The sequence below is a fragment of the Anomaloglossus baeobatrachus genome, chromosome 4 (genome assembly GCF_048569485.1).
Source record: "Anomaloglossus baeobatrachus isolate aAnoBae1 chromosome 4, aAnoBae1.hap1, whole genome shotgun sequence".
Taxonomy (NCBI): Eukaryota; Metazoa; Chordata; class Amphibia; order Anura; family Aromobatidae; genus Anomaloglossus; species Anomaloglossus baeobatrachus.
In genome coordinates this window covers 399,623,643-399,695,731 of record NC_134356.1, presented here as the reverse complement: position 1 = coordinate 399,695,731, position 72,089 = coordinate 399,623,643, and positions in this window count along the sequence as shown.

Here is a 72,089-nt window from a genome sequence, read left to right as displayed (position 1 = left end):
TGAAAGTATCGGAGCGGATGTTGTTTTATTCGTCGGATACCAAATGGTGCGAATAGCCTGTTATCCGTCGGATACCGAATAGTGACGAATACATTCGCTCATCTCTAATTTTTGCCTTTTTTTTCTAGATAAAAAAATGATGTGGCCAGATTAGAGCCACAAGTCAATAAACTGTTTTGGTTTTTTTTGGTTTTTGTTTTTTTTAAACTGGGCATGAAAATGTTTAATTGCACAAATGCCATTCTTATACCTTCCTTGCAGATGAGCAAATTGGTTTGAGATAAATTGAATCTACCTTGTATTTTACAAAATAATTCAAATTCACTCATCCGTATTTTTTGTCATTCTCTTAATTAGAATCTAGAAAAATGATGGTCAGGAGAAGAGTAAAAGAAAAACTTACATACACCTTACAATCACCCATCCTACTGCATAACTGGCTGCAGTTCATAACGTCTTCCATCTGGAGTAGCTTTCTGGCATCTTAGGTACTGACCCCACCTTGTGCTGTCATAATGTCATGAGAGGCTTACTAGGTGTAATGATTTCCATCATGCTGCCTTTTGTAATATGATAATGAGGGCCTAGTTATTGCTAAATGTCAGGAGCCAGAAGAAGATGCTGCATAGAATAGAATAATAGGCCACACCACTTGGTGAGAGTGGGACATAATACCAGTGCAGAAACTGGGCTTGCCCTGTACCAGTTATGTCATGTAGTCTCTGTGTTGTTAAGTACTGATTGCATATGTTAATGTGTTGTGCTGCTACCTGGGTGCAGATTCCAGATAGTATAGAGCGGGGGGCTACCAAGTGGTTGGACTGACATAGCCACAGGATGGAAAAGATAGCATTAAGGGGAAGTGATGAAACAGGAAAGAGGACAGCTTCTAGAGTCTCGAGTTCGGTTCGTCGAACGGAGGCCGCGTTTGAGTTCGGTTCGGCGAGCCGTTCGACGAACCTCTCGAACCCCATTGAAAACAATGGGAGGCAATCACAAACACATAAAAACACATTATAAATGTACACATACAGTTAATAAACATTGCCATTACACTTAACGGTCCCCGCGACGTGTCCTGCACTGTCTCCCACCGCTTTTCCTTCCGATAATCGCTGCGTCCTCCCGGTAACCAGCACTGATGATAGGACCTTCCGTAACGTCAAAACAGCCATGTGACCAGTTACGTGTCTATTATCTCATTGGCTGCAGACTGGTCACATGACTATGATGTCATGCTAGGTCCTGTCAGTGCACTCTCCGGTAAGCGATGCTCGTTTGAGCATGTCATTTTTCTAGCGAGATGCTCTGGCACGTGATGAGCTCCATGCATGTCGGCGCTCTTTACAGAGTCAGCCCACATGCAGGGAATAGCTGTCACAGCTGGTAAATAGCGGCATCGGAAATCACGTGATTGGAGCACCGTGGCTATGGTAACCCGTCTGTTAGCGGTGACATCACCGCTTACAGCCAGCAGCCTCTGATCACTCACGGAGTGAAAAGACTGCACGGGAAGCAGCAGCGTCTTCCTCCCATGCAGTGCTGTCTGATGTAGCAGAGCTGCATGGGTTGAAGGGTAAAGAAAACAGAAGACCAGGATCGTGGAGGGCTGACAGGGAGTAATAAACATGGAGTCTCTAAGTGTGTCTGTGTATTTATTTCTATTAAAGTATTTTTTTCTCTGTGTGGTGTCTTTTTTTAACCCTTTATTGGATATTCTTAATGGCCGGCTCAAACTTGCCTGACATTAAGAATCTCTGGCTTAATACTAGCTAGTAAAACAAAGCTAGTATTAACTCATCATTACCCAGTGAGCCACCGTCACCAGGGCAGCTGGGGGAGAGTTGGATACAGCACCAGAAGATGGCGCTTCTATGAAAGCGCCATTTTCAGGGGCGGCTGCGGACTGCAATTTGCAGCACAGGCGCCCAGAAAGCTCGGGCTAACCTGTGCTGTGGATTCCAATCCCCAGCTGCCTAGTTGTACCTGGCTGGACACAAAAATGGAGCGAAGCCCACGCCGTTTTTTTTTTTAATTATTTCATGAAATTCATGAAATAATTAAAAAAGGGCTTCCCTATATTTTTAGTTCCCAGCCGGGTACAAATAGGCAGCTGAGGGTTGGGGGCAGCCGTAGTGGCCTGCTGTACCTGGCTAGCATACAAAAATATGGCGAAGCCCACGTCATTTTTTTTTTTTAGTTTTTTCCCAAAAAAAAATATAAAATGCTTCCCTGGATTTTCCATTGCTAGTGAAGGTAACACCAAGCAGTGGGGGTTATCAGCCAGTAGCTACTTGGATTACCCTTAGCTAGCAATACAAAAAATGCAGCAGGAGCCCATATATTTTTTTTTTAATTATTTATTTATTTTTTATTTAAATAAAAAAAATTGGCTTCCCTGTATTTTGATTGCCTGATGTCACAGTACTGTAAAAATGAATCATTTAAAAAAAATGACGTAGCGCTCCGCAGTATTTTTGATTCTCAGCGCAGATAAAGCTTACAGCTACGGGTTGCCACCCCCATCTGCCTGGCGTTACCTTGGCTGGCAATCAAAATACAGGGAAGCCCATTAATTTTTTTATTTAAAAAAATAGTTTAAAAAAAATGACGTGGGGGTCCCCCCATTTTTGAAAGCCAGCTAGGTTAAAGCAAATTGCTGTAGCCTGAAAACCACAGCTGGCAGCTTTACCGTGGTTGATGATCCAATGTGGAGGTCACCCCAGGCTCTTTTTTATAATTATTTTATAAATAATAATAATTACAAAAAAAGTAGGGTCCACCCCAAATTGGATCACCAGCCAAGGTAAAGCGGACAGCTGAGGTCTGATATTCTCAGACTAGGGAGGTCCATGGTTATTGGACTCTCCCCAGCCTAAAAGTAGCAGGCCGCAGCCACCCCAGAAGTGGCACATCCATTAGATGCGCTAATCCTGGTGCTTCACTCCAGCTCATCCCGTTGCCCTGGTGCAGTGGCAAACGGGGTAATATATGGGGTTTTTACCAGATGTGTAATGTGACCTGGCATCAAGCCCCGGGGTTCGTGATGTCAGGCATCTATCCGATACCCGACATCACTAACCCAGTCAGTAATAAAAAAAAATAGACGACAAACACATTTTTATTTGAAAAAATACTCCCCAAAACATTCCCTCTTTCACCAATTTATTAGAAAGAAAAACAAATCCAGGTCTGGTGTAATCCAAGGGGTTCCCATGACGATCCATACCATAATCAATGTCCCAGTAAATGAAGAACAGAATGTTCCATATTGACTGTGAGAGCAATGAAGTGACCTGAGCTAACATCAATAGGTCAGCCCAGGTCACTGCATGGCATGACAAGTGCTGCTGTCAGGAGGATAGCGAGGTACATTACCTGCGGTGATCGCCGCACTCCTGATAGCAGCGCTGTCACTTAGTTCAATGACCGCCGCCTTCACAAATCAAGTATCGCGGGAGCCTGTGACGTCACCGCTAGTGACAGTCTCAGGTCGGTAGCGAGAGGAGATTTGACAAGCGGTGGCCATGGAGGACAGTGACAGCGCTGACGTCAGGAGGGCAGGACTTAATCACCACAGGTAAGGCTAGGTTCACATTTCCGTTGTTTTGCATCAGTCACATGCGTTACTTGATGCTTGTGACTGATGCGTTGTACAATGGATGACAAGAATAGAATTGATTGTCGGACTCCGTTGTAAAAGAGAGAACAATCAGCTGATCGCTCTCATTAGCCAGCCGGCTTTTGAGAATGAACAGATGATCTCCCGGCGGCCGGCTAATGAGAGCGATCAGCTGATCATTCACAATAGCCGGCCGCCGAGAATGTGTGCGGATGAGCTGTGCAAGGTGGGTGGAGCCGAGCGGGGCCAAGTGTGCAGGCGGCGAAGTGCGAGGTGGGTGGAGCCGAGCAGGGCCATGTGTGCGGGCGGCGGAGAGCAAAGTGGGTGGAGCCGAACGGGGCCATGTGGCGCTGAGGACGTCAGTGCCAGGGACTGCATGCCTGGGGACAGGTGAGTGTGAGTGTGACTGTGAGTGTGTGTGTGTACATGCCGAGTGCAGGAGGGGGCGGAGCCGAGTGGGGAAGTGTCGGCTCCCTGCACACGTAGCCAGGGTAAATATCGGGTTACTAAGCAAAGCGCTTTGCTTGGATACCCAATATTTACCTTGGTTACCAGCTTACCCCAGGCTGCCAGCGATGGCTCCCTGTACACTGTAGCTGTTAAAAGCCACGCTTTTGATGATCGAACCATTCTTGAACATAACTCAAACTGTCGAGCTTTTAGCAAAAAGCTCGAGTTCGAGTTGGATCTCGAGCACCCCCCAAAATCACTCGAACATGAAATTGGCGAACCTCGAACCTCGAACATTGCTCAACTCTAGTAGTGGGCACCTTAAACAAAAAAGGTGTGGTACAGGTTTTTCTACATTGAGCTGGGAAAATGTACTTTTATTCAAACAAAATTGTTATTTTAACCCCAAATATTTAAAGTTTCACAAAGGTAACAAGATAAAATGGCCATATAATTTGTTGTACAGTTTCTCCTGTGTATTTTTAACTTTCAAAAGGGCTTATAGTAGAAAATGAATAGTACAATTTGTTGGAGTCCAGGTTTTGCAGGAATAGTGTAAGGGTGCCATGTCACATTGGCAGAGCCCCTGACATGCCAGAAAAGCAGACCCCATAAGTGACCCCCTTTTTACAAACTACACGCCTCAATTGATTCATCTAGTTGTGCCTACTATTGTTTTAGCCCAAAGTTTTTAATATTTATTATGGCTAATAGGAAAAAATGGAACACACAGTTTGTTGTGCAATTTCTCCTGAGTGTGCCAGTACCATGCTTGTAATTGGGAGCTACTTTTCAAGCAGAATAGAAAGCTCATAAGGGAAGCCGTGCCATATTATAGTGCAGATTTTGCTGTTAAGGTTTGCGGTTGCCATGTCACATTGACAGAGCCCCACAAAGTGCCAGAACAGCAGAACCTTCTCTTAAGATACCTAGTTTTATAAACTACACCTCTTAATGAATTAATCTAGGGGTGCAGTGATCATATTGGTGTGTAACAGAACTTTATACTATTGGGTGGGAAAAAAATAATATTTTTTTTTCCCACAAAAAATTTGTTTTAGCCCCAGATATTACATTTTTACATGGTGAAGCCCCAGATATTACATTTTTACATGGTGAAAAAGGTAAAAATGGCATCTAAATTTGTCACACATATTTCTGATGAACACTACAATACCCCATATTGGGGAGGGAAGAAGCACTACTTGTCATGCTTCTGGCATAGGCTCACAAGCTACCAAATCTGGCAAACCCCAAAGTGATTATGTGACCTTAGGTTGCCTTGACAAGGATTGTCAGCCCACAATTACTTCATGTGGTTGCTGATCAGGTGGGAGACAGGGTCTCCCTCCCTCGCCGAGCCTCCAAAATGCTGTGATCAACATTAATTGCAGCATTTAGGGGGTTAAACAGATGGATACATTGCATGAAACACCCTTGACTTTGACAGCCGGAGCTCGGCTATCACTTATGCTGAACTCCTTGCACAACGTATGTGCTTGCATGATTGCCATGACGTAACTGTTTGTCACTGAGCAGGAACCACTTGTGTCCAAGATATATATGCACGTTAATGGTCATGAAGGAGTAAAGCGGGCTTTACACGAGGCGATAGATTGTGCGATATGTCGTCGGGATCACGGTTTTCGTGACGCACATCCGGCATACCGCATGACGTCGTCTCGTGTGACACCTCCTAGCGACGCAGTAATGCTCACAAATTGTTTAATTAAAATGGCGGCGGTTGTTCATCGTTTCCGTGGCATCACACGTTGCTCCGTGTGACACCACGGGAACGATGAACAGCAGCTTTACCTGCCTCCCGAGGCACCCGACGGCTTAATGGAAGGAAGGAGGTGGGCGGGATGTTTACAACCCGCTCATCTCCGCCCCTCCGCTTCTATTGGCTGCCTGCCGTGTGACGTCGCTGTGACGCCGAACGTCCCGCCCACTCCAGGAAGTGGACGTTCGTCGCCCACAGCGAGGTCGTCCGGAAGGTAAGTATGTGTGACGGGGGGTAAACGAGTTTGTGCGCCATGGGCAACTAATTGCCCGTGACGCAAAAACAACGGGGGCGGGTACGATCGGTTGTGCTATCGCACAATCTATCGTCTCGTGTAAAGCGGGCTTTACGCTAAGTTCACACTGCGTTTTTACTGCGTTTTGGTGCATTTTTTTCTGTGTTTTGCTGCGTTATTGCTCACTGCTTTTTTATGCATTTTTTATCAGTGAACAATGCCGATAAAGATTGTCGGAAAAAAAGAAAAAAGGTCTGATGTCATTTCCTTCTTCAATATGTTCTTTATTCTCCACTAGTGTATGCAGGAGAACAGACAGCTACAGAACTACAAGGCTCACCATGCTCCATCCAGGACTGTATGCTGGAGGGAGAGGCAGGGGGAGCAGAACTACAAGGCTCAGCAAACTCCATTCACTAGTGTATGCAGGAGAGAAGACAGCAGCTGCTGAACTACAAGAATCAGCATCCTCTATCCAGGACTGTATGCAGGATTTCTTTGCCCCCCCAAAAAAATGACGTGGGCTTCGCCATATTTTTGTATGCTAGCCGGGTACAGCAAGCAGGTACGGGCTGCCCCCAACCCCCAGCTGCCTATTTGTACCCGGCTGGGAACCAAAAATATAGGGAAGCCCCTTTTTTTTTAATTATTTCATGAATTTCATGAAATAATTAAAAAAAAAATGACGTGGGCTTCGCCCAATTTTTGAGTCCAGCCAGGTACAACTAGGCATCTGGGGATTGGAATCCGCAATGCAGGGTGCCCGAGCTTTCTGGGCACCCCCGCTACGAATTGCAGTCCACAGCCACCCCAGAAAATGGCGCTTTCATAGAAGCGCCATCATCTGGCGCTGTATCCAACTCTTCCAGCTGCCTTGATGCCGGGTGGCTCGCTGGGTAATAATGGGATTTGGGCTAGCTGTGTATTATCAGCTGGCCCCAAGCCCGAAATTCATGGTGTCACGCCAATATTAGACATGGCCACCATGAATTTCTAGTAAAGATAAAAAAAACACAACACTCAGAAAAATATTTTTATTAGAAATAAAACACAACACAATTAGTGACTCCACCTTTATTGAAATAAAGAACCCCCCTCCACAGTAATCCTGGGTCAAGGGTCCTGCGCCGTCCAATCCGGATCCAATATGATCTGATCGGTTTGCTGGAAAGCAAAGCGATCAGATGATGTGTCAGGTTCAAGGGCCTGAATCACATGATACAGCAGCTGATTGTATAAACGGCTTTTATACAATCAGCTGATGCATCAGTGCAAAAAAAAAAAAAACTACACACTTCTGTGCAGTGTCAGATTGGCTACCGGGGGAAACTCCAGTAATGCCAGGCCTGGATTCAGGTACCTGTACTGCACTCTGGAGCTGTCACCTGATCTCCGGCGTGCATCAGCCTAGACTGTACAGCGAGCGAGCGCCGAGTGATTGATTCCCCAGTACTTGCGGTTCAGTTCATGACAGCTGCAGACAGGCCGGCCTGATCTCTGGTGCTCTCACCTGAACTCCAGAGATTACCCTGGCCTGTCTGCAGCTGTCATGAACTGAACCGCAAGTGCCGGGGAATCAGTCACTCGGCGCTCACTTGCTGTACAGTCTAGGCTGATGCATCAGTGCAAAAAAAAAACAAAACAAAAAACAACTACATACGTCCGTGCTCACTCCCGTCCGACTGCTGCAGGAGCTGCCGGTAATCAGCTGATGAAGCCTCCTGACGGCATCAGCTGATAGCCGGTCGGGCGGTAAAAAGCCGGCATCACCGCAAGACTTACAATCAGCTGATGCGTCAGGTGACCGCATCAGGTGATCACCGCCAGGTCCTGAAGCTATCGGACGTGCCTGGGAGCTGGCACACAACCGAAGCGGGGGTGGCGGTACCGGAAAGAGGAGCTGAGAGCAGACATGGCACCGGGAGTCTGCAGACAGGTGAGTATGAGATTTTTCTACTGTTCACTTTTGATTTAGCAGCCGCTTCCACCTCCTGCACGGGAGCGGACATGGCACCGGGCGGGAAATTGAAGCAGCGGTGGCGGTACCAGGAGGATTCACGCTTCTGTGTTTACTAACAGAAGGAATCCTCTTCCTGTACATGTCACTTTACTACCCACCCGTTGCATTTATAGCTGCGTTTTTAGTCATAAAAATGCACTAAAACGCAGCTATATTTGCAATTTGCGGTTTTCATTGCGTTTTTGAACATTTCATTGAACTCAATGGGTGGAAAACGAAGTGAAAAACGCAAAAATAATTGACATGCTGAGTTTTTGTGCGCACCACAAAAACGCAGCTAAAAAAAGCCGCTGTGTGCAGACAGCAAAAATCAAAACTCATAAGGGGGCTTTACACGGTAGCGATATCGCTAGCAATTTCTAGCGATAGCGACCGTGTAAGTACCCGCCCCCGTCGCGCATGCGATTGTTTGTGATCACTGCCGTAGCGAACATTATCGCTACGCAGCGTCACACATATTTACCTGGTCGGCGGCGTCGCTGTGACTGCCGAACAAACCCTCCTTTAAGGGGGAGGGACGTTCGGCATCACAGCGACGTCACCGCAACGTCACTAAGCGGCCGGCCAATCAAAGCAGACGGGCGGAGATGAGCAGGACGTAACATTTTGCCCACCTCATTCCTTCCTCATTGTGGCCGGTGGCAGGTAAGGAGACGTTCCTCGCTCCTGCAGTGTCACACATAGCGATGTGTGCTGCCGCATGAGCGATGAACCACAACGCTAAACAACCCTTACCGATTTTTGACTTTTGGACGACCTCTCCATGGTGAACGATTTTCACCATTTTTGAGGTCGCCTAAGGTTGCTGGTAAGTATTACACGCTGCGATATCGTTAATGACGCCGGATGTGCGTCACTAACAACTTGACCCCGGCGACCAAACATTAACGATATCGTAGCATGTAAAGCCCCCTATAGACTTTGCTGGGGAAGCAAATTCTGAGCAAAAACGCACCTGAAAAACGCCGCGAAAAACGCACTGTGTGAACTTACTTTTAAGTGCGTTTTTCCCACTTGTTTGTTTTCCCTCTATTTTCAGCCCTCCACCCTCTTTTTTGTTTGACAGCTCTGGCTTCATAGAGCTAGATATGAGCAGAGATAGATGGAAAATGAGCAGATGGGGAGATGCACTTAATTGTTTGACCATGTCATGCACTAAATGCCTGTACTTGATTTGAACAGCCATTTTGTGCCTACAATGTCCTTTTAAAGGGAGTCTGTCTGTCAGCACAGAATAACTGTTCAAATCAAGCACAATTGCTAGTCAGTGCATCATGGCGGGGCTAGTAATTTAAATACTACATCTCACCTGCTTGTTTTCCCTCAATCTTTTTGATCAACAGCTTTTGTACCGCCTCGTGCCAGCAGCTGGGCTGCTGCTGCTGCTCGGATCCGGATCCGCGGTGGCTCGAGGGGTCTCAGGACCCTGGGGGTCGTGTGACCACTCGATTAAAAGAGGGGAGGGGATATGTACAGGGTTTGTTTTTGGAAAGTTTGTGACGCCACCCACGGTGCGTGGTAGTGTGAGGGACCCGCGCTGCCGTTGGGGAGCCCAGTGACGATGGTGTGGCAGCCTGATGTTTAACCCCTCCGTGGGTAGGGGGTTCGTGTCCCGGAGCTGGTTGATGCTGGGATGGTATTTGGGTGCTGTTAGGGATAGGAACAGGGGTTTTCAATGTACTCACTCAGTCCTGGAATAACTACATCAACAGCTTGTAAACCAGAATTCTGGGCACCACTGCAGCCTGTAGGGAGCATGCTTGGATCCGTGCCATTGGTGTTGCTGTTAGCCTGTGGCCCTGTCCCTGGCACCTTCATCTCTGTTGGACCCGTGGGTATAAAACTCTTCGGGTCCGCTCACCCGTATGGCTAACGGAGTGAGCTTGCTCTCAGGGTTCACGCATAGGATTTCTTTGGACTGTAGTGGTAAAGTCCTATCCTATCGGTGTGCTAGTACCCTGATTTTGGAGCGGGTTGGGGATGACACTTGAAGTCTTCACCCCCGTCGGGTAAATTACCGGAACGTGTGAATCTACTTTCCAGCCTGGGGTCCACGTACCCTGTCGTGCCCTATCTCCTGCCCGGTCATAGCTCAAGACCACCGGCCTTCCTCCTCGGCAGTCCGTGCCCCTTGCCACTGTCCCCTGCGACCGGGGTTCCAGCTCCTACCAGGCCCAGACCAACGTCTGCCACCTAGTACACAGGAGCTCTCCTCCGTGACCTCTCCCTCTCAGAGAGTCACTTCACCTCCTCTCCTTCCACTCTCCTCTGCTCGACTCTCCAAACTCAACTGCTCAACTGTCAGTGACCTCACTCTTTCCTCACCAACCTCCCATGTGGGCGGCCCTATTCCCTTCAGGCCCCCCAATGGTGTGTCTGGTAGGTTAAAGTGGGCAGTGTTCCTAGGATTTTGATTGGCTAAGCTGTTAGCAACACCAAGGGACTGGGATCCGTTACCAAGGAGGGTGGATACTGTGCAGAAGGGCAGATTGCACAATACCCTGTGATGACCTGATAGGCCAGAGCGTCACACTTTAGCTTCATAGAGCCAGAGAAGTTCAGAGATAATTGGAAAACAAGCAGATGGAAAGATGTACTTAAATGTTTTTCCTTTAAGATAACACTAATGATTACATTGTATTTTGTATTAGTCATGAGTATCTAAAGGCTTACCTGACCTGCAATAGGAGTAGAATAGTCATGATGGTACAAAATAGCCTATTTTTCATTCATTTACAGCAAAAATGTATTTCCCCTTGTGGGATTATTATTGTGGTAGCCTAAAGCTTGTCATCTTATTGCTAACAGGCCTCTGGGTATGCTGTCAGCTTCTTTGCTGGCAAGAAAAATTCTGATATGGCTGACACCTGAATGCTTTTTATAGAATGACATTGACTAAGAAAAATAGCAAACACTGTATCTTCCATTTTGACTTCTTATTGCACATACCTCTGCAAATGTGTTTGAAGGCGATTTTACTATACTCATATACATTTCACAATTTTTTCTATGACACCAAATTATCGCTACTACAAGTGACATTAATGCACTGGAACATTTAAAGCCTCTTCAGACATATTCTGAAACATTTCTTATGCAGTTCCTAGGTGTGTGCTTGTCATGCACCAGATATATAAACTCATGTCCCAGATTCTGCTAATTTATTGTTAGAAATAATGTAATTTGACCCAAAAGGGTAAATGGGTGCAATTAGCCCTGAACAATAAATAGGTTCCAAACTGTGATTACTTGTTTAACACATTGCCAAAAACAGCAACATACTATCTTGCTAAATGACTCTATTTTAGTAGTAGCAGCTGATATAAACATCATTCTAAAATAGAACAATGTTGTGTATCCATTGTCAAGATATCTGTTCGTGCTAATGCTAATTATATGGTTTAGTTCACCACTTTATTGACTGGCGGAAAAAAAATCTGTGTGTTACTCTGTAGAAAAGCAATTTACAAAAATAATCTCTTTGAACATTTTAGGTAACATTTTTCATTTTATTTTTAGAAATAATTCCTTGTTTACTTGTACATCATTCATGAATAACTGATCTATTTAGAAGTTGCTAAGGAAGGGATCGCTGAAGTTCACTGCCATTTTATAAAGCAGAAACTTTTATGAACACATGTATTATTGTATTACATGTACAGTATGTATGTTTTTCCATATTTCTGTTAAGATTACAGATGAGCATCTCAATTTGCTGAGGAATGATTTAAGGGTGCTTTACATGCTGAGACATCGCTACTGATATATCGTCGGGGTCTCGTCATTAGTGATGCACATCCAGCGCCGGTAGCGACATATCAGCGTGTGACACCAAGGAGCGACGATCAAAGATCGCAAAATCACCCAAAAACGGTGATCGTTGACACGTCTCTCCTTTCCTTAATATCGTTGCTGCTGTAGGTACGATGTTGTTTGTCGTTCCTGCGGCAGCACATATCGCTATGTGTGACGCAGCAGGAATGACAAACATCTCCTTACCTGCGTCCACCGGCAATGCGGAAGGAAGGAGGTGGGTGGGATGTTACGTCCCGCTCATCTCCGCCCCTCCGCTTCTATTGGCCAGCCACTTAGTGACACCACAGTGACATTGCTGTGACGCAGAACGCACCTCCCCCTTGAAGGAGGGATTGTTCGGCGGTTACAGCGAGGTCGCTGACAAGGTATGTGCGTGTGACGCTGCCATAGCGATAATGATCGCTACGGCATCGATCACCAAATGTCGCACGAACGACGGGGGCGGGTGCTATCACGCTCGACATCTCGCAGCGTGTAAAGCACCCTTTAGAGTAAAATTTCTTGAAATTTTGTCTTTTCACGTGAATTCGAACATTTTGAGATTCAATTTGCAGTTAGTAACATAAAAACCTATATCAACTTTCATTCTGCTGAAGCATCAGAGAGGGGGTAATGTCATTTTGCATGGAACTGATGGCTTCCTCGCAATTCCTTGCAGCAATTACATATCGGATTATCATACCTTGGACATTGGTGGTCAGTGTCTGGGCTATCACAGATCAGCGGTTCAAAATGGAGCACAATTTGTATGGCAGAGTTGTTTTTTATTTACAGTCACTGGGTAAGTTTCATTCTTTTGTAGAAAATATGCTCTTATGGTCATCAAGGTCCCCTCTTTCTTCTGTAATTGGAACTTTTGGAGTTTTGTTTCAAGGTTCGCAAAAAAAATTTGCTTGGCATCTTCTCCCACACTGCTGAAACATCAGAGAGTGAGCAAAGACCTGTCTACAAGGCTACGCAGGCATGCCAAAAAAGCCTTATGCATTATAACTTCTACAGTTGTAGACAATACCTGAGCCATCTGAGTTCACCATTTTCAGTAGAGCACAATTTATATAGTAGAGTTAGGCGGGCTTTGCACGCTGCGACATCGGTAACAATGTGTTACCGATGCTGCAGCGATAGTCCCGCCCCCGTCGCACGTGCAATATCTAGTGAAAGCTGCCGTAGCGATTATTATCACTACGGCAGTTTCACACGCACATACCTGCCGTGCGACGTCCCTCTGGCCGGCGACCCGCCTCCTTCCTAAGGGGGCGGGTCGTGCGGCGTCACAGCGACGTCACACGGCAGGCGGCCAATTGAAGTGGAGGGGCGGAGATGAGCAGGATGTAAACATCCCGCCCACCTCCGTTCTTCTCATTGCAGCCGGCGGCAGGTAAGGTGAAGTTCCTCGCTCCTGCGGCTTCACACACAGCGATGTGTGCTGCCGCAGGAGCGAGGAACAACATCGCAAATGTCGCTGCACCGGCATTATGGAAATGTCGGAGGCTGCAGCGATGATATGATAACGACGCTTTTGCGCTCGTTCATTGTATCAAAAAGGATTTACACGTTGCAATATCGACTGCGACGCCGGATGTGTGTCACTTTCGATTTGACCCCATCAACATCGCACGTGCAATGTCGCAATGTGCAAAGCCGTCCTAATTCTCTTTTATAAAAAAGCAAAAAAGAAAATATCATTACTTACAGCAAGATGGAATTGCAGCTGTATATTGCTCAGGCCAAAAGACTACTACCACTCCAGCAGGATACAGCTAAACCCCCACTAGGTGGAGGCAACACAGGTGCAGGTGGAGCCATTCACACTCACTTCCAAATATGGAGGAGGTGATGGCTGGATGGTAAAACTGCACACTGGTGGCTTGCATAGAGCACTGTTCACACTAGCAGACGCACAGTCACAAACCCGCAGCCTATTAGGTGACGCCCATACTATTAGATCAGGCGGGCTGCCAAGCCGTACCCCCACTGCGCGCTACGTAGGGACAGAAACTCTGATAGCAAGGCCTAACAAAAAGGGGCCTGGCTGTATCCTGTACAAAAAAGTTTTTGAGGTTTTTTGTTAGCGTTATGGCCATAAGACGTAAGCCTACAACCCTCGTCACGGGAACCTCATGCTTGTAGGTCCCTACACTATATATAATATAAAAAAGCTTCTTTCCTTTATGTATGTTTAGTTTTTTTCATGTGTTTGTTATTCTAGTGGCCTCACTGTATGCGCTTGCCTATTTGGGCTAGCCCACATGACCAGGGTGTTATCACCTCTTACAGTGATGGCTTTCAGTACCTAACTTGTGCCTTTGGAGTGAGATATTTGCTCCTACAAGTTTAGGAATAAAGGTAATTTTTATGCTGAATTTGTACCCTAATTATAATTGGATTGCTATTTTACTACATGGTGATGGCAGGGTTTCTCTCCACTGGTCTAAATACTGAGGAATGGTTGGCTGAGGCCAGAAACGTCTTTTCTGATAAGGAGTTCACACAGAAAAAATATGTACCATCTTATGGGGCGGCCTTTAATGAATTAACTCAGGTATACAGGGACCAGATTGCCTCTTGGTGGGAAGTCCAGTCCCTGGAGAGTTACATTAAGGCTGGAATAGTCCCAAGGGGACTGAGAATTCATCTATCAGTTGGGCCACGATATAAGAGTGCTTCTTTTGTGGCCAATTGGGAAAAAGAGGCCACTAATAGCTCTCTGAGATTGATGCAGATTATGCTGGAGGAGGAGAGGGCCACTCTCTCACAGCTGAACGCCAAACTTAGGGAATCTATTGAAGTCACTAAGAAATATTCTGGTGAACCGGATTTTATCAATAAGGAAAAGAAATTACAGGATAGTTTGGAAAGGTTCCAGTACCATCTCAAGGAACGAAAACACAAACAGTATAATAGGGATATCCTGGACTTTAAGGACAACCGAGCATATCAGGTCCTAAATAGTCAACCAGGCCCAGAGATCCCACACACAGTGCCATCTTCTACGGACACTGAAACCTCTGATACTGAGAATTTCAGGAAGTCCAGGAAAAATAAAAACAAGGGCAGAGGGAGAGGCAGGGGTGGATTTGTACCTGGGGAAAGGGTGGACTTCACCTCCCCCACCCAATCCTTTGAGCCCCATTTTCTGGGGAACCGGCAGTTCCACAGAGGGAAATGACACCAAGCATAGAGATCATCAATTTGTCCCATAAAATACTCAGCCCAATTGAAATTGATTTATTGAAAAAGGGATTATCATTTGTGCCAACCTCCAATTTTGATCACTTTGAATCCATTAAAGACCTCAGCCTGTTTCTGAGAAAATTAAGGTGGAGGAAGCATTTTCTCAGGCAGGATGCCAGGGTCTGTCAAGATCTTGACATCCCCTCTGATTTGCTTCCAGATGTAAGGCTCCTGAGTAGTCTGGGGGAAGAAGACCCTAATTTGAGGGGTCTCGGCCCCTTCACAAATCTCAAAAATAAGAGTTCAAAGATGCCGCCTACTACTGGGGATTTATCAGCAATTGATATTTTTGAACGTTTGGTAACGGATGAGCTTAAGAGTCTTTCAGTGACAAGCTCTTACTCCAGGTACAATCTTGATAGCTTGGAGATTGAGGCTTTGAAAAATTTGGAGAGCGACGACCACATTGTCATCAAACCCTCAGACAAGGGTGGCAATGTGGTCGTCATGGATAAGGACAAATATGTTGATCTCTGCTTGGGGTTGCTGAGCGACAAGGATACGTACGAGACTCTACCAGGGAATCCCACTAGGACTCATATGGAAGAGCTGAGAAGGATTTTGGATGAGGGTCTGTCGGTAGGAGTTATTGACAGAACGGAATACGAATTCTTGCTCCAAAAAAATCCTGTGGTGGCTACCTTCTACTGTCTCCCCAAAATCCACAAGGGATTGAATCCCCTAAAAGGGAGACCAATTGTCTCGGGGATTAACAGTCTCACACAGAACTGTGGAATATATCTTGACAAAATTTTGAGACCTTTTGTCCTGGCCCTGCAGTCTCATGTCCAGGATACACCTGACCTTCTACGTAAACTAGAGGGTATTAGCGTTCGATCTTGTGCTACTCTTGCTAGCATTGATGTCGAGGCTCTCTACTCCTCCATCCCACATGATAAAGGGATGGAGGCAGTGAGATACTTTCTCTCGACTAGGGGGACTCAGTATCAGCAACATAATGACTTTGTGTTGAGACTCCTTGATTTTTGCTTGACCAAGAATGTTTTCCTTTTTGATGGCCGTTTCTACCACCAGCTCAGGGGCACCGCGATGGGGAGCCCCTGTGCCCCATCCTATGCCAACTTGCTCCTGGGCTGGTGGGAGGAGACTATGATCTTTACATCTGAAACGGAGGAGGTAACATCATGTTTTGAGATCTGGGCCCGCTACATAGACGACATCCTGGTGGTCTGGAATGGCGCCAGGGATGAGTTGTCTGACTATGTGGCGGGTCTGGATAGGAACACTATTGGTCTAAGGTTTACATCAGCTTTTGAGGAGGGAGGTTCCCTCCCGTTTTTGGATGTTCTTATTCAGAAAGATCTAATGGGGAATCTGCAGACATGCACTTATTACAAACCAACAGCCTCTAACTCCCTTCTTCGATGGGACAGTAGCCACCCACAACATCTAAAAAGGGGTATACCGAAGGGACAGTTTCTTCGTGTTAGAAGAAATTGTTCCAGAGACGGCGATTTCCACACACAGGCGAATGACCTGGGAGTTAAATTCCAGGAGAGGGGATACCCTAATACCATCATTAAAAGAGCCTATAATGTTGCTAGGGAAAGGCCTAGAACTGAACTTCTGGTCCCTAAAAAAAGGGAGGAGTCTCAGTTTGGCATAACCAGATTCATAACTACCTTTAACAACGGGGCGGATAATGTACGCCGAATATTGGGTAAACACTGGGCCATCTTACAAATGGACAAGGACCTGTGTCCGATTCTCCCGACTAGACCACAAATTACATACAAGAGGGGTAAATCCCTCTCGGACCGGCTGGTCCATAGTCATTTTTCACGATCAGTCGAGGAGAATTGGTTGACAAGAGGAGTTAAGGGATGTTTTAAGTGCTCAGGTTGTATTGCATGCCCGGTGATACAGACCACCAAAACATTCAGAAGCAATGTGAACCAGAGAGAGTTTGCTATTCGGCACTTTATCAACTGCCGTACACAGGGGATTGTTTACAAGATTGATTGCACCTGTGGTCTTGAATATATCGGAAAAACCATCCGTGAATTCAGACGGAGGATTGGCGAGCACCTTGGTGATGTTGAACATCGTAGGGACACGGCGGTGGCTAGACACGTCATCGAAAAACATGGCGGAGATGCCAGTGTCCTGAGGTTCACTGGAATTGACAAAGTCCTGAGACCTAGGAGAGGGGGGGACTGGGATAGATTCATCCTGCAAAGGGAGACAAAATGGATCTTCCAACTAGAAACCCTCTCTCCCAAAGGCCTAAATGAGCAGCTACTATTCAACAGCTTTATTTAGTTTCCTATGGAGAGCTTTTCGCTGCCACCTATTTCTTTCTTACCTTCACCTTGGAAATAGGGCAGGAAATCCATTCTTGCCTTCCTTATTTTCTATCTTAAATTATCACAAACATTGTATATGTACCTGTCAAATCAGCTGCATGCATTTGTGATAATATAACAACACCTTGTGGATTTGTATTTTCTAATGGAATGGATTTTATTAGTGTAATGTTATGGTGAAGAGTTTCAGGTATCGGAGAAATCCCTTAAACATGCCTATATGAAGTGTGGTGATTTGTTCGATGAGGCCTATTGGCTGTATGTTTCTGAGCAATACTCTGCCCCTTGTTGTTGTTATGTATGGGGGTGGGAGGTAATGCATGTTTTGGCACATATACGCCGACTGGACCGTATCCCCATGGAGAGGGGGCGGTCCTCTTATCTCCATATCGGACATTAGAGTGGGTGTGAATACGTGGTATAGCCCTACGCCCCTCACTGATGACATGTTTACGCATAATGAAGCACCTCCCCTATATATATATTTTTTTTGCATATGGGAGCCGCTCCGTGTGGTGTAATGATTGACATCGGGGACCGGAAGTGATGCGGGAATCTCCCGATCATGTGACTACTGCCCACAGGAAGTCACTCCCTCCTGAGAAGGGCGCACACGAGATGTGCCTCCCCGGTCGGATGTGTATTTTCATCCGAGGAGAGAGTTAGGTCCGCCCTGATGCTGGTGCATACGACATGTGCGTCCCCGGCCGGAAGTGGACTGTGTGGTGTAATGTTTGACATCGGGGACCGGAAGTGATGCGGGAATTTCCCGATCATGTGACTACGGTCCATAGGAGGTCCCTCCCTCCTGAGAAGGGTGCACACGAGATGTGCGTCCCCGGTCGGATGTGTATTTTCATCCGAAGAGAGAGGTAGTTCCGCTCTGATGCTGGTGCACACGACATGTGCCTCCCCGGCCGGAAATGGACTCGCATCCGAGCAGAGAGGAAGTTCCTCCCCTCTGGTGCTGGTGCATACTGGATGGGCGTCCCTGGCCGGATGTGAGGTAACACCTGCTCTGTAAGAAGGCCCCCCTCCCCCATGATGCCGACGCACATGTGGTGTGCTTCCTGGCAGTGTGTAAATATACGTATGATTGGAGGAGATGCGGGGAGGACCCTCTGAGTCTACACCTGTTGCAGCTATACACCCAGGTAGGGGTGTGTTTTACACTGATTAATCCAAACCCATATGAGGATATCCACTTGATTTTGATTAATTAAACATCAGGTGGAATGTGGCTTCTGATTGGAGCAATGACATCACTCACAGGTTTAAATGACCCCATTTTTGACCACGCCAGAACCTTTGACACTATGGTTTGGTGAGGGCTGGCAGTAAGGACCTGACTGAAGACGATCATGTCCCCTGAGGAGTCTTAGTGACGAAACGCGTCGGGACGCCGGGATGTCATCAGGGTCAGCATAGGGGTCCAGCTTGAGACCTAGTTGTGGTCCGTCCTTGTTAGGACGGAAGTCTGGGGCAGCAGTCTTTTGTTATTTTGTATCCGGTAGGTAGTAGGGCCAGTATATGGCGGACATATCCACTACTCAGGATCTAGAGACTCCGTGTCCCTCCATCAAAAGGGATTGGGTGAGACCATTCCTTTCTTAATACCTAGAAATTGTTTGCATTTCGTCTGTTTATATGACTGACCATTGTCAGCGAATGGAGTGCATTGTAACGTTATTGCTTTTTTAGGTATTATTTTGTATATTGCGTTTTTTTTGTCAATTGGACCACTGTCCTTTGCCTACAAGCAATACTTCTTTCCTTTATGTATGTTTAGTTTTTTTCATGTGTTTGTTATTCTAGTGGCCTCACTGTATGCGCTTGCCTATTTGGGCTAGCCCACATGACCAGGGTGTTATCACCTCTTACAGTGATGGCTTTCAGTACCTAACTTGTGCCTTTGGAGTGAGATATTTGCTCCTACAAGTTTAGGAATAAAGGTAATTTTTATGCTGAATTTGTACCCTAATTATAATTGGATTGCTATTTTACTATATAGTGTAGGGACCTACAAGCATGAGGTTCCCGTGACGAGGGTTGTAGGCTTACGTCTTATGGCCATATCGCTAACAAAAAACCTCAAAAACTTTTTTGTACAGGATACAGCCAGGCCCCTTTTTGTTAGGCCTTGCTATCAGAGTTTCTGTCCCTACGTAGCGCGCAGTGGGGGTACGGCTTGGCAGCCCGCCTGATCTAATAGTATGGGCGTCACCTAATAGGCTGCGGGTTTGTGACTGTGCGTCTGCTAGTGTGAACAGTGCTCTATGCAAGCCACCAGTGTGCAGTTTTACCATCCAGCCATCACCTCCTCCATATTTAGAAGTGAGTGTGAATGGCTCCACCTGCACCTGTGTTGCCTCCACCTAGTGGGGGTTTAGCTGTATCCTGCTGGAATGGCAGTAGTCTTTTGGCCTGAGCAATATACAGCTGCAATTCCATCTTGCTGTAAGTAATGATATTTTCTTTTTTGCTTTTTTATATTATATATAGTGTAGGGACCTACAAGCATGAGGTTCCCGTGACGAGGGTTGTAGGCTTACGTCTTATGGCCATAACGCTAACAAAAAACCTCAAAAACTTTTTTGTACAGGATACAGCCAGGCCCCTTTTTGTTAGGCCTTGCTATCAGAGTTTCTGTCCCTACGTAGCGCGCAGTGGGGGTACGGCTTGGCAGCCCGCCTGATCTAATAGTATGGGCGTCACCTAATAGGCTGCGGGTTTGTGACTGTGCGTCTGCTAGTGTGAACAGTGCTCTATGCAAGCCACCAGTGTGCAGTTTTACCATCCAGCCATCACCTCCTCCATATTTGGAAGTGAGTGTGAATGGCTCCACCTGCACCTATGTTGCCTCCACCTAGTGGGGGTTTAGCTGTATCCTGCTGGAGTGGTAGCAGTCTTTTGGCCTGAGCAATATACAGCTGCAATTCCTAATTCTCTTTTCCAGAATCACTGGGTAAGTTCCACCTTTCTGTAGTATGTAAGCTCTTATGAACAGCAAGTTCCTCTCTCTCTCCTGTAATGAGTACGCTCTTATGGTCAGTGGGGTCCTCGCTCTCTCTCTCTCTCTCTCTCTCAATAGCAATAATACATTTTCCGGCGTGGAGATTTGTGCAAATGTATTTTTGTGGACAATTTGGCAAAGGCAGCGAATCCAACTTTTTAAAATATTAGCTCATCTCTAGCTTAGCCAGTTAAGTGCTACAATTCAAGATAAGCGAGTACCGTAATATTTGTAATCTCTATACTCATAACAAGTACTTTGTAATACTTGTATATTTGTTTTGAATAGCGAGTACAATGCAAGTCAATGGGAAATGCAAGTAATTTTCTGCTGTTCTCAGCAGAGAGGTCTGGGGGCCTGAGGAAATGGCTGAAATGAATGGGAAAATGATAAAACTGAATGTGGAGAGCCTGGAGAATATGCCTGTATGCATTTCTGACTCACATATGGTTTGTGGGAATAAAGACACAATATTACACCACCGATTCTCTCTCTCTCTTTCTCTCTCGCGCTCTCCCTCTCTCTGTTTCCACTTCATACTCACCGATCATAGCGCGGCTGTCACACTGCTCCCGCTGCCTCTCATTCTTCTTCCCTATTTGCTTATTAGGCTCATAAATATTCACTGCACCCATTCATTATAGCCTCTTTACATATTCACAGCTTCTCCCTTTGATTGGTTGCAGTCAGACCCACCCCCAAGCTGATTGACAGCTGTCTGACTGCAATCAATCACAGCCGCCGTTGGGCTGGTCTATAGCGTACAGTAAAATAAATAAATCATTTTAAAAAATGGCATGCGGTTTCCCCCCCCCCCATTTTGATACCCAGCCAAGGTAAAGCCTCACAGCTGAGGGGTGTTATTCTCAGGCTGAGGAGACCCACAATTTTGGGAGCCCCCCCCAGCCTAAAAATATCAGGCAGTAGCCACCCGGAATTGCCGCATCTATTAGCTGTGACAGTCCTGGGACTTTACTCGGCTCATCCTGAATGCCCTGGTGCGGTGGAAATCGGGGTAATAAGGAGTTAATGGCAGCCCATAGCAGCCACTAAGTCCTAGATTAATCATGGCAGGCGTCCCTGAGACACCTCCTAATCATTAATCTGTAAGTGAAAATAAATAAACACAAGCACCAAAAAAATCCTTTATTTGGAATAAAATACCAAAAAGCCACCCTCTTTCACCACTTTTTTAACCCCCCATACATACCTGCAGGTCTGACGTAATCCACATGAGGTCCCAGCCACAATGCTTCCAGCATTGCTACATCTGACACTCACGCTGTGAGGTTCAGGCCGCAAGTGAAGTGAGCCGTGCAATCTGCTGGCATGTCACTCAGAATGAACTCTAGGGAACCCGTAACGTTAATGCCGTGACACACGCTATACTACGGGGGACTGGGTCACCGCTCGTCACAGCATGTACTGACCTCAGTCTTTGGCAGCTCCTCCTGTCAGGGCTGTGTGCTCTGTCAGAAGGAACTGATGAGACATCCCAGGCAGCTGACAGCAGATGGCAGGCTGTGACCTGTCATCACTCACCACAGTATGTACTGACCTCGATCCTCTGCAGTTCCTCCTGTCAAAGCTGTGTGCTCTGCCAGGAGGAGTTGCCGAGACACACCCAGCTCACAGCAGATGGCAGGCTGTGACCATCGCTCTTCCCGGATGGCATTTTCAGTGATGCCCTGCTTTCAGGGAGCGAGACAAGCCCTGCACTTTAACACTGACAATGCCATCTGGGGAGTGCGGGGCAGCCTGCACCTCCATGCTGGCACTGTCACTGTTAAAGTATTGGCAGGGTGTGGGACACAGTCCTGCACTTTAGGCCAGAGTGCTTCAGGTCACCAGAGGTCATACCATGGGAACCCTAATATGACCGCCGATGAACTGAGTGACGTCACTGCTGCCAACCGGGTCCTTCTTGTCATGGCTTTCTGGAGCCTGGAAAGATCAGACATGTTTGCGGTCTCTCCAGGCTCAGAGGCAGAAGAACCAGGACCGTCGTGGGACCTCATGTGGTTCACGTCAGACTTGGGTGTTTTGGGGTTAATAATGTGGTGAAAATGGGTGGTTTTGTATTTTATTCCAAATAAAGGATTTTTTTGGTCTTTGTGTTTATTTACTTTCACTTACAGATTAGAGCTGTCACTCTGCTGAGCTCAGATCAAAGTATTCTAGTGTGCATACACAGGTGGTCTTTGACCTTTGCTCGCATCTGTGCATTACACTACTTTGATGTGCCCTCAGTAGGGCAGATTAAAATGTGCCTGTGCAGGACCACAATGCCAGCCTGAGCGGACAATGTAGTACGCATCATCCACACTAGGCTGAAAAGAGGGAGGACGGTGATCGCACAAGATGGAGGAGGTGCCAGACCCATGACCATTGACACCCATCAGACCGGACCACCCCCTAGGTAAGTATAATAAAGGGTTGTTTTTTTTTTACTTTATACAGTGAGGCCTGGGCTCTTATATACAGCATTCTGGAATACATAGTTTATCAATCTATAGCCCAGTTATACACAGTACGATGGCCCCATTATACATAGATTAAGAGCCCATAAACAACATTTAAATATTTGGCGCCCCTAGCCCCTCTATACAAAGTATGATACCCTATAGCCCCTATAATATTAATATGCCTTTTAACCTCATATACAAAGTATTATTTTTCAATAACTTTTTATACAGAGAATGATGCCACATAGCCCCCTATGTACAGTATGATCCCCACCCAGCCTCAATATATACAGTATGATCCCCATGTAGTCCATATCTCACATTCATAGAAAAAAAAAAATCACATAATGTTGCTCCTGTCCCCCTGGTGTTCTAGAGACCCAGTGGGCCCCATAAACACACAGACACACACAGATACACACATATGTACATATACATATTTAAAGACAAACTCACAAAATACATATAAACAGACAAATCTATACAGCCATATACACTAATATACATAGAAACACATCATACATGCCTACAGACAGACACACACAGCTCTGCTGCATACAGACACACACACTGCTCTGCTGCATACATACGGACAGACACACACACACACTGCTGCTGCATACATACATACAGAAACACACATACTGCTCTGCTGCATACATACATACAGACACAGCTCTGCTGCATACATAGACACACACACAGCTCTGCTGCATACATACAGACACAGACTGCTCTGCTGCATACATACAGACACACTCACACTGCTTCGGTGGCTTTTCCTCTTTTGAAAAAGCCGGCTGTCCATTATTCAATCTCGTATTCACTGCTTCCCCCGCCCACCGGCGCCTATGATTGGTTGCAGTCAGACCCGTTCCCACGCTGAGTTACAGCTGTCTCACTGCAACCAATCACAGCCGCCGGTGGGCTGGTCTATAATGTGCAGTACAATAAATAAATAATTTAAAAAAATGACGTGCGATCCCCCCCAATTTTGATACCAGCCAAGGTAAAGCCACACGGCTGAAGGCTGGTATTCTCAGGATGGGGAGCCCCACATTATGGGGAGCCCCCTAGCCTAAAAATATCAGCCAGCAGCCACCCGGAATTGCCGCATCCATTACATGCGACAATCCCGGGACTCTGCCCGGCTCTTCCCGAATTGCCCTGGTGCGGTAGCAAGCGAGATAATAAGGAGTTAATAGCAGCCCATAGCTGCCACTAAGTCCTAGGTTAATCATGGCAGGCGTCTCCCCCAGATACCTTCCATGATTAACCTGTAAGTGAAAGTAAATAAACACATACACCCAAAAAAAACCTTTATTTGGAATAAAAGACAAAAAACCCCACCCTCTTTCACCACTTTATTAAAATTCCCAAATACCCCTACAGGTCCGGCGTAATCCACACGAGGTCCCGCATCCAGCTCTGCTACATGAAGCTGACAGGAGCGGCAGTAGAACACCGCCGCTCCTGTGAGTTTCACGCAGCAACTGAAGTGAATCGCGCTGTCAGCGGGGACGTCACTGAGGTAATGCCGGTGTGTGTGCGGTGAAGATGTGGGCGTAATGTCGGGATGTGTGCGGTGAAGATGTGGGTGGTAATGTCGGGATGTGTGCGATGAAGATGTGGGTGGTAATGTCGGGATGTGTGCGGTGAAGATGTGGGCGGTAATGTCGGGATGTGTGCGGTGAAGATGAGGGTGGTAATGTCAGGATGTGTGCGGTGAAGATGTGGGTGGTAATGTCGGGATGTGTGAGGTGAAGATGTGAGTGATAATGTCGGGATGTGTGCAATGAAGATGTAGGCGGTAATGTCTGGATGTGTGCGGTGATGTCGGGATGTGTGCGGTAATGTCGGGATGTGTGCGGTGATGTCGGGAGGTGTGCGGCGATGTCGGGATGTGTGCGGCGATGTCGGGAAGTGTGCAATGATGTCGGGAAGTGTGCGGTGATGTCGGGATGTGTGCGGTGATGTTGGGATGTGTGCGGTCATGATGAGGGCTCTCTCTCTCTCTCGACTAAAGGTAACTTTCACTGGAATCCATAGCCTTTATTATCACACTTTTTGCAATGCAAGTGTGAAACTAGCTAAGGGACGGCAGCCACAGTTTCCTGCCGAGGACTGCGGTCCCCGGAACTCGGCCCGGGGGCAGCAGAACTGAAGGAGCGTGGGCAGGGCCCGGGGGCAGCTGAAGTGTCGAGGCCAAGTAGGCCCCCCCAGCTCTCCAGGGCCCCGGCATTTGCCCGGGTATGCTGGGTGCTGACGCCGGACCTGGGTGGAAGAGTGAACCAGTGGCTTCCTCCTCCACCAATGTATTCACCCTGGTCTGCAGTGATATTAGTAAGCTGGTGGTAGACAGGAAGATTATGATACTGTTTTCATCCTTTTGCTGTCTCAGTCCATGGGCCAGACTGGAATAGTCAACATGCCGAATGTGGCTCTCTGGCCGCATGTTGTTCAGGTCTGCTCTACATGATAACCCACTAGAGATGAACGATGTTCGAGGTTCGCCAATTTCATGTTCGAGTGATTTTGGGGGATGCTTGAGATCGAACTCGAATTCGAGCTTTTTGCTAAAAGCTCGACATTTCGATTTAGGTTCGAGAACGGTTCGATCAACATAAATGTGGCTTTTCACAGTAAGGCTATGTGCACCTGTTGCTATCTGCATGCGTCCTACATCCCCAGCACAATCCCTCTCTCTTTCCTACTAACCGCGCATCGCTCCACGTCTGTCACAAATCTGCGGTGTCTTTTCCTCTTTAGAAAATGGCTGCCACCTCATTAGTCAATTAGTTATTCCGTGCTTTCCCCGCCCAACAGCGCCTATGATTGGTTGCAGTCAGACACGTCCCCAAGCTGAGTAACAGCTGTCTCACTGAAAGCAATCACAGCCGCAGGCGGGTGGGTCTATATCGTGCAGTAAAATAAATAAATAAATAATAATAATAAAAAAAAAATGCGGTTCCCCCATATTTGATACCAGCCAGGTTAAAGCCGAATGGCTGGAGGCTGGTATTGTCAGGATGGGGAGCGCCATGGTATGGGGAGCCTGCCACCCTAACAATATCACCCAGCAGCCAGCTGGAATAGCCACATCCATTAGATGTGACAGTCCCGAACTCTACCCAGCTCATCCCGAATTGCCCTGGTGCAGTGGCAATCGGGGTAATAACGGGGTTGATCATGCCAGGCGGCTCTCCGAGACACCTTCTATGATCAGCCTGAAAGTGAAAGTAAATAAACACACCACGAAAAATCCTTTATTTGGAAGAAAAGACAAAAAACCACCCTGTTTCACCCCTTTTTTAATCACCAAATACCTCTCTAGGTCCGACGTAATCCACACGACATTATCAGCTCTGCTCCCTGAAGATTTAGCAGCACCGTAGAACACCATCGCGCTGTATCATGTCCACGTAGCAATGAAGTGAATCGCGCTGTCAGCAGAGACTTCAGTCAGCACTGCAGGCTTCAAGATTACAAAATCTGCCTACCTTTATCAATAGAGGCAATAGCACAATGGATAGAGAGCTCAAGTATGAAGCATTAGGTCATGAGTTCTAGTCTCGGCCGTCCTGGTGAAGAATTTAATTTTTTTTTTTTATTTTTAATTATATCATGCAGTAAAATAAATAAATAAATAAAAAAAATGTTGTTCCCCCCATATTTGATACCAGTCAGGATAAAGCCGCACGGCTGGAGGCTGGTATTGTCAGGATGGGAAGCATCACGGTATGAAGAGCCCACCACCCTGACAATATCACCCAGCAGCCGCCCGGAATAGCCGCATCCATTAGATGCGACAGTCCCGGAACTCTACCCAGCTCATCCCGAATTACCCTGGTGCGGTGGCAATCGGGGTAATAATGAGTGTAATCATGCCAGGCGTCTCCCCAAGACACCTTTCATGATTAAACTGAAAGTGAAAGTAAAGAAAAACACACCGCGAAAATTCCTTTATTTGGAATAAAAGAAAAAAAAACACCCTGCTTCACCCCTTTATTAATCCTCAAATACCACTCCAGGTCCCATGTAATCCACACGACACTGTCAGCTCTGCTACAGAGCACGAGTACTCTGTATCAGCTCCACGTAGCAATCATGTGAATCGCGCGTTCAGCAGAGACTTCAACAATGCAGAAGTCAAGACTACCAAATCTGCCTATCTTTATCACTAGAAGCAGTAGCTGAGTGGATAGAGCGCTCGCTTTAAGGCCCCTTTACACACTGCAACATCGCAAACGATATCGATGTAACGTCACCGGTTTTGTGACGTAATAGCGATCTCCCCAGCGACATTGCAGTGTGTGAAACACATCAGCGACCTGGCCCCTGCTGTGAGGTTGCTGATCACTACACATCTCTCAGGGCATTCTTTGGTCCTTTGTTTTCCGCTGTGCAGCATGATCGCTAGAAAGTCTCAGTGTGTAAAGGGGCCTTTACAGCGACTTCCCTTTCAAAAAGCTGCTTTACAACATCCCCAATGACTACCTAGGTCGTTCTGCAGGTCTGTATCGCTGTTGCGTCGTTTTCCAGGTATGCCTGTTTGACAGCTCACCAGCGACTCACCAGAGACTTTGGAGCGATCCCGGCCAGGTTGGGATCGCTGGTGGGATCGCTAGAAAGTCTCAGTGTGTAAAGAGGCCTTAAGAAGCATTAGGTTGCGAGTTCTAGTCCCGGTAAAAGATTTTTTTTTTTTAATTTTAAATTATATTTATAATATATTTATAATATATTGATAATTATAATTTAATTATGCACTGAGGGGAGGAGCCGGACATCAGCTGTAATCTCCATCTCTCTTTCTCTCTCTCTCTCTCTCTCTCTCTCTCTCTCTCTCTCCTCTCTTCCTTCTTTCTCTCCTTTCTCTCTCTCCTTTCTCTCTCCTTTCTCTCTCTCCTTTCTCCCTCTCTCCTTTCTCTATCTTTCCTTTTTATCTCTCCTTTCTGTCTCTCTCTCCTTTCTCTCTCCTTTCTCTCTCTCCTTTCTCTCTCTCCTTTCTCTCTCTCCTTTCTCTCTCTCCTTTCTCTCTCTCCTTTCTCTCTCTCTCCTTTTTCTCTCTCCTTTCTTTCTCTCTCTCTTTCTCTCTCTCGCTCTCCTTTCCTTCTCTTTTCTCTTTCCTTTCTTTCTTTCTCTCTTTCTCTCGCTCTCTTTCTCTCCTTTCTCTCTCTCTCCTTTATTTCTCTCCTTTCTCTCTCAACTTTCTTTCTCTCCTTTCTCTCTCTCTTCTTTCTCTCTTTCTCTCTCTTTCTCTCTCTCTATCTCTTCCTTCTCTCTTTCTCTCTCTCTTCCTTCTCTCTTTATCTCTCTCTCTCCTTTCTCTCTTTCTCTCTCTTCTTTCTCTCTTTTTCTCTCTCTCTTCTTTCTCTCTCTCTCTTTCTCTCTCTCTTCTTTCTCTCTCTCTTTTTCTCAGACCTGGCGATCATTCGCTGATACGGTCACTTGACGAAATCAACTGACACTACCAGTTGAGCGGTGAGGCCGGCTTTTTACCGCCCGGTCGGCTAAACTGTCAGCTGATGCTGTCGGACAGGAGTCTGCACTGAATTGTGTAGTTTTTGGGGGGTTTTTTGCAATGATGCATCAGCTGATTGTATAAAGGCCGTTTATACAATCAGCTGCTGTGTCATGTGATTCAGGCCCTTGAACCTGACACATCATCTGATCGCTTTGCCTTCCAGCAAACCGATCAGATGATATTGGATCCAGATTGGACGGCGCGGGGCCCTTGACCCAGGATTACTGTGGAGGGGGGTTCTTTATTTCAATAAAGATGGAGTCACTAATTGTGTTGTGTTTTATTTCTAATAAAAATATTTTTCTGCGTGTTGTGGTTTTTTTTATCGGTACTAGAAATTCATGGTGGCCATGTCTAATATTGGCGTGACACCATGAATTTCGGGCTTAGGGCCAGTTGATAATATGCAGCTAGCCCCAATCCCATTATTACCCAGCGAACCACCCGTCACCAGGGCAGCTGAAAGAGTTGGGTACAGCGCCAGAAGATGGCGCTTCTATGAAAGCACCCTTTTCTGGGGCGGCTGTGGACTGCAATTCGTAGCAGAGGGGCCCAGAAAGCTCAGGCCAACCTTTTTAATTATTTCATGTAATAAGTGAAATAATTAAAAAAAACGGGCTTCCCTATATTTTTGTTTCCCAGCCGGGTACAAATAGGCAGCTGGGGGTTGGGGGCAGCCCGTAGGTGCCTGCTGTACCTGGCTATCATACAAAAATATGTCGAAGCCCACGTCATTTGTTTTTTAATTATTTCATGAAATTCTTGACATAATTAATAAAAAAGGGCGTCCCTATATTTTTTGTTCCCAGTCGGGTACAAATAGGCAGCTGGGGGTTGGGGGCAGCCCGAAGCTGGCTGCTTTACCTGGCTAGCATACAAAAAAATGGCGAAGCCCACATAATTTTTTTAGGGGGCAAAAAACTCCTGCATACAGTCCTGGATGGAGTATGCTGAGCCTTCTAGTTCTGCAGCTGCTGTCTGTCTGTATGGAGGAGAGCAGACCGCAGCTGCAGAACTACAAGGCTCAGCATACTCCATCCAGGACTGTATGCAGGAGTTTTTTGCCCACCAAAAAAATGACATGAGCTTTGCCATATTTTTGTATGCTAGCCAGGTACAGCAGGCAGGTACGGCTGCCCCCAACCCCCAGCTGCCTATTTGTACCCGGCTGGGAACAAAAAATATAGTGAAAACCCGTTTTTTTTAATTATTTCACGAATTTCATGAAATAATTAAAAAAAAAATGACATGGGCTTCTCCCCATTTTTGTGTCCAGCCCCGTACAACTAGGCAGCTGGGGATTGGAATCCGCAGCACAGGTTAGCCCTAGCTTTCTGGGCCCCTCTGCTTCGAATTGCAGTCCACAGCCGCCCCAGAAAATTGCGCTTTCGTAGAAGCGCCATCATCTGGCGCTGTATCCAACTCTTCCAACAGCCCTGGAGCCGGGTGGCTTGCTGAGTAATTATGAGTTAATACCAGCTTTGTTTTTCTAGCTAGTATTAAGTCAGAGATTCTTAATGTCAGGCAAGTTTGACCCATCCATTAAGAATCTCCAATGAAGGGTTAAAAAAAAAAGACACTACACAGAGAAAAAATACTTTAATAGAAATAAATACACAGACACACTTAGAGACTCCATGTGTACTCCCTCTTATCCCTCCACGATCCTGCTCTTCTGTCTTCTTTCTCCTTCAACCCATGCAGCTCTGCTACATCAGCAGCACTGCATGGGAGGAAGACGCTGCTGCTTCCAGTGCAGTCTTTTCACTCCGTGAGTGACCAGAAGCTGCTGCCTGTAAGCGGGGATGTCACCGCTGACAGGCGCGTTGCTATAGCAACCGTGATCTCCGTTATTGACCAGCTGTGGCAGCCGGTGAATAACGGAATGGCGAAGCAGAACGGGGAGTCGACCGTGTGCCAGAGCATGTCGCCGGTACACGGAGATACACAAACAATCACCGCGTACTGGAGAGATGCACTGACAGGACCTAGCATGATGTCAAAGCCATGTGACCAGTCTGTAGCCAATGAGATAATAGACACATGACTGGTTACATGCTTTTTTTGACGTCACGGAAGGTCCCATCATCAGTGCTGGTTACCGGGAGGATGCAGCGATTATCAGAAGGAAAAGCGGCAGGAGACAGAGTGCAGGACGCATCGCGGGAACAGGTAAGTGTTATGGCAATGTTTATTAACTGTATGTGTACATTTATAATGTGTTTTTATGTGTTTGCCTTCCATTGGTTTCAATGGGGTTCGAGAGATTCGTCGAACGGCTCGCCGAACCGAACTCGAACGCGGCCTCCGTTCGACAAACCGAACCAAACTCCAGCCTCTAGAGGCTCACTCATCTCTATAACCCACCCCCTGACACCATAATAATTAAAAGAAAAAAAGGATTATACTCACGTTATCCTTTTGCTCCATCTTCCACAACCTCTGTCTCCTCATTCAGCTTCTTAAGTCCCAGAATAACATCTGTCTTCATTACTTTGATGTTATATTGCAATTTTTTTTAAAACTCCTGCACTGTATGCAACCTTATATAAACTAAATAATACTAATAATACTACTACTAATAATAATAATAAAAAAAAAAATCCAGCCTCTTCCACCCTTTAATAACTGGCCATCACTCACCTTTTTCCCCAAAACTATAATGCATTGTCATGGTCTTTGGGAAATAAAATTACTGTTATGTTTTTATGCATTATTTACAGAGTGTAAATCTATAAACAGTACGATAAAGATGGAATTATTGTAGCCGTGGTAATATTAAAAAAATCCAGCCATTTTGTCCAATTATTTATTTATATATTCCACTCCGGGGACCCACTCAGCTAATATGAGGGCAACCAATCACTGATGTCAGCACAGAGGGTGGGTGGGGAAGCAGGACTGCAATCAATCACAGACACTGTTATAAAGGGTGCGTGTAGGAAGTAGTGCATTTTCATGAACTTCAAAGGGAACCTGTCAGGTCCCCAGTTCACCCAGAACTACTAGCAGTTCTGGGTGCATATCTATAATCCCTCCCTAGAAGTCCCAGCATCTAGTAGCATACATAAACAGACCTTTAGAGAAAGTACTTCTAATGATTGATTATAATATGCTAATGAGGGCTGTGACTAGTCACAGGGGCGTTAATTCTCTGGTTAGTCAGCCCACTTAGCATGTTAACACGCCACTGTCAGTGTGTTAACATGCTTTACAACAGCCAGCCAGCATCATGGCAGCTCAATACAAAGCCGCACATGCGCGTAGGTTTATATCCGTCAGCTTTCAGCTTCTTTGACGCTGGATGTGTACACTCTGGCTTTAAAGAAGCTCACTGCCTATGGTCAGAAGTTGCCCCCACTTCAGGTCATGATGACTACTCAGAAGCCAGGTGTACAGGTATGTGTTCTGCCTTCAGAGAGTAGTGATGCGCATGACTGGAGTGTGGACGACTTCTGATCATGGGCAGTGAGCATCTTTGAAGCCAGGGTACATACACCCTGCGTCAAAGGAGCTCAATGCAAATGGGTACAAAGCTGCACTCATGTGCGGCTTTGTATAACTCTTCCATGACGCTGGGCATTGTAAAGCATGCTAGCATACCATTTTGACTAGTACCTGCGCTCATTAGCATCTCATAAACAATCTTTACAATACTTTTTCGAAAGATCTGTTTATGTATCCTAATAAATGCTGGGATAGGTATGCGGGCTTTACATGAGACAAGCTATCGTGCGATGCATCGTCGGGGTCACGGTTTTCGTGACGCACATCCGGCATCGTTTACGACGTTGTCTCGTGTGACACCTCCGAGCGACGCAAAATTGTTCACAAATCGTGAGTCGTGTACTCGTCGCTGAGTTTTAAAAAATTGTTAATTTAACATGCCACCGGTTGTTCAACGTACCCGGGGTAGCACACATTGCTCCGTGTGACACCCCGGCAACGATGAGCACAGCTTACCTGCATCCCGCGGCACCCGCTGGCTATGCGGAAGGAAGGAGGTGGGCGGGATGTTTACGTCCCGCTCATCTTCGCTCCTCCACTTCTATTGGCCGTGTGACGTCGCTGTGACGCCGAGCGTCCCTCCCCCTTCAGGAAGAGAATGTTCGCCGCCCACAGTGAGGTCGCTCAGCAGGTAAGTACGTGTGACGGCGGTTTAACGACTTTGTGCGACACGGACAGCGATTTGACGCACAAACGACGGGGGCGGGTACGATCGCTCGTGCAATCGCACGATAGACCGTAACGTGTAAAGCCCGCATTAGGCAGGGATTCTAGATATGCACTCAGAACTACTTTTGCTTCTGGGTACACTTGGGACCTGACATGTTCCCTTTAATAAATGGATCAGGAAGCAGTGTGACAGCTACAGGATCCCCTTATTACTCTGACAGCATTATTCCCAGAAACTGAGTCATAAATTCATCCAGGCATTGTCTCCATGCTGTTCCCATTCAGTTTCAGCACTTTTCAATCCATCTCCGCAGTTTTACAGTCCTCTCAGACTGACTTCCAAGGTCCTCTAGAAAATTATTTGAGTTATACAATATTAATGCTGTATTATACACAAAAAAAATTCTGTTTCTTCGCTAAGAAGAATATTGCTAATACACGTTTACAATAATTGAAGCACTTCATAGTACATGTTGAACATATCTCATATCCTAGAATGGGCTTAAATAGAATATTAAAATTATTTATGACCAAAATTGCTAAAATTGTATCTACTAGGTTGTTGATTTTTCAAACAGCAAATTATACATATGACTTTAACATTACTATTGTGGTTTACTTTTAAAATTTAAATATTTTCTTTTCAGTCGTTGTCAATTCATATTAAAAAAAGTTAAAGAAATATATATCCATGAATTAATGAACATGAATGAATACATCTCATTTAGTTAGATGAATTCGAAGTAAAGAAAACAAAAAAGAACACAAAATATTCTAAATGTTTATTGCTTCATTATAGACTTGTTTTGCTTGACCTGTTTTTTGTAGGTAGTTTAATTTCTGTGCTAATTAGATCATACCATGAATATTGAAATATCATTTTAAACCTTATCTAATCCAATTTACTCATTTTAGTTCCATGCACTTCAGTTTAAATTAAAGAAAAATAAGCATTCAAAAATGTTTACAGATGTTTTTGCCCTTCAATGTCAAAACAATAGATATATTCCTAAGGTCTAAGCACTAGGTACTATATTTCAGTCAATGTACAATAACAATTAACAAAAAAGAGGCAGTTGCACTCTGCAGTGCTAAGATATGTGTAACAATGAATATAGGAATATAGACATACAATACTGCTATCGAAAACATAAAAATTTAGATACTTACCACAAAAGTGACCAGTTTTATGTGAGTCCAACAGCCAACGCTAAGGCTAAGGATCGCTATCAAACTCTAAAGGCTCTCTTTGGGTTAAAAAACCTACAATATATAGGAGGATAGGAAACTGCTAATGAAGAATTAAAATTGACTAAGGCAGAAGAGAAGGAGTGCTCAATCAGAAAGCATGACCCTATAAACTAAGAAAAAGACTTGTGGTACTTCCTAACTTTCTAATGTGAACAGATGCAAACTGAGCAAGAAACATAGTAACAAAAAAAGAGAAAGCTGCACTCTGTAGTGCTTAGATATGTGTAACAAAAATGCCCTAACTCTCATAAACTCACTGAGTATCATATCTTCACAGTAAATGCACCGGACAAACTTTACCTCACATCTATAATATGCTAATTCCACAGTGCCTCCAACATAGGATGTCCCACAGTGCCACTAACACAGTATAATACCTGTTATGCTCACCAAGGGAGTAGAGATTTTATCGAACCCACTGGGCCATAGCACACAGAAAACCCAGAGGGGCTTAACTACGAACCTTCACCTGGTTTTCTCCAGAGCCATTGATGGTGCTGGTGTTATGCTGCAGGTGTGAGTCCAAATGGCACTCAGGAAGACTGGATCTGTGATGGCTGTCCTCAGTGGCATGGGAGCAACAGTCTCTTGGATAGACTACAGCAACAGCCAGTGTCAAGGTTCCGTCCATGATGGATAAACTGATGGATGCGGCAGCAGCAACTGATGACGATACTTCGTTGCAGTGGCTATCGTGGTCGGCGGCCAGTGGTGCGGTTCACAGCAGCAGTGGCAGGTTAGAGATAATGGCAGCAGCCCACTAGAATACAAACAGATATCAGCAACAGAATAAGAACAATGTAACAGCAGCAGCAGTACAGTGCTAGGGGACCTGAGAACTAGCAACACATTAGACTCATTGACTAGGCATCTCCCATAGGGCAGAGGGGCCTTAAGTACCTGCAGCCACCAGATGGCCTGTGAGATACTTCTGTGAGGTTCACTGGCCCTTTAAGAATGGAGGTGGGGCCACGCGCAATCCCCTAGAGCAGAAGCAGGAGGTCTGCCAAAATAAGCAGCCTCCGGGAGACAACAGCACGGGACGAGAATGGAGCGGCCACCGAAGGAGGGACAAATGGGTGAGTCAACTGACACCCTCACCAGGGGAGAGGGGCAGGACAGCGCGGGGACGCCAGTGTTGATGTTACAATACCCCCACAGAATAAATCAGTATCACAGTACCACACTAAAGTACAATATCATGACCTGTCATTATGATGTTCTCACTCAGTATGAGGTTCCCCCATGGTCCCCTACTCAGTGTTGAGCCACCCCCCTCGTGTTCGAGTTCGGTTCGTCGAACGGTGGCTTAGTTCGGCAAACGTTCGACGAATGTTCGACAAACACCTTCGAACCCTATTGAAAACAATGGCAGGCAAACAAAAACACATACAAACACAATATACATTTACACATACAGTTAATAAACATTGCCATTACACTTACATTTCCCCGCGACGCGTCCTGCACTCTGTCTCCCACCGCTTTTCCTTCTGATCATCGCTGCGCCCTCTCGGTAACCAGCACTGATGATAGGACCTTCCGTGACGTCGTCATCGCATGTGACCAGTCACGTGTGTATTATCTCATTGGTTACAGTCTGGTCACATGGATAGATGTCATGCTAGGTCCTGTCAGTGCATCTCTCTGGTGCACGGTGCTTGTTTGACCATCTCTGTGTACCGGAGAGATGTTTGGGCACATGCTTGGATCCCCGTTCCTGCATGTGGGTGCTCTTTACAGAGTCAGCCCACATGCAAGGACTGGATGCCACAGCCGGTAAATAACGGAGATCTCCGTTGCTATAGTAACCTGCCTGTCAGATTACTATTTCAACGGTGGTAGCGGTGACATCACCGCTTACAACCCGCAGCCCCTGCTCACTCACTGAGTGATTAGACTGCACGGGAGCAGCAGCGTCTTCCTCCCATGCAGTGATGTCTGATGTAGCAGAGCTGGATGGGTTGAAGGAGAAAGAAGACAGAAGACCAGGATCATGGAAGGGTGAGAGGGAGTAATAAGCATGGAGTCTCTAAGTGTGTCTGTGTATTTATTTATATTAAAAAAAAAATTCTCTGTGTGGTGTCTTTTTTCAACCCTTTATTGGAGATTCTTAATGGCCGGGTCAAACTTGCCTGACATTAAGAATCTCTGGCTTAATACTAGCTAGTAAAACAAAGCTAGTATTAACCCATTATTACCCAGCGAGCCACCCGTCACCAGGGAAGCTAGAAGGGTTGGATACAGCGCTAGATGATGGCGCTTCTATGAAAGCTCCATTTTCTGGGGCAGCTGCGGACTGCAATTTCGCAGGAGAGGGGCCCAGAAAGCTCTGGCCAACCTGTGCTGCGGATTCCAATCGCAAGCTGCCTAGTTGTACCTGGCTGCACACAAAAATGGGGCGAAGTCCATGTCGTGTTTTTTTTAATTACTTCATGAAATTCATGAAATAATTAAAAAAGGGCTTCCCTATATTTTTGGTTCCCAGCCAGGTACAAATAGGCAGCTGGGGGTTGAGGGCAGCCGTACCTGCCTGCTGTACCTGGCTAGCATACAAAAATATGGCAAAGCCCACGTCATTTTTTTGGTGGGCAAAAAACTGCTGCATACAGTCCTGGATGGAGTATGCTGAGCCTTGTAGTTCTTCAGCTGCTGTCTGCTCTCCTGCATACACTAGTGAATGGAGCATGCTGAGCCTTGTAGTTCTGCAGCTGCTGTCTGCTCTCCAGCATACACTAGTGAATGGAGCATGCTGAGCCTTGTAGTTCTGCTCCCCTGTCTCTCCCTCCAGCATACAATCCTGAATGCAGCATGCTGAGCCTTGTAGTTCTTCAGCTGCTGTCTGCTCTCCTGCATACACTAGTGGATGAAATATGCTGAGCGTTGCAGTTCTGCTCCCCCTGCCTCTCCCTCCCGCATACAGTCCTGGATGGAGGATGCTGAGCCTTTTAGTTCTTTAGCTGCTGTCTGCTCTCCTCCATACAGACAGACAGCAGCTGCAGAACTACAAGGCTCGGCATTCTCCATCCAGGACTGTATACAGGAGCTTTTTGCCCTCCCAAAAAAATTACGTGGGCTTCGCCATGTTTTTGTGTGCTAGCCAGGTACATCAGGCAGCTACGGGCTGACCCCAACCCCCAGCTGCCTATTTGTACCTGGCTGGGAACCAAAAATATAGGGAAGCCCTTTTCTTTAAATTATTTCATGAATTTCATGAAATAATTAAAAAAAAAAATGACATGGGCTTCGCCCAATTTTTGTGTCCAGCCAGGTACAACTAGGCAGCTGGGGAATGGAATCTTCAGCGCAGGGTGTTCAAGCTTTCTGGGCCTCTCTGCTGTGAATTGCAGTCCGCAGCTGCTTCAGAAAATGGCGCTCTCATAGAAGCACCATCTTCTGGCGCTGTATCCAACTGTTCCAGCTTCCCTGGTGACGGGTGGCTCGCTGGGTAATAATGGGGTTAGGGCTAGCTGTATATTATCAACTAACCCTAAGCCTGAAATTCATGGTGTCACGCCAATATTAGACATGGCCACAATGAATTTCTAGTATAGATAAAAAAAAACACAACACAGAAAAATATTTTTATTAGAGATAAAACACAATTAGTGACACAATCTTTATTGAAATAAAGACCCCCCTTCCGCAGTAATCCTGGGTTAAGGGTCCCACGCCATCCAATCTGGATCAAATATCATTTGATCGGTTTGCTGGAAGGCAAAGCGATCAGATGATGTGTCAGGTTCAAGGGCCTGAATCACATGACACAGCTGCTGTTTGTATAAACGGCTTTTATACAATCAGCTGATGCATCAGTGCAAAAAAAAAACAAAACTACAAACTTCTGTTCAGACTCCTGTCCGACAGCAGCAGCTGATAGTTTAGCCGGCCGGGCGGTAAAAGGCCGGCCTCACCGCTCAACTTATAATGTCAGCTGATTCCGTCAGGTGACCGCATCAGCTGATCATTGCCAGGTCTGAGAGATAGAAAAGAGAGAGAATAAAGAGAGAAAAGAGAAGAGAGGGAGAGATAGATAGAAAAGAGAGAGAAGAAGAGAGCAGAGAGAGAAGAGAGAGAGAAGAAAGAGAGAAGAGAAAGAGAAGTGAGAGGAGAGAGAGGAGAGAGCAATGCAGCCTCATTCTGTGAACTGCTCTGATTTTAGAGGTGTGTACCGCGGCTCACAGCTGATGTCCGGCTCCTCCCCTCAGTGCATAATTAAATTAAATTATAGTTATAAATAAATAATTATAATTAAAAATAAATTAAATTATTTACCGAGGCAGCCGGGACTCCAACTCATTCTCCTTAGGCAGTATCTCTACCCACTGAGCAACTGCCTCTAATGAAAAGCATAGGAAGACTTGATAATCTTGACCTCTGTATTGCAGTAGAGATATATCCCACGCAGGCACACTACCTGAGCGAAGTCTCCAGTGACAGCGTGGCTCACTTCAGTTGCTGCGTGGAACTGATACAGAGTACTCATGTTCTACAGCGCTCCACGTCAGCTTCATGTAGCAGAGCTGAAAGCGTCGTGTGGATTACTTTGGACCTGGATTGTTATTTGGGGATTAATAAAGAGGTAAATATTTTTATTAGAGATAAAACACAACACAATTAGGGACTCCATCTTTATTGAAATAAAGAACCCCCCTCCGCAGTAATCCTGGGTCAAGGGTCCCGCGCTGTCCAATCCGGATCCAATATCATCTGATCGGTTTGCTGGAAGGCAAAGCGATCGGATGATGTGTCAGGTTTAAGGGCCTGAATCACATGACACAGCTGCTGATTGTATAAATGGCTTTTATACAATCAGCTGATGCTTCAGGGCAAAAATAAAACAAAAAACAAACTACACACTTCTGTGCAGACTCCTGTCCGACAGCAGCAGCTGATAGTTCAGCCGTCTGGGCGGTAAAAAGCCGGCCTCATCGCTCGACTTATAGTGTCAGCTGATTCCGTGAGGTGACCGAATCAGCTGATTATCGCTAGGTCTGAGAGAGAGAAAAGAGAGCGAAAAGAAAAAAGAGAATGACAGAGAAAATAGAGAGAAAGAAGAGAGAGAAAATAGAGAGAGAAGAGAGAGAGAGAGAGAAGAGGAGAGAGAGGAGAGAAAGGAGAAAGCAATGCAGCCTCATTCTGTGAACTGCTCCGATTTTAGAGGTGTGTCCCGTGGCTCACAGCTGATGTCCGGCTCCTCCCCTCAGTGCATAATTAAATTAAATTATAATTATAAATAAATAATTATTATAATTTAAAATAAATTAAATTCTTTACCGGGACGGCCAGGACTTAAACTCATGAACTAATTCTCCTTAGGCAGTAGCTCTACCCATGGAGCCACTGCCTCTAATGAAAAGCATAGGAAGAATCTTGGTAATCTTGACCTCTGTATTGCAGTAGAGAATCTAGAAGTGGATTATTCAGCTACAAAGAGGAGAGAGAGAGGGGAAAAAGAGAGAAAAAGAGAGGGAGAGAAAAAGAGAGGGAGAGAGAGAAAACGAGAGAGAGAGAGAGAAAAAGAGAGAAAACAGAGAAAACAAGAGAGAGAGAAAAAGAGAGAGAGAATAAAAGGGAGAGAAAAAGAGAGAGAAAAAGAGAGAAAAAAAGAGAGAGAAAGAAAGAAAGAGAGAAAAATAGAGAGAGGGAGAAGGAGAGAAAAAGAGAGAAGAGAAAAAGAGAGAAAAGGAGAGAGAGAAAAAGAGAGAGAAAGAGAGAGAAAAAGAGAGAGAAAAGGAGAGAGAGAGAGAAAGAGAGAGAGGGAGAAAGAGAGAAAAAGAGAGAGAGAGAGAGGAGAGACAGAGAAAGAAGAGAAAGAGAAGAGAGAAGAGACAGAGAAGAGACAGCGAAGAGTGAGAGGAGAGAGCAATGCAGCCTCATTCCGTGAACTGCTCCGATTTTAGAGGTGTGTCCCACGGCTCACAGCTGATGTCTGGCTCCTCCCGTCAGTGCATAATTAAATTAAATTATAATTATAAATAAATAATAATAATAATTAAATACTTCACCGAGACGGCCGGGACTTGAACTCTTGAAGTAAATCTCCATAAGCAGTAGCTCTACCCACTGAGCCACTGCCTCTAAGGAAAAGCATAGGAAGATTTAGTAATCTTGACCTCTGTATTGCAGTAGAGATATATCACATGCAGGCACTACCTGAGTGAAGTCTCCGATGACAGCGCGGCTCACTTGAGTTGCTGCGTGGACCTGACACAGAGCGCTTGTGTTCTACGGCGCTCCCCGTAAGATTCATATAGCAGAGCTGAAAGCGTCATGTGGATTATTTCAGACCTAGATTGTTGTTTGGGGATTAATAAAGAGGTAAATGAGGGTTTTTTTTGTCTTTTATTCCAAATAAAGGATTTTTCGTTGTGTGTGTTTATTTACTTTCACTTACAGGTTAATCATGGAAGGTATCTCAGGGAGACGCCAGCCATGATTAACCTATTATTACCCCGATTGTCACCGCACCAGGGCAATTCGGGATGAGCCGGTTAGAGTCGCGGGACTATCAAATCTAATGGATGCGGCAATGCCAGGCGGCTGCTGACTGACATTGTTAGGGTGGTGGGCTCCCCATAACGTGGCGCTCCCCATCCTGGCAATACCAGCCTCCAGCCGTGGGGCTTCATCTTGGCTGGTATCAAAATTGGGGGGAACCGCAGTTTTTTTTTTTTTTTAATTATTTATTTATTTATTTCACTGCACAATACAGACACGCCCACCGGCAGCTGAGATTGGTTGCAGTGAGACAGCTGTCACTCATTGTGAGGGCGTGTTTGACTGCAACCAATCATGGGCGCCGGTGGGCGGGGAAAGCATGGAATACCAGATTGAATAGTGAGAGGCAGCCATTTTCAAAAGAGCAAAAGCCACTGGACCTTTGTGACAGCCGTGCAGCGCCGTGCCCGTGATCGGTGAGTAGGAAAGAGAGAGGAATTGTGCTGGGGATGCAGGACGCATGCAGATACGCAACGTGCGCACATAGCCTTACTGTGAAAAGCCACGCTTTTGGTGATCGAACAGTTATCGAACGGTAACTCGAACTGCCGAACTTGAAGCAAATCGTTCGAGTTCGCCGAACGACTCGAACACTGCCCAAAATCACTCGAATTTGAAATTGGCGAGAGGTTAGAATCGAACATCGCTCAACTCTAATTATGAGTGCCCCCACACAGAATGAGGGCTCCTACACAGAATGATTGTCCCAGAGCCTCCACACAAAATGAGTGTCCCCTCAGCCTCCTACAAAGAATGAGTAACTCCACATCCTACCACTCAGTATGAGAGCCTCTACAGCCCTTCACACAGTATAAAATGCCCCACAGACTCTCACATAATATAATAACCTCTACAACTTCATATTGTGTAAAATGGTCCCAAAACACCACCACTCACCATAAGGGCCCTTACAGCACACCACTCAGTATGAGGGCCTCACTCAGTAATAGGAGCTCCCACAGTCTCAAACTTTGTTTGAGAGTCCTCACAGTCCCATTCTCATTATTATTGCTTCCTTCAGCCCCCCTCTAGAGAAAAATGAGCCACTCAGTATGATGGGCTCCACCAACCTCACACTCAGTATAAGAAGCCCTACAGCTTCCCACTCAATATGAAGACCCTCACAGCACTTCACTTAGTATGATGCCCCACAATTACTGATATTTAAATAATAACAACACACTACTCCCTTTACCATATTCTCCTCGCTTGCTGCTTGAGTCTCAGTGGCAAGCTAAATAGTGGATCATAGAACTTTTGGCTCCCTGATCCACCATTTTATTCAACAGTATCCACGTTTTGATAATGTGGATGCAACTAAAATTGTGATGATGAGGAGAGATAAGGGCTCAGCCGCCACTAAGGTCAGAATGGCCCTTCATACTATTTTAAAAATAAAATAAAAGAGTTAAGGCCCCGTTATACGCAATGACATCGCTAACGAGTTGTCGTTGGGGTCACGGAATTTGTGACGCACATCCTGCCTCATTAGCGATATTGTTGCATGTGACACGTACGAGCGATAACAATGCAACATACTCACCAAATCGTTGATTGTTGAAACTTCGTCCATTTCCCAAATATCATTGCTGGTGCTGGACGCAGGTTGTTCGTCGTTCCTGAGGCAGCACACATCGCTATGTGTGACACCCCATGAACGACGAACAACACCGTACCTGCATCCTCCGGCAACGAGGTGGGCGTGACTTTCATGCAGCTGTTCTTTGCGCCTACGCTTCTATTGGACGCCTGCCTTGTGAAGTCGCTGTGATGCCGCACGAACAGCCCCCTTAGAAAAGAGGCTAATTGCCGCCCACAGCGACGTTGCTAAGAAGGTAAGTATGTGTGACGGGTACTAACGATGTTGTGCGCCATGGGCAGCGATTTGCCCGTGATGCACACATGATGGGGGCGGGTTCTTTCACGAGCGACATCGCCAGCGATGTCGCTGCGTGTAAAGTGCCCTTTATTTGAAGCCGCCACTGCAGGATCTTGCTGGGGCTGATGAAGTAGTGCAGCTTAGGTGTTTTGGGCCCTCCACAAGCAGGGCTGGACCCCAGCAGTGGATGATGGGGATTGTAGTAGTGAACAGTCAGTGTGTGTGTAAGGAGGCGGTAAGGAATCAGTCCACACCAGTTTTGCAGTTTTAACTTGCCTTGTTTTTTCTTGAGTGTTTGGACCCGCTGGTGCTGGATCCAGGTGTTTCCGCTCCCCTTGTTCTCCATGCCAGCTGTGATCTGGGTTGGCTGTCCTCCATGCAAACTTGTTGCTGATTGCCTCCTGTGGCCTAGAGCTGCTTCGGAATCCCACCGTTTCTGTCTTGGTCCAATTGTAGGCAGCCTGGACTATTTAAGGCGTTCAATCCCCGGTCCCCTCTTTGCTGCTGATGCTTCAGACTCTTGGGTTGGCGATTGACCCTGGAGATCTTCTCGCCTGGCATATTTAACAGTTGACCATAAAGTGTCCTGGTGTCCTTGGGTTTGCAACCCGCCTCATGCGTAGTCCTGTGAGCCTAGGTGCCGGACCTCCACAGGCGCCCTGCAGTCCCTAGAGTATTCCACTTCCACAGGTAACTCACGGTCCCTGGAGTCCTGGTTCCTTATTCTACAGTCCCTCACTCCTGTTACAGCACTCCGGTGTTACTTCAGGTCTTTTCCTTCCTTTCTATACTTTCACTCTTTGACTCCTCCGACTACTACTCTCCTTCTCCTCTGTCCTAACTGACTCCTTCCACTGACTCTCCTCCGACTGACTAAACAGTTCCTCCCACCAACCTCCCAACTGACCACTGGCCCCTCCTCTTTCTGGGTCTCTCCCTACAGATTGGGTGGCGACTATCCAGTCAGGGCCTATCCCTTTTACCTGTTACTAAGCAGTCTCCCAGTTTGGTGTTGCAGTACAGTATGTGTGTGGCCTGAAGGTGCTGGTGTGTTGACTGGCATTGCTATTCCTGGGTTTGGGTTTCCACATACATTGTGTGGCACCTGGTACCGCAGGGGTGCTATATTCCCCCTTGGTTACTTCCAGCACATCTGCAGGCTGAAAAAATAACAAGGTAAAATGTTTTCAAAGTTTTGTAAACAGTAAATATTGAATATTAATATCAACATTTTTCCCACGTAGGGGAGGTCTTGCTTGAACCGTTGCAAACTTTTGAGCATGCCCTCCCATCACCCACCACCCAAAGATCCTGGTCCCAAAACCCTCTAAGGGAAGGTCACCGGTCTCCATGGCAACCAGGTCTCAGCCTACTCTACCGCAGACCATTTCTGCAACCATCCCCTCCTTGGTGGCGGTGTCCGTTAGGGTCCTTTGGTGAAGTAGTACTCTGGTATGGGCACTATTGTGTAACTATTTACAAATAAAGTTTTTGTCACATCCAGTCCTGTGACTGCGGGTCCATTTTAATCAAACCTGTAAACTGAAACAATGACCCAAAAGTTCATACAGTAAAGTCTCTGTGGGGTCAACAAAGTTAATAATAATAATAATAATAATAATAATCTTTATTTCTATAGCGCCAACATATTCCGCAGCGCTTTACATAGTATATAACATTCAATAACCATTTACATTAAGACATTTTTCATCCTTGTTAAGGTACATTTTTATTCTTTTTATACCGATTCTCCATCAAAAATAAACCACAACCATATAGTGAGGATACTTTATAGAGAAAAAAGAAAATTTACAATAATACCCCTAAAATCAATTTTATTAATCATAATATTTGAAAAGTCACAGAATGACATTCAAACAAATACACAGTGTGTGTAGTGTGAAAAATACACATTCAGTAGAGAGGTATAAGGAAGATAATAGAGAACCTGAGGTGAATATAATGAAAGGATATTTCAAGTTGGATACCAGGGGTGCTGTCTATCCCTCCTCTCGGTCCTACCTGATAATGGGGCTTTAAGCACCCTAATTGTGTGGTGCCCCCATTCCATGTTGGCTCACCCTCTCTGTTCCTATCTACCTCAAATTGTTCCACCACCAGTTACCAAAAGGTGCAAGGTGCAAAAAATTCAGTACTTTATTGCCAGACACACGTCCACTTAGAGATTGGGTTGGGAAATAAAAGTATATATTTAATCCACTGTTATAGTATTCATATACAAGACCAAATAAGTCTAGGAACGAATCTCCGATATATATAGAAGATTCCCAGCATACAAGAATACAACCTAAGTATATAGATATTTATGTATATCAGAAACCAAAAGTCAATCTGACATAATTAGACTGTACATTAAAGCAGATATAGATAATCTAGTATCATTAGCATACAAATGATCACTATGAAATAGTCACTAATATGTGAAAACCACCCTACTATTCGTTGGTAGTCCTCCAGGGCTACAGTGGTTTCAATTATTAGATATCCCAAGTCTCCCAATCTTCATATGCAGATAACACATGCCTGGTTTAGTAATCCTTAATCCTACGCGTTTCCCCCCACTTATCACTTGGGGTTCATCAAGGGTCAGATCATGGCAGCTGGGAGCTGAATCGCTTCCCAGTTCTCCAGATTGCCACCTATAGGGGAAAGAGGAAAATTCTTAAACCTCTAAATCTCTCCCATATAGGAAAAAATGTGCCCAATATAATACTGTCTTACCCAAGGGATCCTGTATGTCAATTTACTGTGTCCCAAATGGTTCACTAACCTGGGTACAGCAGGTAGATACCATGTCGCTCAGTGCTGTAGCCCGCACTCAGTTTAAAAGGTTTTTAAATGAATGCTGAGCGCTTACTTCCGTTGAAGACGCCCACATGGTCATTTCCGATCACATGGTCCCTATGGTTATCATGTCTCCCCTGGGTCCACCCCTGGTATCCAGGGAGGATCATGTGACATTAAGGGAGGAGTCGGCACCATCAGTTGGCATCACCGCGTGTGACCCATCAAGGGCGCATCCGCCCCCCGCGTCCCCGCCCCCCACGCAAGCACACCGCCGCACGCACGCTGGAACGCTAGATGCGCTCCAGCACATGCATAACAGTACGCCCGCACATGAGGCAGAGCAGAGGAGGAGGCAGGTATGCCCCCAACCATCCAACCGCGGCAGCCAGCTAGGGGGCGGGGCCCCAATCACGTGGTCCACATAGCTATCGTGCCTCCCCTAGACCCCTGCCCAGTAACATGGGAGGATCATGTGACAAACTGGGAGGGAGTTGAACACTGGAGCACAATATGTGCTCCAGCATATATCCAGCGGCACGCCCACACAGGAGGCATAACAGAGACGGAGGCAGATACGTGCCTAATTCGTAGCCCCTAGCAAAACTAACAGGTCAAAAAAGCAGACCTGACTATACTGACCAAACCTCAATGACATTTATGCAGGCAAGAACGTCCATATATTAAGCAACCACCAATCAATTATAGCTTTTACTGATAGACCTGTCAAATAGAGCACTATCGCATAGTAACAAAGGGCATATACAGATTAAACAAGGGATATAGAAATACCCTATACTGACTAGTGCTCAAAACATTTGGAAGCAGCCTTATAATTAATATCAAGGGTAGTTGTATATTTTTGGACCCTGATCACATAAGCGATCAGAAGATATATAAGGGCAAGACAGAATTAACCTCTATTAAGTGGGGAGATAAGGTATGCACACCAGTGACTATGGAAGGGGAATACATGGAATAGCAGTTAATGCTGTGTGAATACTGACATGAAAAATTCAATAGCTATTTGTAAGAATGAAATGTGAAAAATGGAACCTGCATTACTGCCATGAATATATGAATAAAGAGAAATTTAGCTACTGAATTGATCAATGCAATAGAGCCCCAACACTACGCCAAAGTATTTCTCCACGTTGGGGTCCCTAGCTTGTGTGTGTCCTCTCATGCAGTTAAAAAACCCACCGTGTATGGGAGGCTGAGACCCAGGCTATATATACGATGTGGATTGGCAATAGGTGTGTATGGGGAGGGTTCACAAACGAAAAACTACTAACATTAAGGAATAACGTTTGGAACTCCATTCTATGTCTGAACTGGGTGCAAAAAACCTAAAAAACATCACTATGGGGAGATAAGGTATGCACACCAGTGACTATGGAAGGGGAATACATGGAATAGCAGTAAATGCTGTGTGAATACTGACATGAAAAATTCAATAGCTATTTGTAAGAATGAAATGTGAAAAATGGAACCTGCATTACTGCCATGAATATATGAATAAAGAGAAATTTAGCTACTGAATTGATCAATGCAATAGAGCCCCAACACTACGCCAAAGTATTTCTCCACGTTGGGGTCCCTAGCTTGTGTGTGTCCTCTCATGCAGTTAAAAAACCCACCGTGTATGGGAGGCTGAGACCCAGGCTATATATACGATGTGGATTGGCAATAGGTGTGTATGGGGAGGGTTCACAAACGAAAAACTACTAACATTAAGGAATAACGTTTGGAACTCCATTCTATGTCTGAACTGGGTGCAAAAAACCTAAAAAACATCACTATGGGGAGATAAGGTATGCACACCAGTGACTATGGAAGGGGAATACATGGAATAGCAGTAAATGCTGTGTGAATACTGACATGAAAAATTCAATAGCTATTTGTAAGAATGAAATGTGAAAAATGGAACCTGCATTACTGCCATGAATATATGAATAAATGTTTTTCGTTTGTGAACCCTCCCCATACACACCTATTGCCAATCCACATCGTATATATAGCCTGGGTGTCAGCCTCCCATACACGGTGGGTTTTTTAACTGCATGAGAGGACACACACAAGCTAGGGACCCCAACGTGGAGAAATACTTTGGCGTAGTGTTGGGGCTCTATTGCATTGATCAATTCAGTAGCTAAATTTCTCTTTATTCATATATTCATGGCAGTAATGCAGGTTCCATTTTTCACATTTCATTCTTACAAATAGCTATTGAATTTTTCATGTCAGTATTCACACAGCATTTACTGCTATTCCATGTATTCCCCTTCCATAGTCACTGGTGTGCATACCTTATCTCCCCATAGTGATGTTTTTTAGGTTTTTTGCACCCAGTTCAGACATAGAATGGAGTTCCAAACGTTATTCCTTAATGTTAGTAGTTTTTCGTTTGTGAACCCTCCCCATACACACCTATTGCCAATCCACATCGTATATATAGCCTGGGTCTTAGCCTCCCATACACGGTGGGTTTTTTAACTGCATGAGAGGACACACACAAGCTAGGGACCCCAACGTTGAGAAATACTTTGGCGTAGTGTTGGGGCTCTATTGCATTGATCAATTCAGTAGCTAAATTTCTCTTTATTCATATATTCATGGCAGTAATGCAGGTTCCATTTTTCACATTTCATTCTTACAAATAGCTATTGAATTTTTCATGTCAGTATTCACACAGCATTTACTGCTATTCCATGTATTCCCCTTCCATAGTCACTGGTGTGCATACCTTATCTCCCCATAGTGATGTTTTTTAGGTTTTTTGCACCCAGTTCAGACATAGAATGGAGTTCCAAACGTTATTCCTTAATGTTAGTAGTTTTTCGTTTGTGAACCCTCCCCATACACACCTGTTGCCAATCCACATCGTATATATAGCCTGGGTCTCAGCCTCCCATACACGGTGGGTTTTTTAACTGCATGAGAGGACACACACAAGCTAGGGACCCCAACGTGGAGAAATACTTTGGCGTAGTGTTGGGGCTCTATTGCATTGATCAATTCAGTAGCTAAATTTCTCTTTATTCATATATTCATGGCAGTAATGCAGGTTCCATTTTTCACATTTCATTCTTACAAATAGCTATTGAATTTTTCATGTCAGTATTCACACAGCATTTACTGCTATTCCATGTATTCCCCTTCCATAGTCACTGGTGTGCATACCTTATCTCCCCATAGTGATGTTTTTTAGGTTTTTTGCACCCAGTTCAGACATAGAATGGAGTTCCAAACGTTATTCCTTAATGTTAACCTCTATTAAGGACCTAGCACTATACTAATGTATCAAAAATGAACAAATGAATTATTTTGCAGTACCAAAATAATTCCTAATAAATCCAGCTATAGGATAAGTGACCATCAAATTGCCACCGTGAGGGCTGAAAGGACAATAATAAATATTGATCTTCTTATTAGTTACATATCGGATGAAGGTGGATGAGGCTTTCAACTTCAGATAAAACTATGAAAACTAAGTTGTTCGTTCAGCCCATACGGGTATTATGGGGGCGATGACGTCATCTGGACCCCACATATCTCCTTCTGGGGGAGATATATAGATGACGTCTTCTTCCTGTGGACTGGGAATCTACAATCATTTAAGGACTTTCTAGGCCATCTTAACAACAATGACCTAGGCCTGAAATTTACATATGAGGTGAGCATTGACAAACTTGCCTTCCTCGATCTTCTGATAATGAGAGATCCTGTGGGCACATTATCTACTACCATCTATCACAAACCTACAGCGACGAACAGCCTCCTGAGATGAGAAAGCTATCATCCCCTGGCCCTTAAAAGGGGCATACCTAAGGGACAATTTCTGCATCTCAGGAGGAATTGTTCATCTCTATCAGATTTTCATCGCCAAGAACAGGCTCTCGAGATGATATTTCATGATAGGGGTTATCCCCCTAGTGTCATTGAACCTGCGCTCAGACACACCAACTACAGTAATCGTGAGGATTTATTAACACCCAGACCTAGGGATGAATCAAACCCAGTCATTCACCTGATAGGCACCTTTGATGATCAAAACGAACGAGTATATTCCATCTTAACCCTAGAACGCATATGCTTACATTTTGGCTATTATCTGCAAAATTACTTTAGTTAGAATTTTGAAACTCCAGGTATTCCTCAAGTATGTCGTTGTTGATAATATCCAGTTTTTCATATAATTTTTTTCATAGGCATTATGGTGTAACAATGCTTGTTTGGTGAAAACTACATCTGTACGAATTGGGGGCCTTTTAGGCCCCCGCTGTTTTTATCATGTTCTCAGAAGTGTTTGTGTCTCAAGTTACTTTATTTGTACTCAGTAATGCTGGTGGAGGGGCCAGGGTGTGGATAATAACATGTGAGGATGTCATGTGATTTTTGGAGGGAGTGATAAGGCCATGACATCACCTCAGGTCCTCTGAACACAGTAATGAGCTGTGTATAGAGTACTGAGGACAGTATACACTGTGAGCTAATGGCTGAAGGACCTGTGATAAGATAAGCTGTTGAGAGGAAATCTGATTCATTTTCAGTTTCTGTTTCTAAGAAGCTTGCAAAGGCTAGAGCTTGTGAGCCACAAAAATCCAGAGAATTGTACACCACCTAAACGTATAAAAGGTAAGAGCTGCTGATGGTGAGAGGAACAAGGGGGGACATTACACTTACAGTGTGTCATACAAAAGCAAAGAGTGGACAACTCTGATTGTGTTCATTGTTTTTTCTTTTAGTTTGCTAACATCTAGTCAGCAATGGCACAGTCTTCCTCCAAGTGTCTGACTGACCAAGAGATTGAAGCGATTATGTTTCAAAGCGATGATGAAAGTGAACTATCTTTGTCTGATGAAGAATATCTGCCACCAGCTAATCAAACATCCTCATCCAGTGATTCTTCTGATGATGAAGAAGTGAATCTAGTGGATCCTCAAGAAGTGATAAGTAGAACATCCAAAACGAATATTTTTTGGGACAGTAATCCTACATTAGTCGGACGTACTCCAATACACAATATTGTGAGACAGGCTCAAGGAGCTGTGGGAAGTCCCAGTTACTTTACCCCTAAAGATGTATTCTGTACTTATTTTTCTGACAATATTGCAGAAGAGGTCCTATTATGTTCAAACCTAGAAGGAAGACGTATCGCTTCTGCAAAAAATAAGTCCTGGAAAAATATCTCAAAAGAGGAACTTTATGCATATATTGGACTTTTACTGCTGACAGGGAGTCAAAAATCGTATGATGTCTAAATATGAGAATTATTTCTGGACCCACTTTCTGATCCACACTATAAGGCGACAATGCCAGTGGGCAGATATGAGGAAATTAGAAGAATCATTCGCTTTGATGATAAGCGAACTCGTGCAGCAAGGTTTGAAACAGACAAATTAGCCCCTATCAGTTATATCTGGAACATATCTATCAAAAATTGCACAAAACTTTACAATCCTAGTACTAATGTTACTGTAGATGAGCAACTTGTACCATTCAGAGGACGCTGCAAATTCATACAATACATGCCCAGCAAGCCAGCCAAGTACGGAATAAAAATCTTCTGGATGTGTGATTCTGCAAATTATTATGGCATAAATGGCGTAATCTACTATGGCAAAGAGGTTGGTGCACCAGTACAGAAGGATCTGGGGTCTGAAATAGTCAAAACTCTTGCTGTTCCAATATTCAATTCAGGTAGAAACATCACCATGGACAATTATTTCACCAATGTTGAACTAGGCAATTTTCTGCTTGCAAAAGCTATTACACTTGTTGGTACTATAAAGCAAAACAGATGAGAAATTCCAGCAGCACTCAAACACAATCGTCAGCGAGCACTTTATGAGAGTGTCTTTGGATTCAATAACAAACCGACTTTGGTATCTTACAAGGCGAAGAAGGAGAAATTTGTAATTTTTCCTCAGTACCATGCATCACGATTGCAGTGTTGACAGCAATAACCAAAAATTGAAACCAGAAATCATCCTGCATTACAATGCAACAAAAGGAGGTGTAGATAAAATGGATGAAATGATGGGAGAATATTCGTGTAAGAGGCAAACAAAACGATGGCCTGTAGTACTATTTTCAAATATGCTTGATATAGCAGCCCTAAATTCATTCATTATTTATACAGAAACTCATCCGAAATTTCATGCACAGAGGAAGGACAGGAGACACATATTCTTGAAGGACCTTTGTCATGAACTTGTATTGCCTCACATGATAGAGCGAAGCGACTTGAAATGCTTGCCAAAGCAAACTAAAGAAGCAATGAAACGGTGTGGCGTACAGTTTCATATTATTCCAGAGCCAGGAGAAAGAAAACGAAAGCGTCGTTTCATGTGTCCAAGAAACATAGAGAGGAAAACTGAGCGATATTGTTCCACTTGTAAGGAAACTGTTTGCAAAGAACACTCTTCTGAAAAAATAACATGTCAGAATTGTTTGGAAGACTAATATAATAGAAAAGAAAGTTAGAATAAAAATGTAGCTGAAGCTAGTTTGCTATAAATTTCTATGCATTTTTGTATGTTTTCATGTCATTGCGTGAAATTTGGGAAAAAAAGATTTTTTGGTGTTTTCTGTGAAAAATTATAATTAAAATTTTGTCCACTATTCATATTTTATTGAGCAATTTTGAAATAAACTTGTGAAAGTTATTTGTGTGTTTTTCTACATTATGTGCATGGAAGCCTAAGAGGCCCCCAATACGTTAATATGTATAGTTTTAACGTCATGCATTCTAGGGTTAAAAAGACATTGGGGGGTTTTATTGGCTGATCCGGATATAAAAAAAATTATATCGTCTTACCCAAGTGTGACATACAGAAGAGGAGAATCTGTTAAAGACTTTGTCACACATAGCCATTTTGCCCCACCTTATAGTATTGGCACCTGGTTGGATAGGAAACCATTGGGGACATTTCGCTGCGGATCTTGCAGCTTCTGCTCACAGATTAATCAATCTAAAGTGTTCACCAGTGTGTATACTGGCAGAAGTGGAGTTTTCAGATCAAAGATTTTGCTACCTGCCAGTTCAGAGTACGTATCAGCGAGCATCTGGGCGATATCAGACACAAGCGGGACACTCCTTTGGCACACCATGTAGTACAGATACATCAAGGTGATACGAGAGCCATATCCTTCCAGGTGATTGAGGTCGTACCCAGGTCTGTTAGACGTGGAGACTGGAACAAGAAGATCCTACAAAGAGAGGCGAGATGGACATATATACTCAATACAGTGAGCCCGTATGGGCTGAAAGAACAACTTAGTTTTCATAGTTTTATCTGAAGGTTGAAGCCTCGTCCACCCTCATCCGATATGTAACTGATAAGAAGATCAATATTTATTACTAGAAGGTGGCCCGATTCTACACATCGGGTATTCTGGAATTTACGTATTGTGTAGTTAATGTATAATTTTTGTTATATATATATATATATAGATGTTGTGTGTAGTTACCAAGTGTTTGTGCAGGGCGCTGTACATGTTCTGGGTGTTGTCTGGGTGTGGCGGGGGTTAGAGCAGTGTTATTTGTGTGTTGCGTTGTGGGTGTTGCGTTGTTTGTGGAGCGCTGTGTGTCTGTAGCGTTGTGTGTGTGTTGCGCGGTTTGTGTGGGTGTGGGGTGTGTGTTTTTGTGGGAGGTATGTTTTGTGCAATGTGTGTGTTGTGAGGTATGTGCGTATATTTGTGTGTGCCGCGGTGTTTGTGTGTTGGGTGTTGTGTGTGTGCGGCGTTGTCTGTGTGTGGCGTTGTCTGTGTGTGTGGGTGTCTGTGTAGGGCGGTGTTTGTGGTTCCCAGTGTGTGTGTGGTGTGTTGTGCAGTGCGTGTGTGGCAGTGAGTGTGTGTGTTTTGGGGGCAGGTGTGCACCCCCCATCGTGCTCCATCCCCCATGCTGCACACCCCCCATCGTGGTCCATCCCCCATGCTGTGCACCCCCATCGTGCTCTATCCCCCATGCTGCGCACTCCCATCATGCTCCATCCCCCATGCTGTGCACCCCCCATCGTGCGCCATCCCCCATGCTGCGCACCCCCCATCGTGCTCCATCCCCCATGCTGTGCACTCCCCATCGTGGTCCATCCCCCATGCTGTGCACCCCCATCGTGCTCTATCCCCCATGCTGCGCACTCCCATCATGCTCCATCCCCCATGCTGTGCACCCCCCATCGTGCGCCATCCCCCATGCTGCGCACCCCCCATCGTGCTCCATCCCCCATGCTGTGCACTCCCCATTGTGCTCCATCCCCCATGCTGCACACTCCCCATCGTGCTCCATCCCCCACGCTGCGCATTCCCCATCGTGCTCATCCCCCATGCTGCGCATTCCCCATCGTGCTCCATCCCCCATGCTGCGCACTCCCAAACGTGTCTGTGTGTGGCGTTGTCTGTGTGTGTGGGTGTCTGTGTAGGGCGGTGTTTGTGGTTCCCAGTGTGTGTGTGGTGTGTTGTGCAGTGCGTGTGTGGCAGTGAGTGTGTGTGTTTTGGGGGCAGGTGTGCACCCCCCATCGTGCTCCATCCCCCATGCTGCACACCCCCCATCGTGGTCCATCCCCCATGCTGTGCACCCCCATCGTGCTCTATCCCCCATGCTGCGCACTCCCATCATGCTCCATCCCCCATGCTGTGCACCCCCCATCGTGCGCCATCCCCCATGCTGCGCACCCCCCATCGTGCTCCATCCCCCATGCTGTGCACTCCCCATTGTGCTCCATCCCCCATGCTGCACACTCCCCATCGTGCTCCATCCCCCACGCTGCGCATTCCCCATCGTGCTCATCCCCCATGCTGCGCATTCCCCATAGTGCTCCATCCCCCATGCTGCGCACTCCCAAACGTGCTCCATCCCCCATGCTGTGCACTCCCCATCATGCTCCATCCCCCATGCTGCGCACTCCCCATCGTGCTCCATCCCCCATGCTGCGCAATCCCAAACATGCTCCATTCCCCATGCTGTGCACTCCCCATCGTGCTCCATTCCCCATGCTGTGCATTCCCCATCGGGCTACATCCCCCATGCTGCGCATTCCCCATCGTGCTCCATCCCCCATGCTGCGCACTTCCAAACGTGCTCCATCCCCCATGCTGCGCACTCCCCATCGTGCTCCATCCCTCATGCTGCGCACTCCCCATCATGCTCTATCCCCCATGCTGCGCACTCCCCATCATGCTCTATCCCCCATGCTGCGCACTCCCAAACCTGCTCCATCCCCCATGCTGTGCACACCCCATCGTGCTCCATCCCCATGCTGCGCACCCCCCATCATGCTCCACCCTCCATGCTGCGCACTCCCCATCGTGCTCCATCCCCCATGCTGTGCACTCCCCATCGTGCTCCATCCCCCATGCTGCGCATTCCCCATCATGCTACATCCCCCATGCTGCACACCCCCCATCGTGCTCCATCCCCCATGCTGTGCACCCCCCATCGTGCTCTATCCCCCATGCTGCGCACTCCCATCGTGCTCCATCCCCCATGCTGTGCACCCCCCATCGTGCTCCATCCCCCATGCTGCGCACTCCCCATTGTGCTCCATCCCCCATGCTGCACACTCCCCATCGTGCTCCATCCCCTATGCTGCGCACTCCCCATTGTGCTCCATCCCCCATGCTGCGCATTCCCCATCGTGCTCCATCCCCCATGCTGCGCACTCCCAAACGTACTCCATCCCCCATGCTGTGCACTCTCCATCATGCTCCATCCTCCATGCTGCGCACTCCCCATTGTGCTCCATCCCCCATGCTGCGCACTCCCCATCGTGCTCCATCCCCCATGCTGTGCACTCCCTATCGTGCTCCATTCCCCATGCTGCACATTCCCCATCGTGCTACATCCCCCATGCTGTGCATTCCCCATTGTGCTCCATCCCCCATGCTGCGCACTCCCAAACGTGCTCCATCCCCCATGCTGCGAACTCCCCATTGTGCTCCATCACCCATGCTGCGCACTCCCCATCATGCTCTATCCCCCATGTTGCGCACTCCCAAACATGCTCCATCCCCCATGCTGTGCACCCCCCATCGTGCTCCATCCCCCATGCTGCGCACCCTCCATCGTGCTCCATCCCCCATGCTGCGCACCCTCCATCGTACTCCATCCCCCATGCTGTGCACTCCCCATCATGCTCCATCCCCCATGCTGCGCATTCCCCATCGTGCTACATCCCCCATGCTGCGCCCTCCCAAACGTGCTCCATCCCCCATGCTGCGCACTCCCAAACGTGCTCCATCCCCCATGCTGCGCACTCCTCATCCTGCTCCATCCCCCATGCTGAGCACTCCCCATCATGCTCCATGGGTTGGCGGCGTACGCTGATGTGGGCTCCCAGGGGTACAGCACTCACCTGGGGCTCCGTGTCAGTTCGGGAATGCGTGTGGGGAGCGGGGCCAGAGCGAGCGTGCAATGCGTGAGGGGGGCGGGGCGTGGCCGAGTTGCCAATGCGTGCAGGGGGCTGGGGCGAGAGGCCAATCCGTGTGGGGGGCGGAGCCTGGGCGAGCGGCCAATCCGTGCGGGGGTGCCGAGTTTCTGCTCACAGATTAATCAATCTAAAGTGTTCACCAGTGTGTATACTGGCAGGAGTTTTCAGATCAAAGATTTTGCTATCTGCCAGTTCAGAGTACGTATCAGCGAGCATCTGGGCGATATCAGACACAAGCGGGACACTCCTTTGGCACGCCATGTAGTACAGATACATCAAGGTGATACGAGAGCCATATCCTTCCAGGTGATTGAGGTCGTACCCAGGTCTGTTAGACGTGGAGACTGGAACAAGAAGATCCTACAAAGAGAGGCGAGATGGACATATATACTCAATACAGTGAGCCCGTATGGGCTGAACGAACAACTTAGTTTTCATAGTTTAATCTGAAGGTTGAAGCCTCGTCCACCCTCATCCGATATGTAACTGATAAGAAGATCAATATTTATTACTAGAAGGTGGCCCGATTCTACACATCGGGTATTCTAGAATTTACGTATTGTGTAGTTAATGTATAATTTTTGTTATATATATATATATATATAGATGTTGTTGTGTGTAGTTACCAAGTGTTTGTGTAGGGCGCTGTACATGTTCTGGGTGTTGTCTGGGTGTGGCGGCGGGTTAGAGCAGTGTTGTTTGTGTGTTGCGTTGTGTGTGTTGCGTTGTTTGTGGAGTGCTGTGTGTCTGTAGCGTTGTGTGTGTGTGTTGCGCGGTTTGTGTGGGTGTGGGGTGTGTGTGTGTGTTTTTGTGGGAGGTATGTTTTGTGCAATGTGTGTGTTGTGCGGTATGTGCGTATATTTGTGTGTGCCGCGGTGTTTGTGTGTTGGGTGTTGTGTGTGTGCGGCGTTGTCTGTGTGTGTGGGTGTCTGTGTAGGGCGGTGTTTGTGGTTCCCAGTATGTGTGTGGTGTGTTGTGCAGTGCGTGTGTGGCGGTGTGTGTTTGTGTTTTGGGGGGAGGTGTGCACCCCCCATCGTGCTGCATCCCCCATGCTACGCACACCCCATCGTGCTCCATCCCCCATGCTACGCACACCCCATCGTGCTCCATCCCCCATGCTGCACACCCCCCATCGTGCTCCATCCCCCATGCTGTGCACCCCCATCGTGCTCCATCCCCCATGCTGCGCACCCCCCATCGTGCTCCATCCCCCATGCTGTGCACCCCCCATCGTGCTCCATCCCCAATGCTGCACACCCCCCATCGTGCTCCATGCCCCATGCTGCGCACTCCCCATTGTGCTCCATCCCCCATGCAGCGCACTCCCCATCATGCTCCATCCCCCATGCTGCGCATTCCCCATTGTGCTCCCACCCCCATGCTGCGCACTCCCAAACGTTCTCCATCCCCCATGCTGCGCACTTCCCATGATGCTCCATCCCCCATGCTGCGCACTCCCCATCGTGCTCCATCCCCCATGCTGCGCACTCCCAAACGTGCTCCATCCCTCATGCTGCGCACTCCCCATTGTGCTCCATCCCCCATGCTGCGCACTCCCCATTGTGATCCATTCCCCATGCTGCGCATTCCCCATCGTTCTCCATCCCCCATGCTGCGCACTCCCCATCGTGCTCCATCCCCCATGCTGCGCACCCCCATCGTGCTCCATCCCCCATGCTGCGCACCCCCCATCGTGCTCCATCCCCCATGCTGCGCACCCCCCATCGTGCTCCATCCCCCATGCTGTGCACCCCCCATCGTGCTCCATCCCCAATGCTGCACACCCCCCATCGTGCTCCATGCCCCATGCTGCGCACTCCCCATTGTGCTCCATCCCCCATGCAGCGCACTCCCCATCGTGTTCCATCCCCCATGCTGCGCATTCCCCATTGTGCTCCCACCCCCATGCTGCGCACTCCCAAACGTTCTCCATCCCCCATGCTGCGCACTTCCCATGATGCTCCATCCCCCATGCTGCGCACTCCCCATTGTGCTCCATCCCCCATGCTGCGCACTCCCAAACGTGCTCCATCCCTCATGCTGCGCACTCCCCATTGTGCTCCATCCCCCATGCTGCGCACTTTCCATTGTGATCCATTCCCCATGCTGCACATTCCCCATCGTGCTCCATCCCCCATGCTGCGCACTCCCCATCGTGCTCCATCCCCCATGCTGCGCACCCCCATCGTGCTCCATCCCCCATGCTGCGCACTCCCCATCGTGCTCCATCCCCCATGCTGCGCACTCCCAAGCATGCTCCATCCCCCATGCTGCGCACCCCCCATCGTGCTCCATCCCCCATGCTGCGCCACCCACCATCATGCTCCATCCCCCATGCTGCGCACTCCCCATCGTGCTCCATCCCCCATGCTGTGCACTCCCCATCGTGTTCCACCCTCCATGCTGCGCATTCCCCATCGTGCTACATCCCCCATGCTGTGCACTCCCAAACGTGCTCCATCCCCCATGCTGCGCACTCCCCATCGTGCACTATCCCCCATGCTGCGCACTCCCAAACGTGCTCCGTCCCCCATGCTGCACACTCCTCATCGTGCTCCATCCCCCATGCTGAGCACCCCTACCATCGTGCTCCATACCCCATGCTGCGCACTACCCATCGTGCTCCATCCCCATGCTGCGCACCCCCCATCGTGCTCCATCCTCCATGCTGCGCACTCCCCATCGTGCTCCATCCCCCATGCTGCACACTCCCCATCGTGCTCCATCCCCCATGCTATGTACCCCCTATCGTGCTCCATCCCCCATGCTGCGCACTCCCCATCGTGCTCCATCCCCCATGCTGTGCACCCCCCATCGTGCTCCACAGTCACACATCAGACAGTATATGCGCACACATCTGATCGCATACACTCACACACACACCCCACTTCTCCCTGTGCCCACCGGTGGGCGGTCCCAGCAGCTGTGCTGCACGCCGTGCTCCTCTGCCGACACTCACAGATCCGATCGCATACACTCACACACATACACTCACACATCAGAACACACTCACACACATCCGATCGCATACACACACACACACACTGACGATATCGCATATATGCGCTCACACAATCACAATATCCGGAGATACCACATGCTTCCAGCCATGTGATCCTCCGGCAGGTCCTGGAAGGTCACTGCACGCACAGTATCGCCGCCGAGAAGCAAGCGATATCACGGGATGATGTGAGTGTGTGGATGCGATCTGATGTGTGTGTGAGGTGTGTGTGGATGTGATCTGATGTGTGTGTGTCTGTTCTTTTGTGTGTGCGTGTGTGTGTGTTCTGCCGCTGCAGGACCTTGATGCGCTCACCTGGGAGCCGGTGTACGCTGGTAACCATGCTATACAATATTACATGGTTTCCAGCGTACCCCGCCCCCCGCTAGCACTGGAGCCCACACCAGCGTATGCCGTCAACCCCAGCAATGCGAGGGTATGTGTCGGCTGGGTTGGCGGCGTACGCTGATGTGGGCTCCCGAGGGTACAGTACTCACCTGGGGCTCCGTGTCGGTTCGGGGAATGCATGCGGGGGGCGGGGCCAGAGCAAGCGCGCAATGCATGAGGGGGGCGGGGCGTGGCCGAGTTGCCAATGCGTGCAGGGGGCCGGGGCGAGAGGCCAATCCATGTGGGGGCGGAGCCTGGGTGAGCGGCCAATCCGTGTGGGGGGGCGGAGCCGAGGCGAGCAGCCAATCCGTGAGGGGGCGGAGCCGAGGCGAGCGGCCAATGAGACGCTTGTCGCGGTAAGGACACAATTTTGGAGCAAGACAGACAGACAGACAGAATAAGTCAATTATATATATATATATATATATAGATTGTCCTTTCAGCCCTCACGGTGGCAATTTGATGGTCACTTATCCTATAGCTGGATTTATTAGGAATTATTTTGGTACTGCAAAATAATCCATTTTTTCATTTTTGATACATTAGTTTAGTGCTAGGTCCTTAAAAGAGGTTAATTCTGTCTTGCCCTTATATATCTTGTGATCGCTTATGTGATCAGGGTCCCCAATATGCAACTACCCTTGATATTAATTATAAGGCTGCTTCCAAATGTTTTGAGCACTAGTCAGTATAGGGTAATTCTATATCCCTTGTTTAATCTCTATATGCCCTTTGTTACTTTGCGATAGTGCTCTATTTGGCAGGTCTATCAGTAAAAGCTATAATTGATTGGTTGTTGCTTAATATATGGACGTTCTTGCCTGTATAAATGCCATTGAGGTTTGGTCAGTATAGTCAGGTCTGCTTTTTTGGCCTGTTAGTTTTGCTAGGGGCTACGAATTAGGCACGTATCTGCCTCCGTCTCTATTATGGCTCCTGTGTGGGCGTGCCGCTGGATATATGCTGGAGCACATACTGTGCTCCAGTGTGCAACTCCCTCCCAGTTTGTCACCTGATCCTCCCATCTTACTGGGGAGGGATCTAGGGGAGGCACGGTGGCTATGTAGACCACATGATTGGGGCCCCGCCTCCTAGCTGGCTGCTGCTGCCGCGGGTGGATGGTTGGGGGCATGCCTGCCTCCTCCTCCGTTCTGCCTCGTGTGCGGGCGTACTGTTGTGCATGTGCTGGAGCGCATCTAGCATTCCAGTGTGCATGCAGCGGTGTGCTTGCGTGGGGGGGAGGGGACGCAGGGGGCGGATGCACCCTTGATGGGTCACACGCGGTGACGCCGACTGACGGTGCCGACTCCTCCCTTGATGTCACATGATCCTCCCTGGATACCAGGGGTGGACCCAGGGGAGACATGGTAACCATAGGGACCATGTGATCGGAAATGACCATGTGGGCGTCTTCAACGGAAGTAAGCGCTTGGCATTCATTTAAAAACCTTTTAAACTGAGTGCGGGCTACAGCACTGAGCGACATGGTATCTACCTGCTGTACCCAGGTTAATGAACTATTTGGGACACAGTAAATGGACATACGGGATCCCTTGGGTAAGACAGTATTATATTGGAAACATTTTTTCCTATATGGGAGAGATTTAGAGGTTTAAGAATTTTCCTCTTTCCCCTATAGGTGGCAATCTGGAGAACTGGGAAGCGATTCAGCTCCCAGCTGCCATGATCTGATCCTCTGATGAACCCCAAGTGATAAGTCGGGGGAAACGTGTAGGGTTAAGGATTACTAAACCAGGCATGTGTTATCTGCATATGAAGATTGGGAGACTTGGGATACCTAATCATTGAAACCACTGTAGCCCTGGAGGACTACCAACGAATAGTAGGGTGGTTTTCACATATTAGTGACTATTTCATAGTGATCATTTGTATGCTAATGATACTAGATTATCTATATCTGCTTTAATGTACAATCTAATTATGTCAGATTGACTTTTGGTTTCTGATATATATATCTATATACTTAGGTTGTATTCTTGTATGCTGGGAACGTTCTGTATATATCGGAGATTCGTTCCTAGACTTATTTGGTCTTGTATATGAATACTATAACAGTGGATTAAATATATACTTTTATTTCCCAACCCAATCTCTAAGTGGACGTGTGTCTGGCATTAAAGTGCTGTATCTATTGCACCTTGCACCTTTTGGTAACTGGTGGTGGAACGATTTGAGGTAGATAGGAACAGAGAGGGTGAGCCGACATGGAATGGGGGCACCACACAATTAGGGTGCTTAAAGCCCAATTGTCAGATAGGACTGAGAGGAGGGATAGACAGCACCCCTGGTATCCAACTTGAAATATCCTTTCATTATATTCACCTCAGGCCCCTCTATTATCTTCCTTATACCTCTCTACTAAGTGTGTATTTTTCACACTACACACACACTGTGTGTTTTTCTGTTTGAATGTCATTCTGTGACTTTTCAAATATTATGATTAATAAAATTGATTTTAGGGGTATTATTGTAAATTTTGTTTTAACCCATACTCTGCGACTAGATCTACACACTTCAGGTGTCTCTCTAGTGTGTGTCCTCTGTGTACATGAAAGTGTCATGGGTAAACTGGGTAATTGCCTGCGACATCTAGGTCTTACCATAGGATTGGCAGATTCACCAATTCTTGTTTTGCCGATTCTTGTTTTGCACATTTTCCCAGAGAGACTTGTTCTAGTGTCACTTCGTTGAGAAACAATTGATGGTGTCTCCACGGTGTTGGATGTTGATCTCCCCAAGGTCAACCATCCTTACCTATCTAATACCATTGGGACATCTCTCTTTGGCACTACTACCTGCTGTACCAACTCTTGAGTCTTTGGGTTGATGAAGTGCGTACACAGCTTATCTTAGTAGATGAACAGCCAGCCTCTTTCTTTCCACAAGTGTTGTGCTTCTGGGGCTGCATCTGGTCGCGGATGAGAATCTGGTTGAGTTATTAGTTTCTTAACCAATGCAACAGCCGGATTGCTCACCTGTTTTTTTTTCCATTGATGGTGTGGCAAGGGGTGCAAAACCTTCACTGACCGTTGGTGATAGACTTGCTGACACTGAGATGCTCTCAGGCAATGGAAGTCCGGCAGCTCAATTTCTTCAAGATCATCCTCATCTTCTCCAGCATCTGGCAGGTGAGGCATCCTGGAAAGGACATCTGCATTACCATTATTGCGACCAGCTTGATATTTGATGGTAAAGTCGCACTCTTAATCCCACGTTGCTGGTATCAGTGTACAGCATGAAAGGTAGATTGTAGTCAGGATAGGCCAAGATTTCTTTACCTGTCAAGGCCCTCTTCATGTGATTGAAGGAGTTCTCCTCTTTCTCATCCCATTCTAATGGAGGACTGGAGGTCTTGCCCGTTTTCTTCTGGCCTACCAGGAGGTCTTGCTGCTATTTTTGTGTAGCCTTGGATGAATCTCCTGTAGTACTCCAACAGGCCTAGGAACTGACGTACCTCTTTGACGGTGGTTGGTCGTGGCCAGTTCTGGATAGCAGTTACTTTGTCTGGTTCTGGTTCTACGCCTTCTGCACTAACCACGTGTCCAAGGTACTGAACTTTGGGCTTCAGCAGGTGACAGTTGGATGGCTTCAGCTTCATCCTGTACTTTGACAATGCTTCAAATATCTCAGCCAAGTGCTTCAGGTGCTCCTCATAGGTCTTGGAATACGCTATGACATCATCAAGGTAAAGCAACACAATTTCAAAGGTACAGTGCCCTAGGAAGCACTCCATCAGTCTTTGGAATGTCCCAGGCGGGTTACAGAGTCCAAATGGCATACTATTGAAGTCCCATAGGCCCATGGGTGTTGCCAATGCGGTCTTTTCCCAATCTTCTTCTGCTACGGAGACCTGCCAATACCCACTGGTATGATCTAGAGTGGAGAAACAGAAACTTTCATTGCACCAAGGGATTCCTCTATGTGTGGTAAAGGGTAAGCATCTTTATGTGTTATGCTATTTATTTGCCTATAATCCACACACATCCTCATGGTGCCATTCTTTTTCTTAACTAGGACCAGTGGAGCTGCCCATGGGCTACAAATGTCTTCGATAACCCCAGCCTCCTTCATGTCCTGTAACATCTCTTTGACACGCTGATAATGAGCTGGTGGCATAGGTCTGTACCTCTCATTGATGGGGGAATGATTTCCTTTGGGGATTTGATGTGATAAACCTTTTATCCTCCCAAAATCAAATGGGTATTTACTGAAAACTTGTTCATACTCTTGCACCACCCGATATACTCCCTGTTTTTGGTAAGGAGTGGAATCTGTCCCCACATGCAATTCCTGACACCAGTCTTCCAACTGTTCAGTTGTACAATTGCCTTCTGCAGGGTCTGATGGAGTAAATGGTTCTACTGCCTGGATGGAATTATTGCTGACAGTGGATAATCTGGCAATGGTGGCATACCGGGGCAATTTAGCTTCCTCCTCCCCACAATTTAACACTCTGACAGGTATGTTTCCTCTACGTACATCAACCACCCCCCGGGCTGTCAGGATCGTGGACCAGCTCTCTGATTTACGGGTTCCACTATGGCTTGGTAATCCCGCCCTCCAAGGCCCACTGCTGCCCGACAAAGAGGAACAGGAATAGTATAGGGGAGGAGTAAGAGATGGAGAGTCATCCTCGTGTTATAAACACATTTTGGAAAACCCTGATTACAGATTGTTCAGCCTTCTCAAACCACGCTACAAGGATAACTTTCCATCTTTCCTTCCTGAGATGATGAGGGCTAGTAAAAGGGTGCAATATTGAAAGGCCCTAATTGAACAATTAATCCAAAAATTCCCAACTGGCAATGCTGGCAGGAGAAGTCATAGTTCCATGGACAACCAAGTTCTGTGAGAGTTTCATTAGGCACTCCCAGTGCACAGACCCTGATGCGCAGGGTACTCTTACAAAAAGGGAAAAGTTTTGAAAGATGGTGAGGAAGTACCTACCCGATAATACCAGTTTCTTCTGGGATTCCTCCGCACCAAACAACTATTGGGTTTGCAAGCTGGACACGTGGCATGCACTGTCCCACTAAAACTTGGAGGTGATTGACTGCCTTACACTAGCATTTTGTCTGAGCAGGTTTTTAGTGATGCTGGAGGCAAAATAACTGAGAGACACATCCACCTGTAAATGGAAAATGCTGACAGTTTGACTCTTCAAAATGAACAAGACCTGGATTGGCCCAACTTCTCAACCCCACCAGATGAAAGCATTGGAACGTATTCCCATGAAGTCCTTCCCACTTAATCAAGGGTATGAAGTTCATTAATTCTTCTTTTTCATGTCCTCCTTCTCCAGCATATCTTTTCATGGGTGTGTATGATGCCCTCCTTCATAATTTTTAGAGGCCTTGCACACAGTGGATATGCTTTCTCAGTCTAGGAGTTCAACTCCTTAATAATGGGAAAAAAAATATTGAGGTCTTCCTCTATGTCTTCCAGGACGTATTGGAATACTCCTAATTTTCTGGTAGCCTTTGCTTATATTTCATAGGCTTTACTAGTGTAGAAATCACACTCTTAATAAAGGGAAAAATGGTTTTCTAAGGTCCTCCTGTACTTGTACTGCAGGATGTTTTGGAGTACCTTCTTTTAATTTTTGTCAGCCCTTGTATAAAGTATATATGCTTTACTAGTTTAGGAGTACCATTATTAATAATTGGGGGGAAGAAATCTGTGGCCCTCAACTATGTGTCTTCCAGGCTGTATTGGAGTTCCTCTTTCTGTTTTTTTTGGGGTTTTTTTGCCAGTCCTTGCATTTGGTGCATAGGCTTTAAGATTCTAGTGCCTGCTTTACACGAGTCGATCTATCATGCGATAGATCGTCGGGGTCACGGTTTTTGTGACGCACATCCGGCATCGCTTGCGACGTCGGCCTGTGTGACACCTCCTAGCGACACAGTATCGCTCACAAATCGTGAGTCGTGTACTTGTTGCTAGGTTTCATAAAATCTTTTATGAAACATGGCGCCGGTTGTTCATCGTTCCCGTGGCAGCACACGTCGCTCCGTGTGACACCACGGGAACGATGAACATCGCTTACCTGCATCCCGCAGCTCCCGCTGGCTTTGTAGAAGGAAGGAGGTGGGCGGGATGTTTACATCCCGCTCATCTCCACCCCTCCGCCTCTATTGGCCGGCCGGCGTGTGACGTCGCTGTGACGCCGAACATCCCTCCCACTTCAGGAAGTGGATGTTCGCCACCCTCAGCGGCGTTGCACGGGAGGTAAGTATGTGTGACGGGGGGTTTACGACTTTGTGCGCCACGGGCAATCAATTGCCCGTGACGCACAAACGACATGGGCGGTTACGATCGCTCGTACAATTGCACGATAGATCATAACGTGTAAAGCCTGCATAGGAGTTCCACTACCCAACAATTTTAACAGAATGTGTATGAGACCCTATTTTATGTCTAATACAGGGTGTATTGGAGTCTATCTTCTAATTTTTGGCAGTTCTTAAATTATTCACATTTGCCTTGTGAGGTTCAGAGTCCCTCATTCATGAATTAAATAGGATGCGTCTGACCATTTCCCACACACCACATACCCAGGTAAGGTAGTAAGATATTAACAATACATTTACCTTTGACAACTGGCAGATGTAGTTTTATTACCCCCTCTACTATATCATCTGCTGCACTCATAGGAAAAATATGCACAAAAATGGTTTTGACGCCGTTTCGGTGCAGTTTTCTGCCAGGAGGTACAAATTTGATGCTGAAATGTCTGCACCAGATTTCAGCACCAAATTTGCACATCCTGGCAGAAAACTGAAGCAATACAGCATCAAAACTGTTTTTGTGCATTTTTTTTGTAAGTGATGCAGATTTGGTGGTGAAATTTTGCACAATATTCCTGCACTAAATCTAAACCTCCTGGAAAAAAAAATTGCATCACTTTGGAATCAAAACTGCATGGTGTTTTGATGTGTTTTTTTGCCAGCAGGTGTAGATTGGTTTCAGAAATATGATGTAGAAATTTCAGCATCAAATCTGCATCTCTTGGCAAAAACCCCCTCAGTTTTCTGCCAGGAGATTCAGGTGTGTGAACTCAGTGACCTCATCTGAGATGCAGTTTGGGGCAAAAAACTGCACCAAAAAACACAGCAAAAACACTTTAAAAAACACAGTGTCCACACAGGGCCTTAAATGGAAAGTGCTGCATTTTTCAATGAAGCAGCATGTTCATTCTTTCAGCATTTTGTCAGCTTTTTAGCAGCATTATTTTTTAACATTAAAAGCATTGAGAATGTGCAAAGGGGTTGAAGAAGCGTGATTTTTTCTATTTTTATTTTGCCTTATATTCAAATCCGTAAACAGGAAAGAATGTTTCTTTATATTTTCCAGTAGAATCCTATCTTTTGTTTTGTATGTTTTATTGTCACTCCATGAAAGTGGAATATTACTCTGACAATATTGTTTCCAGCAGCAACCTGGGAGTCAGTGATATATCCAGACATCTTCCCTATGCTGTTCCCATTCCATTTGAGCCCTGTTTCCATCCATTTCAGTGATTTTGTAACCCCTCCAGTCCTTCTGGGGGGGTCTTCCGGAAAAATTCTTGAGTTTCCCTTTGACTTCCATTATACTCATTGCTTGAATCGAGCCCATCTGATCGTCTGACCTTCTCGATTTCACTACTGTGGACTCGAGAATTTTAGTGCTCACTCATCACTACCACTACCATAAGCACCTTGAAAACTTTCAGGAAATATTGAGCCTCCTATACTGGAATTAGTCACAACATCAACTGTTCCCAAGCGTATTCTAAAAGAAGCAGATTGTTTCTAAGAAGATCTTCTGCTCTGTTCACTGCCACCACAAACGTCTCGCTGTAATGATATAACCTTTTTGGTACTGTGATCATCCTGATGAAAAAGTGAAATGCACATCAGGGTATCTGATTAGGTATTCCCTGTATGCCTGGCTCATTCTGTTTACAGGTGTCTTCCTTACCACGGATTGATTGTCAATGTTATGGGAATTCCCATCCTATGGTTCCCACTGAGGATTAGATGGTCTTTGTGAGTTGAGTTTTTCTATTGGGACATACTGTTTTTAAAGAATAATTTATACAGTATCTTGTGGGTTTTGTCTTACATTTATTATATATTCTCATGTATTTGTAAAGTTTTTATTTTTTTTTTATGTTTTGTCATTATTTAAGATAGTTTATAGGTTAATGGTTCCCAATCATTATCAGAATTGTCCATGACTTGACTCACAGTTGTCTTAAGGCCGCTTTACATGCAGTGACATCGCTAGCGATGTCGCTAGCGATAGCACCCGCCCCCGTCGTTTGTGCGTCATGGGCAAATCGCTGCCCATGGCGAACAATAACGCAGGTATGCGTCACACCAACATACCTTCCTAACGACGTGGCTGTGGCCACCGATCAAACTCTTTTTTGAGGGGGCGGTTAGTGCGGCGTCACAGCAACGTCACACAGCAGGCCACAAATAGATGCAGAGGGGCGGAGAGCAGCCGCATGAACGTCACTCCCACCTCGTTGCCGGAGAATGCAGGAACGCTGTTGTTCGTCGTTCCCGGGATGTCACACGTAGCGATGTGTGCTGCCTCAGGAACGACAAACAACCTGCGTCCCAAACGAGCAACGATATTTGGGAAAGGAACGATGTGTCAACAATCAACGATCTTTCCCATTTTTTGGATCATTAGAGGTAGCTTGTAGGTGTTACACGCAACAACGTCGCTAATGATGCCAGATGTGCGTCACGAATTCCATGACCCCAGCGACATCTTGTTAGCGATGTCATTGCGTGTAACGGGTCCTTTAGTTTTGGAAATGTGCTTTACTTCTTTCCCTGTGCTCCTCCCCTGCCTGTCCCACCTTTAAAAGAGCAAAATATATGAAAAATTCCAAAATGTGTCATTTTTATGAAAGTCATGTGCCATTTTTAATGCTTTTTGTGTCAAGTCCCAATTTTAATTTTAAGCTAATTCAAGAAGACTTTCCCATGCATTTTCTTTGTTTAAGGAATATTCATGACTTGCAACTTTTTTGTCAAATGGAAAGTGTTTAATTTACTCCAGTAGGGGGTGGCGTAAAAAGCTGAGTAACATTGTTCGATTATTGTATTTTATTTAATCAGAAAATAGTATCCGAAACATTCACTTGAACTTTTATTGTTGTCATGGTAATGGAGTTTTTGGAGGTATTTTAATAGATCAAGACTCAATGTTCTGTCTTAAATGTGTTGCCATAGCAATTAATAAGTTCTGGTAAAGATAAGAAAAGAAGTTTGAATAAAAGTAATTAGTTTCCATGGTAATATTATATCTAATATATCTTATTTGAAAAAATATAATTTTTAGCTGGGAATTCCTATTAATAGACTAGATTATTTTCCAATACATTTATTTAAGAGTAATATTCATTCATGCAGTGCATATTTCTCACATATTCAAAGATTACAACCTCGGTTTCATTTATAGTTGCATTCATATGTCATCTAAATTGGCTTATGAACATATATAATATATACACTGTATATTGTCAACCTTATTATGCTAATAACACCCACATAATAGTGCTTATATATACAATATATAACAATTTACAAAAATGTACTTAAAAAGTGAAAAGAACAATAAAGGAAAGGTGGAAATAACTGAGTTGCTATGGGTAAGTAGTATACTTTTCTTGTGTACCAATTGTGATGACTCTCCCTAAGGCCATGGTCACATATTCCATTCTTAATGTGTTTTTGCTATGAGTTTCCAAAGATACTGTAAAAATGTGGGAATTTTTCCCATTTTCATAAAAATCATTTCACAAAGAATGATCCTCGCATGAAGAATGCATCATGTGAACACAATCAAAATGTGTTAGCCCTCTTTCACACAATAGTGAAAAACACACCGTTTTTCACTGACGTATTAAAGGTACAAATGTCGCTCCAAGTGCCGTGATTTTAGCACCCGTGTGATCTCCATGTTCTATCTGTGATAATACATGGAGACCAGGCACTTTTACTCACCTGTCCATGTCGCTGCTCTCCGTGGGGCTGAAGTCTCCTGCGATGCTGTGTCAAGCCGCCGCTATTTCCCTTTCTGCAGTGCATATGTATGAGCATAATTAGCTGACCTGGAAGCAGAAGACAGCAGTTGCTGAAGACAGCATTGCTGAAGATGGGTGAGTTTAAAAAGCTTTTTATTTTAAATGTACGGGATTTTTCTGGTACTTGTTTCACGGATCCCACCATAGTGTGGTCCGTGGGATATCAGTGATAAAAGAAAAAAATGACTTGTCTCCATGCGAAGCACACAAACACATGTGTATGCCGCACAGACACACGTCAGTGAGTCTCACTGATGTGTGCGCAGACCCATTGATTTTATTGGGTGTGCATATGTTTGTGATTCTGCGATGTATAAAAACAGTAACATATGTAACAGAAACACTGACATGTGAAGGAGGCCTTAAAGAGAATCTTACAAACCAAAATTAATGTGCCACCTTTCCACCTATTTGTTTTCCATCTATCTCCACCCTTCTCTGTTTCTATGAAGCAAGAACTGTTAATCAAAGAAGAAGGGAGGGTGGAGGTAGATGAAAAACAAGCAGGTGGAAAGGTTTATGTGTTGCGGGCGGGGGCTGCTGCCGCTTCTGGGGCTGCTCGGATCTGGGTTACTGCTGCGGCTCGAGTGGTGACCGGACCCGGGCTTGCACTGCCGTCCGTCCTCACAACCATCAGAAAGGGGATATTTACAGGGGAGCTGTCGTGTCTGTGACGCCACACATGGGTTGCGGTGAGGGATGGTGGCACCGCCGCTACCTGGTGATGGGGCGCCCGGGGCTGATGGAGCGGGGCAGCAAGGTGAGATCCCCTCCACGGGTAGGGGAGGTGTAGTCCCGGGGCCCAAGAATGGAACATGGGAGCGATGGCTGCAGGAGGTGGCGCGCCAGGCTGGATCGGGGGCCAATGGTGTAACTTCACACAAGGCCAGTAGTAAACCAAGTTGCCAGTGGCCGGCTGCCTTAGATGGATGTATTCGGGTCCCGCACTTAGGTTAATGAGCAGGTATCCCTTCCTTCTGCACTTTGTGTTTATCTTTCCCTCTGGACGACTTTGCATGGAATGGAGAAGTCCACTCCCAGTTTTATATGTGTTGAGAGCTGTGGCCCGCGAAAGCTGACCCTTGGGATCTCAGTGGGTTCTGACGGACACCCTATCCCCCGCATTGCATTTCCGTTTTGCTCTATCTGGGCATTTAATAGGACAAAGTCTGGAACCTTGTCCCTGACTGGTCAATTGGAGAGGGGCTTGCAACCTTCCTCGCCCTAGGTCCAGGTACCCCGACTGTGCACGGCCTCCGGACCGGATTCCCGCTGTTGGTACCGGCGGGCTACAACCCTGCCCCGGTCCACTTTAGATCTCCCACGACCGGATCTCCATTGCCTGTGGCCCTGCTCACTGTTTGCCACCTAGCCAGGTAGTCCAAGGGCTACGACCCATGACTACACTGTTATCAGCTCTCCACACTACAACTTGAACTTCACTTCTCTCTGACTCAGACTGATCTCTTGTGTTCCCGCCCCTTACACATCAGGACCCCTGGGTGGGCATTTGTACCGCCCCAAGGCCTCGGCTGCGGCCGCCGAGCCGCTCGGATCTGTGCTCGCGTTCTACGGGTGGTGGCTCGAGCCTCTCACGGACCCGGGGGTCACGTCGCTCTGCAAGGGGGGTTGGCGTTACACACGGGGGATGCGGGCATTTGGTTTTGGGATGATTGTTCGTGATGCCATCCACGGGTTGTGGTGATGGTGGAAACCACCACTGCGGTGAAGGTACGGGGACTCCCGGGAGCGGTGTAGTGGCGCAGATAGGTGTTGACCCCTCTGTGGGTAGGGGATGTTGGTCCCGGTGCCCGGTGGTGCGAGGGCCGGGGTGCAGGGCGCAGTGTTGCGGTGCAGCGCGGTGCGGTGCCTGATGGCACTGGTGTACTCACGATTAAACAACACAGAGTCACTGGTAAACCAAATGAAGGTATGAACGGGGCCCGCAGCCGGCTGCAGCTTCCTAGTCGGGTTGGCAATGTCCACCTTTCTCCTGCTCCTATGTTGTAGTTTGACCACTGTGCCTGAGCACTTGTAGTCCACTCCCCGGCATGTAGATGTCGGAGGAGCGCCTTTGCCCGCAGGCGCTGGCCCTTGGATCTCTGGCCTTTGGTGGTGGCTACTATCCGGACGGGTTGGGCTGTTGCCTTCAAACGGGACTTTGGTGGGAATGAACCCCTGAGGTCCAGACCGCAATCAGTTAATTCTACTATGGTGGTGGCATATAGCCTAGTTCGGGGTCTGAGTACCCTGCCTGGTGCTCCAGTATCCTGTTAGCTCCCCGGTTCGGTTCTGGCGGGCCACTACCCTGTCCCGGTCCCTTACGGTTACGCTCAGGGCTGCCACTAGGAATTTCAGGGCCCCATACTAGCAAAAGTTCGGGGCCCCCTTGAGGCTCCGCCCCAGCTCCACCCCACGAATCTTCCACAGTCCCACCGCCACTCTTGGAAAACTTCACTTCTGCACTACAGCCTCACCAATCACACTTTAACCCTTTACACTGAACACCGTATCACACACGCAGCCATCAAATTTTGTTTTGGCCAAAAGATTTTTTTTAAGCCTGCCTCCACGACAAGGTGGACTCTTTTGGCCGGGCCCTGCTTTACTCTAACTTTTTTTTTTTTCTTTTTAAATCTAACTTCTTTGGTATACATTTATTTTTGGTATATCTATTTTTTTTCTTTAAGCGAATGTGTCACATACCGTTTTTAAACTAATTGAAACCAAATTGTGATAATGCTGACTTGTGGATTTAGACCTAAGTAACAACCCCTTCAAAGGGAATCTGTCACCAGGTTTTTAACACCTAATCTGAGCGCAGCATAACATAGGGGAAGAGATCCTGATTCCAGCAATTGTCACTTATTGGGCTGCTTAGTGTAGTTTTGATAACATCACTGGTTAATCAGCAGGAGATTATCATTTCAGTGCTACTTGTCATGCTGTAGGTAGTCCAGCATATTCATGAGCTCTGTATAAGTGCTAGATCTGCAGCAGAGAAAACATGGATTTTATCACAATGAAAGCAAACAGCCCAGTTAGTGACACACCGCTGG